This window comes from Convolutriloba macropyga, chromosome 3 (assembly GCF_964194025.1).
Source record: "Convolutriloba macropyga chromosome 3, txConMacr16.3, whole genome shotgun sequence".
Classification (NCBI taxonomy): Eukaryota; Metazoa; Xenacoelomorpha; order Acoela; family Convolutidae; genus Convolutriloba; species Convolutriloba macropyga.
In genome coordinates, this window is record NC_134470.1 from 55,880,374 (window position 1) to 55,939,014 (window position 58,641).

General features: G+C 33.4%; 1 protein-coding gene across 1 annotated transcript; it reads left to right on the forward strand.

Annotated features, from left to right (window-relative positions):
* The first annotated feature begins 19,500 nt into the window (after positions 1–19,500).
* Positions 19,501–56,408, forward strand: LOC142337152 (carbonic anhydrase 2-like). Its single transcript, XM_075386258.1, has 3 exons — positions 19,501–20,265; positions 49,201–49,480; positions 56,126–56,408. The coding sequence occupies exons 1-3, from the start codon at positions 19,878–19,880 to the stop codon at positions 56,232–56,234; spliced, it is 777 nt and encodes a 258-aa protein (XP_075242373.1). The 5' UTR covers positions 19,501–19,877; the 3' UTR covers positions 56,235–56,408.
* Positions 56,409–58,641: the final 2,233 nt, after the last annotated feature.

A 58,641-nucleotide genomic window follows, 5' to 3' on the forward strand; every position in this document is an offset into this window, starting at 1 on the left:
ATCCATTATAGTTTCCAGTGAAACCCACTAGTCCATTGTAATCTCTTTATATGCTTCATCATACTTAATAACCTTACAAAATATGATCATTCTTTCATCGGATACAATTCACTACCAAGCTTAAAAAAACTTTCCGTAATATTCCTTGAATCAAAATTACCTAATCAAGAGTTTTTTCATTAAAATTATTGTTTTCAAAATCAATTGATTCATTGAGTTTTTTCCATTTCACTCTCCATACCAAGAACAAATAGGAACTTAGCAGCTTTAGGTACTTTTTCGTAGAATGTTTTTTCTTTCATAGTTACTAAAGTCAATATTATTCCCATTATTTAATCTTTTTTGTACTATTATTCTATTATCATTACTGTGATCATTTCTCTGTACACACCATGATAAATCTCTTAATTCTATAAACCCACTATTAACAATACTACCAGCCTTACCAGCATTAACACTATACTGCTTTATGATTATCGTTTCGTTTTAATATTAATTTGATACCTAAACCATACATTATCTTATCTAAATTATAAACAAATCCAAATAGATTTCTCATTTTAATCATTATATACATATGTCTTGTAGGACCACTATGATTTCTATCTCTTTCAGTTTGATCTCTAACAAAGCCACATTCAAGTTCATCATTAATATTAGTCAATAACTTTTACCTAAAAAGGTTGGGATGAAAATGATCTATATGTTCAATTGTTCGTGCACCACATGTTTCAAATTCAATTGAATAATGCAATCAATGCAATCATACCGTAATTAACCAATCTAATATAAGGATTATTTGAAAATCTAGTTTTTTTATCAATACATTTGTTTCTATCAGTAAATAAGAGTCATCTATATTCAAATAGTTTTATTCTGAGTTTATTACAATATTTGTATTTGTATTAAAAGTATTCATAGTAGCTAGGTTGTTAGATTTACCTTTTATTATCTTAAAATTGTGAAAATTGTTTTTATTGTTTTAATTTGTATCTAAATTGAAATTCGTTATAATAGAACAAAAAGTCCATTATAATTTATTTCATTGAAATGTACAAATTTAAAAAATAGCTGAAAAATATTTTTAATGTAAAAGAAGAGAAGAAATCTCATATTATGGGAACTATAATGTTTCATGACCCTTTAGCCATTAACATAAAATTATCTCTAAATTGGCAAAACCAACATATAGATTTCATTCTGATGAAATTTTACCTAATACCACATATTTAGGTTTAATCAGAATATTTTATATAATACTAAATTTAATATAACTGAGATTAATAATCAATTCATATATGGTAAACCATTGTTACAATTACAAAACCAATTAGAGGGGGCTAATTATATTGTTACAAAGTCTATTTTGATGCAACCTGGTGCAAATGGATTATCTGATATAGCTGTTATAATAAGAGAAGAAACAGATGGTAATGTTAGACTAGAAGTTGTTGAAAATATAATGAAGTGTAAAATTAATGTTGGTAGTTCTCACTCTTTGGATTTTGTTAATTCAATTGCATCAATACTAGGATTTAAACAACAAAACTATTCAACAGGTAAACATACAGCTAAAAAAGATAGTTGATATAAAGGTTATTAATACAACAAATAAGCGCTGTAATGTTATAATTGCTACGAAAGATTATTGTAATAACTATCACATATCATATGCATTCAATCTAATTGAACCATCTGTTTACAAAATAGCTAATATAGCAACAAATGTTTTATATCTAAGTGTTATAAAAGATAGAATAGAATATATTGGATTTAGTATGGAAGATGACTATGGTAGACCAATTGGTGGTGTGTTAATTTAATATATAAGGGTACACTTTGGTTTTAGTCAAATTTTTTGTAATCATAAATTGTATTCCGGTCTCAGAGTGGTACGTTTTTCCTGTGTGCCCATTACAGTGTGTTCTCCATAGAGTATCACATTATTATTGGTTATGTTTTTCTTAATCATTTAGTTTCATAGCAATTCATCAAGTCGGGGAGATGTTGGTTAGGAGTGAACCCAAAAACAAGTCGTTTGCCAGTGCAACTTGAATTGAATCGATGAATGGGCCACTGTGACAAGTGAAACAAGAAGTTGTAGTTTTTGATTGGTTAAAAAGGAAGTTTCAGTTGATTGCGACATAATATTCCCTATTTTTTTTACTTTTAGTCATAGTTAGTGTTATTAGAGGCTAATCCTCATGTGTGGTTCTATGTGGAGTAGAGTAGTGATGTATAAGTACTATCAAGCCACCAAATGAAAGAAAAATTTCAAATATGCTGTTTTTAGGCCAATTCTAAGAAAAAATAAGTGTAGGCATTTTTCTTCTTTTTTTAAAGAAAATTTACATCAAAACGGTGCTAGGCAAAAATCAGCTCATCCGAGCAATTCTGGCAGTGGGTCTTCAAAAATTTTAGAGCATAAGACCAAAAGTGCAGCAAATCAGTTCTCCGATTTTAAAAATGAGCGTTTTGTTTGGATATTTCAAGAACAAATTTCTCAGAACAGTTTTCACTCTCCAATGAGATTGGTTATGAAAAAGATTTTGATACCACTTCAGAATATCGAAAAAGAAAGCATTTTTAATCAATGTACTGAATAGCAATTGTCAGCGGAGAAGAACAAGATAATCAGGAATATTTTGTTTACTTCTTGGAGCCTTCTGTTATGTTCCAGCACTTTATCACTTCGTTTTTTTTTCGATACTAATCTGAAGAGATGAAAAACGCTTTTTGAAATCAACAACGTCTTTCGTTCTTACAAATTACATCATTCATTACTTTGGACCGATCCAATATGTCATTGGCAGAGATTGAAGGATCGGTGTTATCATGCAGGAGAGCTTTCAATATTTGAGTCGTCATAGAATTTTGCCATTTCCGTGGGCAATCATCACACTGCTTGTCAAAGTAGCTGACTCTGATACCAGTTCTAATTTTCTAAAAAGTTTGAGCAACGTTTCGTCACCGCCAATTTGTATGTGGAGTTTACCACCATGCGCATCGCTATGACCTGAACAATTTGAGTGGTCACCTAGGTCTGGATAAAGGCTTATGAAAAGGCGAAGCTCGATCAGAATTTACTATGAAAAGACCACCCTCGACACATTTGAGCAATGAAAAGATTTTAAATGGACTTTAAGACATTCTGGATTTTAGCTCGGTTAAGATTTTTCACATGAAATTTTAGCTGGACCCAAAATCTTACAAAAGACTTTGGCTCGACCTAAAATTTGGGCTGGACGTAAGCTCGACACAATGTTTGCAAGCAGAGCCAAGTTAAAGGCTTTTCATGGGTCCATCATTGGTCTTTTCATAAGTCTGCTTTTTTGCCGTTAACATTTTACGTGCAATATTGCATATAACGCAGTCAGCGTGTATGCTCCTTTATCTTTTAGGTTTCAGAAAAACCACGAATCCCTAAAAAAACTGCATTACTTTTTAAAAAGAGATAGCCTATAATTTTCGAAGGGAAAACAAACTGATTAACACCGAGTTTTTGTCATGGCTAATGGGATTTGGACCAATACACTTTAGCTACCCGGTTTCATTAGATCAAATAAAGTGGTAATATACTTAAGCTGCCATAGCTCGTTATCTAAGATTTGACAAAATTCTTAAGGCTTTTTTTTCAATTTCCAACTGCTTGTTCAGTTGGACTGCTCTGGTGCAATAGCTTTTTAGTCTTTCTCGGGATCTGCTTCTTTATGTACAGAATCAGAAAAAAATTTTCAGACTTCGGTGAAAAGAAAAACTTATGAACAGACTAATGGCAGACCCATGAAAAGACTTTAATTTGACTTTGTTGGTTATGACATGACTATAGTCATGTCATAACCAACAAAGTCGAATTAAAGACACTGGGGAAAAGACACTGGGGATACTCCACACCGAGTTTGGTTTGATTTGGACAACTCCTTGACCCCATGAAAAAGACCTATTTTTAAAATTAAATATTCGAAAGGTTGTTTTATAGTCATTTATCATTTTTATAGTCATTTATCATTTATATTTTATCATTTATAGTCATTTAAAATTTATCTTTTATCAATTATATAGTCATTTATCAGTTTATTTTGCTTTGTTTTGTTTGGAGATAGAGTTTAAGCTTGGTTTTTTACCTAAAGCTCTACTCAAAAACTCCTATAGTTGTTTGTTTGTAACTCCGCCGTAGCCGGTCCCCAGCCCGGTTGAGAGAAGGAGGAGGGGAACACACCCAGAACATACTGGAAAGTCTCAAAAAGTTGTTCGTTAGTTCAACTGTAGATTTTTTCCGACAGTATTTAACCTATTTGAGCACTAACGGTTACCATCAGACGGTTACCATCCAGAACAGACCTCTGATCAGACTATCCCCAGACCGAAGTGACCTCTGATCATACTATTGTGCGCTCGAAAGGGGCCTATGATCATACCATTCCCATCCGGAAGTGACCTCTGATCATACCATTCCCATCCGAAAGCGACCTCTGATCATACTATTCCCATCCGAAAGCGACCTCTGATCATACTATTTCCATCCGGAAGCGACCTCTGATCATACTATTCCCATCCGAAAGCGACCTCTGATCATACTATTCCCATCCGGAAGCGACCTCTGATCATACTATTCCCATCCGGAAGCGACCTCTGATCATACTATTCCCATCCGGAAGCGACCTCTGATCATACCATCCCCAGACCGAAAGTGAAACCGGAACTGACCTCATCCCCAGACCGGAACTGACCTCTGATCAGACCGTTCCCATCCGGAACTGACCTCTGATTAGACCATTCCCATCCGAAACTGACCCCTGATCAGACTATTCCCATCTGGAACCAAAACCCAGACCCTGTAATTATGGTCTGGGAACACACCGTTGGACTGTGCGTTGGACTCGGATGATCAGAGGTCACTTCCGGATGGCACCTCAACCTGGGTAACGTTGGACCCATAGCTGGACTTTCTTCGTATGGAAAGACTTTAACTCGTCCCATGAAAAGATATTAGCTCGACTATAACTAGGAAGCTCGACCGTGTAATTATAGTCAATATTGGCTCATCCTACCAGACTTTTAAAGTCTTTTCGTAAGTCGAGGCCTGCCTAGGGCTGGAACGACTGGCATAACTTTTGCTACAGAAGTTAAGTAGTTTATTTTTCATTTTTATTATCACGTAAGGCAAGGAATCGAACACACACTTCCTCTAACGCAATCTGACATATATTAGTGCCAGATAGGTTAGCAATAGCAGTTACTTGTACCAACCTTCTCTTTCTTCTTCTCTTTCACCTTTCCCCGTGAGTCTAACAGCAGGGGCCATTTCTCTAAAACGAATCTCTTATCTGACCTATTGATTGGACAGAATCTATCAAGCTTGTCAAGCTCTGCACAAAGGCCAGCTGTATACAATCCAAAGCATTGTCAATTGTAAATCAACTTGATTTAAAAAACGAACCTTTTTGACCATTTCGTTCATCGGTCAGGTTTACTAAAAACTAATTCATAATCGATTGAATTTCTTTACAAAGTATACAAATTTGTCATTGACTATATCTATTGAACTAATTTCTACGAAATGAGTTAAAGTAACAAGGAATCCTTGAAATTGTTTACAGTTAAAATTAAACTTACATTATTTTATTTACATTCAATACACCAAAAAAATATTTATTCCGGTGTTTTTGATATTCCACAGTATTCTTTTCCGGAAAAAGAGTTTTCTACTCTCATTCCTATCTTCAGTTGTTGGAGTTGAAACAATTTTGAATTGAATAAATATATCAGAATAACTCTTGAATAATGAAAGTCAAATTTTCTGCATTTGAAGTAATTCTTCGATGTCAATTCTGGCCCCCAGTGCTCGTCGCGCGAATTTAGTTGCTGTTTTAACGTTTTGATGTAGATCATTTCAGTTGTCATAGTTTTCCAACCCCGCGACAAACATCGAGAATGTCCCATTTAAAATTGTGAGCTGTAAAGCAACATTCAACGAGGTGTTATCCCACTTTAGAATCTTTATTTTGATCTTCCAAAATTCTAATGGAAACATGTCGGCTGGTTTGGCCGACTAGTGACCGACAAAATTGTCGGCTGGTTTGACTGACGAAACTCTAGTGGCAGCATAAACTGAACTGTGTCCATTACGTGTAACTTAATATAAATCATGCAATTTCAAATTTCTATCAGAAGATGAGTTCAGGGGGGCAGGCAAGTTCCTAAATTTCTTGTTTTGAAAATAATTTGAATATCAGACAAAAGTTTCATTCTACACGCAAAGTTTTGAGTGATGTTTTCTCGGTATTGAGCAAACCGTTTTAAACTCAATTTGGTTGAGGTTTTTAAGTGTTTTGAGATGTTGTTCATCAGCCAAAAGAAAAAGTATTTGAAAAAAAAATTTTGCTATATCGAAGGACAGTTACGTTATAAGGGGTCAGATGGGCACCTTCAACATATTTTATGACACGTGAGCTACTGTTTGCGCCAGTATCTCAAAATAGTTCATGACCACGGAAGCATACCTCTAGTCTGATGCTACGGCTCCTACACGTTTACCACTCATTTAGCAAAACAAAATAAGGAGGCTTGGCAATGTGTGTGAGCACACTGTTCCAATACCGCCTATTCACAAGTCTTACCTAATTGTATACCAAATGAGGAAGAGAAAGAAGACTTATAAAATCTCACTAATTGATCACAAAGATTTGTTGCATTTGAAAAATTGCTTCCACATCAAACGACCTAGCAAAGTAGATGATGCTACATTAGTAGGCGGATCAGTCCTATGAGACAAGGAAGACAAAAAGTAAAGTAACGACAAAAAAATTTGTCGTTTGTCGACATCTAATCACGTTTTTTTTTTCAAAAAAACCAGAAGATAACTAAAGCAAAGCAGCATTAAATAAAATCTAAACAAAAACAGTTAGTTGTTATTTCAATAATGAAAACATATGACTAGTTCTTGATGGGACTCGGTAAAAAGTAAGCGAAAAAGAAAAAAAACGACAAAATTAAAGAAAATACGTTTATTTTTTCTTGAAAACAAATGAACTCCAATAATGGAATATCATAAAAAATATTAAATATGCTTATGTTAATTAGGACAAGGAGATCTGTTGTTGTACTGAAACTGTCGTAAGTGTACAAAAAGACAACGAATCTTGATGAAAAACAAAAAACTCATAAAATTTTGCAAGAAATCGGTGTTGAAGCTGTTAAAACCTTACTTTTTTCCAAATCGTAAAAAAATATAATCAATTGTGCCTCCCTTGAACAATGAGGTACGTGATCTCTGAGTCACAAAACCAGGTAACCAGTATTAAAAGAAGAACCAAGAGGAAAAATTTATTTCAGCAAACCCACAGAAAAAACACTAGCGCGCAGCTGAAACTGTTAAAAATTTTCCTTCATTTCTCAGTCAAAGAGACCTGTCATTATGCAGAATTTGTCATAGAGCAACAAAAGTACAATAAACAGACAAAAATTAAGAATTAAACTACTCTTTTGCGAGAAATTGTATCGAAGCCTTTTGAATAAAAAGCAATGCACTTAAAAACTTCGATTTCTTCGGTTGTGCTTTTCTTCATTAACAAAAATTTTAAATGCGACCTGAAATATTTGAGACTAGATAAACGCATATTACCTGGCCTTCTTAATTTTTGGCTAATTGAGTGATAGAAGTGTAGTAGCAGTAGCATCGGATTAAAAAATGTTTCCGTGGTCATGAACTTTTGTGAGATACTGGCGCAAACAGTAACTCACTTGTTTTAAAATATTTTGAAGTTTCTGTTCTGAACCTTATAAGATAACTGTCTTCTATAGAACAAAAAACTTTCTGACAGGAAAAGAAATTGCTCCACAAAATGCTGCATAATAATATTCCTATCCATTTTTTGGTTTGAGGAACTATTTCCTCAAATAGATATTTTTCGTTAAGTCAATTTTGCAAAGAACTGGTATTGAGGCTGTTAGAACAATAAGCAATGCACTAAACCTTAGGTTAGCTCACTTTTGCTTTTCTTAGCAACACAATGTTTTTATTGCGATCGGTAATAAATGACACTAGGTAACAAGTTGACAAAAAAGTACAGAAAACATAAATGCAGTTTTAATAAATACATCTATATGTGTTTTAAGAAATTTGATTTTTAGCCGTAAAATTTTAACAATGAATTGAAAACGGTAAAAAGGTTTCTTAAAACCGCTTTAAAAGATCAAGAGATGAAGACAAATAAAAGTTTCTTTTAAATAATGCTGGAAGACGGCGTCGAAGCAGATAAAATCTTCATTTATTCACCAAAAAACTGACGTATTTGATTCTTTAAACTGCCAATAGTGTAATATCGGACCTGTGAAATTTGTGACAAGACAAAAAACCTGATTGATGGGAAAATAAGAAGAAAACTTTTTTTTGTGTAAACTCGTTGTACCGAAGCAGAAAAACCATAAATTAAAAAGTAAAACCTCATTAAATATTTTATTCTTTTCCATCAGGTAGACAATGCAAATTGTCTTGGCTGACTTTAAGCTACTAGTTGACCAATATAAGAGAGCAAAAATTGCGAAAAGAGAATTCAACAATTCTATGTTTTTTTAAGTACTTTTTTTAATCTTCAAAACGACCGTTAGAGGTCGCCAAAAAACTAGACAAAATTCCTTGAAACTCCACAGAAAGAAATTTGGACTTATTATTTGTACGCCTTTAATTGAACAGTTTTTTCCTGCACTTATTGTAGGAAAAAGAAAAAATGCATAAGTTTTTTTAAAAAAATAATCATCGACTGATTATAGTTCAAATTTTTTGGACTTTCAGAAACTACGATTAAAACAACATCAGCCTTGCTATTGCCACTTGTTCATTTGGAACACCTACAGATCGACGACTACAACTAGTCTTTTTTTAAACATAGAAATTGAGTTCCCAAAAGGTGCGCTGTTTCGGCAAAATCAAACCAATTATACTAAAAAATCTAATTTTATGCATTTTTGATAAAAAGGCTGAATTTTGAGAAATTTAGCAAGATTTTTATTCAGAAATGAATCAGAAAGCTCAACAACACCCATATGTTTTTTTGGGGGAACCAACAACCCGATCTTCACCAATATAAACATATTGTTTCTTAAAACTGTCAAAAAGGCCTTAAAATAAAGAAAATGTGTACAATAAAAAAAAATCAGTCAAATTTTTCAACCTCGATAATTAGTTTGAAAAAAGAAGACTTTCAAAAACTCTTTTTAGTTGTATATTCTAGGATTGATGGGAATTCGAATGATACCACTCACAGCCCTCTACAATGAATATTTCGGTTTTGCAAAATTGACTGAACGAAAAAAATATTTATATATATATATTTCTTCACCCCATAAAATGGACCCGAACATTTAATATGCAGCATTCTTCGCAGCAAAAATCTTTATTTTTTTTTCCTTTTCAGAATTATTTTATTCCATAGAAGGACAGTTAAGTTATAAGAGTCAGACCAACATTTTCAACATTTTTTTTGACACATGCTCTATTGTTTGCACCAGAATCTCACAATAATTCATGACAACTAAAGAGCAAATTTTTAATCTGATACTAATGCTAATACACTCAGTTAGCAAAAACATTTATGGAAGCATGGTAATATGCGTAAGAGCAAAGTTCCAACCCCACTTATCTACAATTTTTGCTTAATTGTCTACCAAATGAGGGAAAGAAAGAAAAAATCTCAGATATTGATCACAAATAATTGTTGCATTTTATAATCGCTTTCAAAAAAATCACTTAGAAAGAGAGATAATGCCAAATTAGGGGGCCAAGAAAAACCTGTGACACAAGAAAAAAAGTTTAAGAAGAACTATAATTATTTACATGAAAAATTCAATGAGTATTTTTTTTGAAAAAATCACAAAATAAAAAATCAAAACAGCGTCAAATAAAATCTAAACTAAACAAACTAATTTCTACTTCACGAAAAAAAACATGGGAGCAGTCCATGATGAGACTCGTAGCAGATGTTAACAAGTAGATGAAAAAGAACAAAAACGGCAAAACTAAAAAAAACATCCTGAGAACAAATAATCATAGTTCAGAAGATCGACAAGTAATACTAATTTTCTTTTAACTTAAAAAAATGAATCCCCAAAAGGTGTGCTGATTCGGCAAATTTAAACAAATTGAACTAAGGAAATTTTTCCGAGCCTTTTGGATGACAAAAAGGCTGAATTTCGTAAAACTTAGCTTGAATTTTAAATAAAAAGGATCAAACAGTTCAAAAGCACCCTTCTATTTTTTGAGCTGAAACGAATGAAGCTATCATCACCTACTAATTCAACGAGACTATCCAATTATAACACAATTTTTTTTTGTCAAATTTTTCCAAAAAGGCATTAAAATACGGAAAATGTGAACAATAACAACGAAAATAATTCAAATATTTAAACCTCGATAACTTGATTGAAAATCTTTTCAGTTTTATAATCTAATCTGGACGGCTTTCTAATGATACCACTCACAACCCTTTACTATGAATATTTCTAGTTTTCAATTTTAATCAATTATAAGCAGCGTCTTCATAATGTTTAGATAATGGGAACAAAAGTTTAGCAAATCATTTTAGCAATTTCAAAAATTATCGTATTGTTTTAATATTTCAAGCAAAAGTTCCTCAGAGCAGTTTTCAAGCTCCTGCAAGCAAAATGGTGGATAGGAAAAAAGCAAAAAAGCTTTTGATAGCACTTTAGAGCATCGACAAAGATAACATTTGAACGACTTTGTTTGGCAACCATTGTCAGCAGAGAAAAACAAGTTTGGCAGGCGTAATTTTGCGGACGATCAGCTCACTGGTCAAAATAGCTGACTCTGATACCGGTTATTTTTTTCTACGAAGTTGTAGAAACGTTTCTTCCCATCAATTTCTAAGTGGAGTTTACCACCATGCGCATCGCTATGACCACAAACAATTTGCTTGGTCATTACTGGCAAACTGTCGCTACAGAAGGCCTGTTGTTTATCTTTCACTTTTATTATCACGTGAGGCAAGGAATCAAACACCATCCATCCATCAGCGACCTATCGTCGAACTTTTCACCTTTCGCCCCTTTCACCTTTACCTATGAGTCTAACAGCAGGGGCAATTTCTCCAAAAATAATCTTTTATCTGACCTATTGATTAGACATAATCCATCAAACGTGGTAAACTCTACAAGAAAGCCATCTGTATACGATCCGGAGTTTATGAGTCAACATCAGAAAAATCAACAAAGTTTTTGAAATTTTTGATTTGACGTTCCACAAAATTCACAGTCAGACCAGCAACTTCAACATATTTTATGATAACTGAATAAATGTTTGCGCCAGTTTCTCTCAATAGTTCATGACCGCTGAAACAAAAATTAAGTCTGATGCTACCGCTAATACACCTTTACCACACATTGAGCGAAAAAAATTAAGAGCACCCGCTAATGCGCGTTATCACAATGTTACAACCCCTCTTGTCCACAAGATACAAAACTAAAAAAACACTCACATATTGATCTCAAATAATTGTTGCATAAATAGTGTTTTCAGAGTCTTAAATAACATGAATCCATTTAAAATTTTTAGAAAAAGTGACGGTTTTAACAGCTTCAACACCAATTTCTTGCAAAAGTTTACGAATTTTCTAATTTCTTTCTAAATTCATTGTTTCTTTGTAGACTTACAACATTTTCAAGACATCAACAGATCTCCCTATTTTAATGAACAAAAACATTTTTAATCTTTTCTTATGATATTCCATTATTTGAATTTTTGTTTTCAAGAAAAAATAAACGTATTTTATGTGAAAACTCGTAGTATCGGAGGAAAGAAACCTAAATTTAAAACATAAAATTGCATTAAATATTAAATTTTTATGCGTTAGAAAAACAATGCAAATAGTTTTGCCTCATTTTAACTTCAATGAAAATTCAATAATCCAATGTTTGTTTTGAAAAACTTAAACCATCTAAAATCGGAAGAGTTGCTCTCGAACGACAGGCTAGTCATTTTAAATCAGTGAGCCTAGAGTGCAAAAATGGTTTACCAAACCATGGACCTCCCTCACCAGAACCACTGCCCACTCGGCTATAGGGCCTTTTTTTGCTACGCTGCAATTGATTTTATATTAGCAACAAGTTTTATTGAGATTAACAGAGATCACTCAAAAGGAGGAACGAAAGCGTGAAAAAGTCACTCGAGAAGTCAAAGAATGTTTTAGGAGAAAGCGCAAAAACGACCAGGAAAAATTTTGCATGAAAAGACCAGCACGTTTAGAATAATTGCCACGAATTTTGTTCGAGAGGAATTATTAAGTTTTTTTAAACGTCAATAGGATCGTAAGCTGTCGAATAAAAACCAAAGAGATTTCGTAGAAACTCCATACGCTTTTAATTGATTGTTCTTTTTTGTAATTGACGTAAGAAAAAGAAAAATGCAAAAATCTATTTAAAAAAAAAACGTCCACAGATTACAATCCGAATTTTTGTGGACTATCAGAAACAACAATTAAACCAAAACTAGCCTTGCTATTGCCATCCATCCATTAATAGAAGCACATGATTAGCACACACACATTAACTAAGATTGTGTTCGCAGTTTTCAAGTGTGTTGTTTGGCAATTTGGAGTTTTTGGGCAAATTGGGCTAAAGAGACTTATTTTCCGCCTTTTTTGATGACAAAAAGGCTGAATTTTAAAGAATTTAGCACGATATTCAACCAAAAAAGGATCAAACGGTTAAACAACACTCCTCTGCTAAGTTGAAACCAATAACACTATCCTCACCAATTTTAACATATTTCTTATTAACACTGTCAAAAAAGGCATTAAATTACGGAAAGTGTGAACAAAAACAACAGAAGTTAGTCAAATCTTTAAACCTCGATAACTCAGTGGAAAAAAAACAAAATTCCAAGAATCTTTTTACCTGGATGTCCTCTACGCTTTACGGGCTTTCTAATGATACCATTCACGACCCTCTACGGCGAAAATTTCGATAGGCCAAAATTGATTGAACAAAAATTCTTATGAGTATATAGTTCCTCGCCCCATAAACGGAATCGGAAAAATTGATATGTAGCTTTCAATTGCCGAGGCTGTTTCAATGTGTCTTAAATGAAATTCAGAACTTGACTAGTATATTTCACAATTTGATAGTAAAAGCGATTCACGAAACTGCAAATCAATTTTCAAACGCTCAACAATATCTCAAAGCACCAATATCAATTACAATTTCATCTACACATCATGCCAACTTGATGCCAAAAATAAAAAAAATCACCCAAAGTTTAATAAATCGTTGGCTTCAAGTGTTCAGAAAATCAGCAAAAATCAGTTGTTTTTTTTTTTAGCTCGAGCAGAGAATTTTCTAAAATATTAACACAACTGCTTTTATCACCGCTGAGAGTTGATACATTGCACAGCGACAGTCTTATTGTTCACAACACGAGTGATATGATTTATTTATGAATTGATTGGAAAACACTTTTGTTCACATCCCGGTTTCTTTTCAGTGGATTTTACCTTCACCTAAGCGTTCACCTCAGGCAATATAAGATACTTTTGCGTCACAAATTTTGATAACAAACGAGCCTATCATCATTGTTATTATCAAACCATAAACAACATTAATTTTTGGTGGATGGAATAAAATTTCATAAGATTTGATTAAAACAGGAGTTAAGCAACTGTTTACTACTACATATTCTTTTTTCCCATGAGGAATAAACTGAACATGACAAACTACTCTCGAGCCTATAAATTTAACAGTTTTGTATCTTGTGGCTTCAGTTGTCTCAGAAGAGTCTGCCCTGTCTATCATATCGCATGTAAGGGCTCTGAGTCCCATCATTTGTTTCAAAGTGTCAGAAGTAAAAACAATGATTGGGCGTCAGCATGAAATGTCATAAACCAACTCCTCTCAAAATCGATCTTCTGACTGGGTGTACTTTGAGCAGATCTGGATTTTTCTCCAATCACTTAGGTTCTTGTCTAAATAGCAATTTGACCTATGTTATATGTTTAAGAGATATATAAAATCCAGATTTCTGATAGGACTCCAACATTGCTATTTTTGTTTGCACACAAAATTTTTACTGTAAATAATGCGGGAGAAAATTAGTTTGACAGTTCACCGGGTCGAGACAAATCTGCTCCACTACTTCTTCCACTGCCGCACTTCAAATCTAGCATATTCACTTTAAATTTAAATCAAATTCACTCTACTTTTTGTAAAACATACGCGTTGAACTTTGGTAAGATTAGCGTTGAAATTAAAAAATTTTTGCGGCGAAATGTGGTGATTTTTTGTAAGTTCGCCGCTTACTCTAGTGGTGAAATTACATAGGTTCACCGCTTAAAAAAGGTTTCAAAAAGACGTATGATTATCTGTGGTGTTTTTCCGTTCGTCCTTTAATAACTGTATCTTAACTTCGTTGAACAAAAGACAATTCAAAGCGTTTTCTAAGCGGCGAATTTATTTTATTTCACCACTAAGTTGTGCGGTGAATTTGTGTAATTTCATCGCATTCACTGTTGATCTTAGACAAAGTTAATACTTTTTTCTAAGCTGTGAGTTTATGTAATTTCACCATGAAGTTAAGCGGTGAATTTGTGTAATTTCATCGCATTCACCGCTTATCTCACATAAATTGGACACTTCTTTTCAGAGTGGTGAGTTTATCTAATTTTACCGATAAATTATGCGGTGAAATTATGTAATTGCATGGCTACCAGACGATAAAGGTCTTTTCAGCGCATTCACCGCCTCATTTATGTAATTTCACCGCATTCACCGCTTATTCTTACAAAATTTTCCGCATTCACCGCTTATCTTACATAATTTTGCGTTGAATGGCGGTGACACCTCGACCCGGGTCTTTCGCTGAACAAACTCTTTAAGCAGTTTAATTATTGCGGGGATAGTTCTAGATTTCTAATCACTTCATTTTTTTTATCAGTTTCGTATTGGTGCGAATTTTGAAATTGTTTTCTTATTTACTATATTTATCGCTTCCTTGAATAATTCGATCTTTCTTCGAAGTTTTTTCATTGGTCATGTTACTGCTAGAATTCTGTGCATTTTTTTGCACGTGATTAGAAAATGTTACAGACTAAGAGCACACTGATGTACGGCTCAAATTATATACAAATTGTTGAAAGTACATAGAAGCATATCGCCCAAAGAACTTTTCTAGCGGGTTTTATTTACTGCAGATTATTGAGGATTGCTGAAAATTATTGAGGATTGTGCCAAAAAAGCTTACTGTTTATTGTCACCTAGGACAATATCTTACTGTATATTTCTTCAAAGATGAAAAATGTATGTGAGAAAAATGCGCTAAAGATAATCTTGACAACTTGCAGTTACTGTTTCCCAAAATTTTCGCTCATTTACTGAGAGAGTCTATAAATTGATTTCACTGGATACCGATGCCTTTTAGCAAAATTATGAACAATTTGGGGAATAGGAACTCCAATGTTTTCACAGCTTTTAGCTCTTGAAGCAGGAGGTTTGCCAATATCTTGTCAAATTAAAAACGAGTACATTCAGCATGCTCACTAGCTTCAGGAACAGAAATTCGAGCAACGTTATCTGTTCTTTTTTCTCGTGTACTTTTTTTCGTGGCTACGTTAGACAGTACCAGACATTTGAGAGTTTACAATTTGACTGCAAACGCCAGATGCTAAAAACTCAAATTTGGTTACAATTGAAGTTCTACTGGTTTCTGGTGATCAAAAATTGTTTCTGGCTTCTCTTAACAATTTTTTTAAATAAAACCCAGAGCTATGTCTTTTTAGAGTGTCTTCTGGTTTTAAGCTCAGATGCTGTTTTTGCGTTACTTCTCCCACCAAAACTAACTGTACCTGGTAACGAATGAAGGATTACCTCATATGATTTGCAAGCTGATTGTTTTCATCTGTGCTTGCTCCTAAGGGACAATCATCAGCTTCTAGCAGAGCAATCACCATTTTTTTTTTGCCATTAGAAAAAAAACAACGCGTATTGGTTCTCACGTTTCTTACAATAAAGGTCCATGGGGTGTTCTCTCACGGTTCGGTTTAGGCGTCGAGGGAACTTTTCAGACATAACACTAAATATCTTCTTAAAAAATCAAAATTATCTGTGATAAATTTCAATGAATTGTTTTCTGAAAATTAATTTACATAAAGCAAATAGAGTTAGCCTATGTGCTGGTGTACATGTTCGAAACTTATCTAAGATAAAACCGTCAGCATGACGAATAAACTTGATGAATCTGCTATTATTTTGTTTCAAGTGCTGAAATGTTTATTTGATATGCCTGAACAAAATTCAAAAATCAAAATCAATCAAGGTCAACATTATTAAAAACCAAAAGCACTAAATAAATGTGAAAAAAATACTATTAAATGAACATCTAAAGAAAATTACCTAACATTGTTCATAGTGGACGCTTCTTCAGATTCAAAAATTAGGACCTCTGCGTCTTGACTGCTATTTAGAACTCATTCAAGCTTGTTCTAACAGCAAAAAATTTCCCGACAGGAGTTTATATCAATTTTAGGACCAAACACTGCAGAACTTCATGAGTTTTTTTAAATAAAATAAATAAAAACAAAAGCATTTCACTAGATCCAACAGCTAAAAAATTGAGTCAAAGAATCTTATTAGAAACTCAAAAACAACTTGATATCAAAGTTTTATTTCTTTTATAATCGGTTCAATATAAAATCAATACCTCTGATTCTTTACTAGCTTCAGAAGTGAATTTTCTAAAATGTAAATGTGCCGAGAATTGATATCTTGCACAGCGACAGTCTTATTGTTCATAGCAAGAGTCAAATAATTTGCTCATGAATTTTTTGGCAAATTATTTTGTTTACGTCCACCTTTCTTTGCACTCGGTTTCGCTTTAACCTAAGCAAGTCAATGCAATAAAATATATTTTTGTATCACAAATTTTGATATCAAATGAACATATTATCATTGTTATAATCAAACCATTAACAACATTATTTTTTGGGCAGATGGACTCAACTTCCATACGATCAGTTTCAAACAGGATTTAAGCAACTGTTTGCTACTACATATTCTTTTTTTAGCCGAAGGAAAAATTGAACATCGCAAAAAATCCTAACTCTAATCCTACTCTAATGCTTTAACCTTCTACTTCAACGCCAATATAAAATGAGGAAGGGTTATTTGAGGACGTTAACAACGTTAAACTTTAATGAAAAAAAGTATTTCAAATTGGAATTCAATTTAATTCACCGAAACTTGTAGGTGCTTATGTAGCTCCTTGAATACTTTTCCAAGGTTTTGTAATATAGATTGTAGCTCAAGTTTGTATAATTTCAGAGACCCCGTAAAAAGTACGATAAAAGCCTTTTAGGATACTGACCTCTTTTATAGAATGCGCACGCAGCATGCACTATCTGAACTTAGGATCCTTACGTTCCCTAAGAAACTACTAAGAGCTCCTTTTGAAAACATTTGAACAGCAAAATTTAACAAAAAAGTAGCAATGGTAGACAACGCTAACCTTTTGTCCGTCCTCCAAAGTGTAGGGGAGCTTGACGATGACTTTCTAGAACCTCCTAGAGAATACGCGCTCTATTGTGAAGTCGAGACGCTTGAAGTCTGAACCAAGATCAAGGAGAAATTGGTAAAATAAAATCTCAGGGTTGAGAGAAACTGTTGCCAATTTAAACTACTAGATGGTATAATAACTAAGTCAACGATGACTCCTTCTGCAATTACAGAACAACCTACAATTTAGAAATGTGAAAAGTCAAGCAATGGCTTTTGCAAGTTCTTTGAACGGTTTTCAACTACATTTGGTAAAAGAAGAAGTAAGTTGTAATTTCAGAAATCCTTTTGAGTACCGAGTGAGAATTTAACTGGCAGTAAAAGCAACGGCTTTCACTGGCAAAAATATCAATGTGAATGGGTTTTGAACAAGATATGTAAAACCTACAAAAAAGTAGGGCACGAAATTCTTTTAGAGTAAAACCCAGCTTAAGTCAAGTAAGTTTGACCATCACAACAATTTCAGCAATGAAGAAGCTAAATTTAGTGTCAAATATCCTACAAAACTACGAGATTGGAATGTAAACGAGATTGAAATTGTACGAGATTGGAATGTAATATACACTGTAAAACTTGTTTATTTGCAAACAGACAACAACCGAAAAAAAATCAAGTTGATGCAAAGGCTGATAGTTTCTCGATATTGTCTTCTATCAGGACTTTGTTTGGTGCAACTAATAAGTTGGGATTAATTAGAGTCTTTTGGGCCTGTGGTGTTGAAAAAATTGACGTTTCTGGGATCCTTAAAGGCGGTGTTAAGTGGAATGGAAGTAAGCAAGCATAGGCAATAACAAATAGCTATTATGCAGTCCGATAATGAACTTTTTGGAGAAACAAACTAATCAAAGAAGGCAACAAAGTCTCTGATGAACGGTTGCCTGCTGTCAAATCAGAGGATAAAAATAATGTAATTGAAACTCATACCGGGATCAAATTCACTGTTTGCTTTTGTTAGGTGTTCTTTTGCGTGGGAATTTTTTGTCTGCTTTATTTGGACTATTTTGTCTACAGATTTTCTATTTTGCAATTCGATAGTGTTTTGTCTGAGACTATTTTCTTTTATCTCGGAGCGTTTTGTCCGGACGACAAGTAAAATCAGAACATGCTCTTACCGTTTCCGATATCCTGATATTCCAATTCATTTGTGCGAAACAAACTAGTGAACTCAGGTCCATGTTTATAGCTCTGGATAACAAAGGTCTGTTTAGTCAAATAAAATTTGATCAGACTGAGAGGTAAATATTTGCTCAACTTTCAAGTTGGCAGCAAAAACGATTGTTTTGATGTATTTGCAAAACGATTGCCAAAACGATTTGATGTATTTGAACTAATCGTTCATTGCAACAGTGTAGTCAGAAGTTAAAAAATTTTTGAAATTAAAATTAGCTTAACGCAGATTCCTCTATGGAATTATGACGATGTCAACTAGAATGTTGGGTTACGGGGAAGGGGCTAGGGAGGTGCGTCGAGGCGGGCGAATGGTGGGCGGTGGATGGTGGGTGGAAGGGGGGAGGAGGAAAAGGGGGAATCAGTATCAGATCTCGAGTAACAATTTCATGAAGTTGTGCAAAACTTTTTATAGCATGTCTAATACATCTTTCCCAATTTAATTCATATTGTACATTATCAATTCAATTTAAGATACAGTGAGTCTGGTATTATTTTCTCCTCTAAAATTATCCCGGCATTTTAAACTTCTTCAGCTTTCAATAAATACTACAAAAAAAAACAAGTTCCTTTTAAAATACTGGCACGATCTGTTTTCTTTCTTTTATTAAGGTGCCATACATCCTATCTAATATAAACAAAAGGAAGGCATATAAACATCCTCATCTCAGAAACACAGAGGACAAAATATTTGCAGGCTGTAAAATTCTACATGGTGAGAGGGGGATTATAAATGCATTTGTCTGACCGCGTGTAGACGTATTTTAAATTGAAGGAGCACGCCGGCTTGATTTAATAGCTATCGAGGTCACAAGATAGAGCAAGGAATACAATTTTGTCATTGTATCTATCAATGTTCAGTGTTCTTACTTGTTAATAAATACAGTTTTATTGTTATCAATAATTGAAACAGCGAAAATTTGAGAATTAACGAAACGCGAAAAAAAAAAACAAACGATATACATCTTTACGAGAAAGTTATTCAAAAATATTCTGGTAACCTGAATTATTTATTAATTGAAACATTATTTTTTTTCTTTTTGATTAGAAAAATTGCTAATTCTGCACTCGACTAGTTTTTTTCTCAAAATTGTAAACATCATCTGCTGATATTAACATATCCTCGTTGTTTAAAATCGAAATAAATAGTACGAAAAATGAGTTTCGACAATTCGTGGCACCACAAGGAGCAGTTCGTGTGGCCGAAACAATTCCCTCTTTCCATAAATGGAAAGCGACAGTCTCCGATCGACATCCGAGAAGCCGATGCCGAAAAGGTTCTCCTACCGAGTTTCAAACTTGATCTCGTGGAGGGTGATCGAAACGCAGAGTGGACTATCACAAATAATGGGCACACCATTTGTGTTGCGCCCCCTAGCGGTGTTAAATGGCAGTTATCTGGGAGCATGTTGAAGGGAAAGTACATTTTGGACCATTTCCACAGTCACTGGGGAGAGTCGTGTGAATACGGGTGTGAACACTTAATTGATGGACAGAAGTATGCCGGCGAAACCCATTTTGTGTTCAAGTGGGCTCCGGGTCAAGGTTTCACATTTTTCATTAACCAACAATGCCAAAAAAATCAGAAATATAGAAAAATCAACGGTAACAAGCGTTAAAAAGTTATAGAAAAAAATTTCTTTCATAAATTCTCTTATAGGACACAGGCATTTTAACACATTATTGTCACGCAACAGACTCCGTTATCGCCGCGCAAAGATACACTTTAATTTGCGGTTCTTTTCCGCGCTTAAACCACGCGCACTTAATGTTCCGACGCCACTAAGTTGGAGAGGAACTATATACTCAAATGGGTTTCTTTTTTTGTTCAGTCAATTTTGGCCGATTGATATATTCATCGTAGAGAATCGTGAGTAATATCATCGAAACACTCTTCAATCGTGGAATTTGAATTTAGAAAGATTTATAAATTTTTCCTTTTATTCGAGGAGTTATCGGTTATCGAGGTTATTTTTTTTGTGAACATTTCAAATTTTGGTGTGATTTTGTTCACTTTTAGCGTCGTTCTTGCTCAATTTTATATCTTATTTTTTATTAAAATGTTAATTGAAAATTATTGTTTACAATAAAATATGGACCAACTTCGTCTTCCTAAAAGACAAGCAATGACTAAAAAAGAGGTTGTTTTGGTCCAAGCAGGAATTTTACAATCTAAAGTTTCGAATTCTATTGAAGAGATGTTTTTTCTTTTACGGTTTTGTTTTTGGTTTTTCTAATGTCCTTCAATGACAAGTATTTTTTCATATCAAGGTTTCATTAACAACAAACCCCATGAACAGCCAAATGAGGTCCAGCGAACATTTACATTGCTTTCAGGGAATTATCACTCATGGTTTTTACGGCATTGACAGTGTGTTTTTGTAATTTTTAAGGAAGTTTTATCGTTTCTGTGTCGCATATTTGTATGCCTATTGCGTAATGTGGCTAATCAAAATGTTATTAACTTCTTAAAGAAGATCAAGTGATCTTATCTAATGCTTTGAGTGCATACGTAACGCTTGTTAAGATTTTGAAAACATCTTCTTAAAAAATTGTTTTCTACCCGCTTTTTAAACTCATTTCCACGGCCTTGTTCGCCTTGGCCACTAATGAAAGTTCCCAAATGCTTATTATTGAATTGATCTTTAGTCTGGTTAGCGGCTTTGTTTCCTGTTGATATTTTCTAGTGAAGTTTATCAGCGGATGGATTATTGTGACCATGGCTTCGACAGTTTCTTCTTGCGCTTTTCTACTGAAGCCTCGGTTTTTGCCTTTATTCGTTTTCGTTTTTGTAGTCCTACAACATTCTCTGATTAATAAAAGATCTCACTAGATTTCAATCGGGACAAAAGTTAACGCGTTTAATGCTTTCCATAGAAAGCTATTGGTTAAATGGCTCTGAAACAAGTTATCTATTAATTTTGTATATTAATTCTTATTTGCTAACTTTTGACTTTACGTCATCACAAAACCGAGAGATCCTATTCTTGCTGGAAAGCAAATTTTCCATGTCCAAAGAGTTCAATTGCCAAACTCTTTTTTAATAACTTTGACATTATTCACTCGCATTTTTCATAATTTCTGCTGGCAAATATAGTACTGTTTGTGGTCTAACAATTTTCCGGATTACTGACAAATCTCTATAGCTTTTTTCTTCAAGTTAACGAAGTTATTCAAGGTAATCAGTTGAAAATCGTTTTTAAGGTTTTGTTCTTAATTGTTTTCAAAAATTTCAGATTTTTTTTTAAAAATTTTCTTTTATATTGTTCTCCTTTTTTGTCAACTTGAACCCTAGTCTCATCAATGAGAAGCCTCATATATTTTCTCGGGGTTCACTTTTAAAATTCGCAATTGATTTTATGTTACAGCTGATGTTTTATGTCTTGGGAAGTCAGCGTCTTAAAATGTTTGTGGGTGATCATTTCTGCTGCTCCTTCTTGTGGTCCTTTAAATTGTTCTCGTTATTAGCAGTTCAGAATAAATTTCAAGTGAAAAACAAGTCAACCTATACAATTCTTCATAAATAGAATAACTGACAAATGCAAAGACTAACTGAAATAATATCCATATACCCATTTCAGATAAAAGTTTATGATTTTAATGGCTTCAATAATTTTATTTTCGTATACTGTTTGTAAATTTTTCCTTTTTCTGCATCTTTAGTTGTTTTACAGTTCGTTCTGTTACATGGTTTATTCTCCTCAGAGAAAGTGCTTTTTAGTTTCAAGAAGACGCATAGGTCAAATTATCAATAATTTTAATTGAAATGGATGAACTAGTTGGTTTAAAGTCTTTTTTCTTCTTTTGGCGACTCGATATGTGGTCCAATTTTTGACAGGTCGTATCTGCTTTGTATCAAAGTAGTACTGATTTTGTTTATTTTGGGCTTTATTTGATAGTATTTTAACGATGTTATAATGTGTTTTTGAAATCAAATATTCAGTTTTGGCCGCAATTTGTTTTTTCGCGCGTCTTATTTTGTTTGTAATGTCTCATGGTTTTCTTATTGGAAGCTATCGTAATTGCTCTTATGTGGCATTGCTTTACATAATGCATATACTATTTTGGGTTTGTATTAATGAATTTTACTCAAACATGGATTTGTGGATATCTCTTCTAATAAACTGATTTGGTAGAGAAACAATTTAAAAATGAGGATGAGTGGGGTCTGAATATTATCTGCAAACGCATATTATCGAGCCTCCTTGTTGCTCATGTAGGACCAAAATAAAAACTTAAAATTAACTATAGTAGACAAAACAATTTCTTTTCTGCGTAATCAAAGCTATCGACGGCCGAAAAATAAACTGTGAGTCTTTTTTCAAAAAAATTATTACTTTTCAGATACCCTATCCAAGACCATAGTACAGTTTTCCAGAAAAAGCTATTAAGAAATTTCTTTGAGTCAGCTTTTTGTAGTATTTCAAAGCATGTTCTATCTTTATATGACAAGAATTTGCTTTCCGTGGGCAAAAAATTTCGGTTGTATTATACCCGCTCATAATTTTTGGAGGAAGTTCATTTATGATGTTCTGATTTACGAGTTTAATGCAAGAAAAGATGTTTGAGCTGAAGAAAAATTTCAAAAAAATTATTCAATAACAGTAATATCCCTTTCTACATCAATGCTAGCAAATATGGAATTAAAGCAAGTTCGTTGATTTTAAGTTTTCGTTGAATTTAAAAAACTTATCATAATTCTTTATTTCATTACGCCAAAGAGGTATACCCAAACCGTCACTGGCAAATATGCCCAATCTGGGTATCTCGTGTTCGTTTTCCCTTTGTTAATACATTAAAAATGCAACATTATTGAGGAAATAGCTACTTTAGCAAATACAGGAAAAATTGAAGGGAAGTTCACAAAAGTGTCCGAATTCACTAAAGTGGCCAAAAAAGTACCAGCTACATACCTTAAAATTTTTCGGGGGTTTTGTATCACGAATCTGCTCCATTTATTTATCGCTTTTTGCACGTACCTCGATTTTGCACTAAAATCCGCAATTCATCCTAATTTTATGCAAAGAAGTGTCAGCCTAAAAGTTTTTCAGCATAAAAATGATCATTAAAGCTTAATTATTACTAATAATACTTATTACTACTTATCAAAGGGTTGCTACCCGGTTCATTGAAATTACACCAGTACATCAAATGTAAGATATGGCAGCTCATTAAAGCTATGGCGGTTAAAGATATGGCGGTTGTTAAAGCTTTATTACTACTACTAGTACTTTATTACTAATTAGTACTTATTAAAGGGTATTACTTATTAAAGGGTTTTACCTATTAAAGGGTATTACTATTGATTACTACTTTATTACTACTTATAGTACTTTATTACTATTTAGTAGAACTATTTTTTAGTGCTTACTAAAATCGGCCAGTCCGACACTGATATACAAAGCTTTTGATGAGCAAGAGATTTTTCGGAAAAAAGTTATTTTTTGTTGCGCGTGAAAGTTCCCCATATCTTAATCTTAAATGAGGAACACTAATGACTTAATAATTGTGAGCTTTTTTTAATAATTATTTTTATCTTTTTTGCATAGTTTCAGAAAAATGCAGAAAGGCTGCTGAAAGTTTAGAATTTTTGCAGTTAAATTGTGGAGCAGTTTGCAAAAAATTAGGTAAGAAAGGAGCTAAAAAAAAGAATTGTTCCGACCTACTTAAGGGCGGTGGAACTATATACACAAAAGGTATTTTTTGTGTTCAGATTATAAAGTCCGTTAAGAGTAGAATATTTTAAAAAAAAATGAATTTCGTTTTTCCTAAAGTGTTATTGAGATCTAAACGTTTTGCGAAAGTTTGACTGATTTTCGTTCTTATTGTTGACATTTTCCGTAATTTTAAGCAATTTTTGCCACTTTTGCGAAAAAGTATGCTAATCTTGTTTATGATAGTGCTGTTGGTTTTAGCATCGTTAATGAGAGATTTTAGTTGATTGGTTTCATACAATATTTTGCCTAATATTATTTTGCTTAATTTTTCAAAATTCAGCCTTTTTTCATCGGAAGTGGTTCGAATTATGCTTCTCTAGTCCAAATTTGTTACATTTACCGGAATAGCGCTTCTAAGAACTGCTGCAAAAATCTTTTTCAACTCCAAATTCTAAAACATAAATTGAGCAAAATGCATTTTTTTGATGAATTGACTTCTGACTTTTTCACTCAAATGATCCAAATCCATATTATTCGTAAAAATTGCTTGTTTCTAAAGACGAAACAGCAACTACAAGGCTGGTTTTGGTCTAATCGTTGTTTCCTAAGCTCCAAAAACTTCGCATTGTAATCAGTCGACGTTTTATTAAATTATTTTTTTTGCATTTTTTGCTTTTTTCGTTAATTACAGAAAAAACAATTGAAATCCAGAAGCATTAATGACAGATCCAATTGGTTTCCCAGGTTTCCCAAATAGTTTTCTACCGTCAAAGATTATGGTCAAACAGTGTTTCTAATAGAAATTTTTACATAACTCAGTTTTTTATTCTTTAGGTAATGGATTTTTTGCATCGATACTACAAGTTTCACAAAGAAAATTGATTTTCGGATTTTTCCCATCAGTGACCTTCTTTTTCTTCTCTTGTCACATAACTGACAGGCGATATATCAAATTAATGACATTAAAAAAGCAAAATTCAACAAATAAATTTGTCAGTTTTTCAGCGAATAGATTTTGGTTTTAACTGCTTCCGCACTGTTTTCTCGCAGTTTTTGATAGATTTCTTTTTGTCGTTATTTGTTGACTTCTGTAGTCATTTGACATATTATCAATAATTGTAGGATTAAGGGGATTCTTATAAAAGAACAAAGGAATAAAATTTTTAGTTTAATTTTTGATTTTTGTTTTTGTTTGTCGTTAATTTTGTAGTTCATTAATAAATTTCGGATAGTTGCAGTTTTTAGCGGCTTCCCATGTAAGAACAGATTTACCCGCTGAATGGTTTTAGATTATAGCCAAAGTTTATGTTGACTTTTTAGACAAATCAATGAGGGCCTTTTTCTACTCTTGTAACATAACTTACAGGCCAGATACAAGTTTATAGGAATTTTATATAAAAAAGCAAAATTTAACACGACAGTTTGTAACAATTTTTCAGCGAAAAGACGATGGATTTAACTTCTTCCACACTGTTCTCCGGCAGATTCTGATAGAAAATTTTTGTTGAAGTTTGTTGTTCTTCTGTAGTCGCTTGACGTATTCTCTATAATTGTAGGTTTTAGCGGCTTCTTATGGAAGAACAAAGGATTCAAAAGATCAGTATAATTTTTGATTTTTTTCTTTGTTTGTCGTTTTTTGTCTACTTGAAAAATCCAGATAGTTGCTGGTTTTAGCGGCTGCCCATGTAAAAACAAAGTAAACAAACTTTATCATGACTTTGTATTCATTATTGTCAAATGTTTTTAAAAAAATAAATAGATGTTTCTTTCCCAGAGGATAATATTTGATTTGTGACGGTTTATTTTGCGGTTTTATTGGCTTCGATGCCGTTTTCTTTCAAAGTTTGGTGATTTTTTTGGTGTTTGAATTTGTCATCTGTTTTTTAGACGTACAAGATGATGACAGGTCTCAAATTATTCATATAGCGGTTTGAATGAACAAAGACCTATTTAAAGATTTCAATTGATATCCATTGGTTTTCATTAATTGAAAATCTTTGTTTTCAAGAGAACATGAACTTTTTTTAACTCTGTTGGTGTTATTCTCTTTTGTCTACTTGTAACCAAATCTGACCATGGACTGATCCCATAATTTATCAATTAGAAAAAAACCAGTTTATTTTGTTTTGGTTTTATTTGACACTATTATTTGTTAATATGTAGTTTTTTTTCAAAAAAACGAACATCGAGTTTTGGATGTTAAAGTTTGTTGTTGTTTGATTTTTTGTTAGTCTTGTCTCATAGTGTTATTAATGGCAGGTCTCATCGGCCCCCTACTTTGACATTATTTATTTTACTAAATGTTTTGAGTTGGAAGCAGTTTATTTATTCATACAAATAAAAAAAAATCGTACGCAAGAGGACTATTTTAATTGATCTACTTGTGAAATAGTTATTAGCACTTTTTGAGCAAGGCGGCTCTGTAAGTTTGGCTTAGACGTCTGCCAACTGAGGAAAAGAAAGAAAACTTTAAAAAACTCACATATTGATCAAAAATAAAAAGAACTGCTTCCAACTCAAATCATTTAGCAAAATAAATAATATCTAAGTAGTGGGCCAATGAGACCTGCCATTATTAACTCTATGAGACAAGACTAAAAATATCAAACAAAAACATTTACATCCAAAACTCGATGTCTATTTTATAAAGAAAAAACTACATAATAACAAAAAATAGTGTCATTAAAAACCATTACTTTTGATAAATATGTGAGTTTTTTTAAAAAGCTTTCCTTCTCTTGCTCATTTGCCAGACATCTAAGCCAAACTTACCGAGCCGCCTTGCTCAATAAGTGCTATTTTAATTAAAGTACTTCATGGTAGAGAAACCATTTAAAAATGAGGTTGAGTGGGGTCTGAAAATTATCTGCAAACGAATATTATCGATCCTGTTGTTGCTCATGTAGGACCAAAAAAAGATTAAAATTAACTATAGTAGACAAAACGGTTTTTTTCTGCGTAATCAAAGCTATCGACGGCCGAAAAGTAAACTGTGAGTCTTTTTTCAAAACAATTATTGCTTTTCAGATACCCTATACAAGACCAAAGAACTGTTTTCAGAAAAAGCTATAAAGAGATTTCTGTGAGTGAGTCAGCTTTTTGTAGTATTTCAAAGCATGATCTTTATAAGACAAGAATTTGCTTGCAGTGAGCAAAAAATTTCGGTTGTATTATACCCGGTCATATTTTTTGGAGGAAGTTCATTTATGATGTTCTGATTTACGAGTTTAATGCCAGAAAATATGTTTGAGCTGAAGAAAAATTTCAATAAAAAAAATTATTCAATAACAGTAATTTCCCTTTCTACATCAATGCTAGCAAATATGGAATTAAGGCAAGTTCGTAGATTTTAAGTTTTCGTTGAATTTAAAAAACTTATCAAAATTCTTTATTTCATTACGCCAAAGAGGTATACCCAAACCGTCACTGGCAAATACACCCAATCTGTGTATCTCGTGTTCGTTTTCCCTTTGTTAATACATTAAAATTGCAACATTTTTGAGGAAATAGCTACTTTAGCAAATACAGGAAAAATTGAAGGGAATTGCGCAACCCGTGTTCGCAAAAGTGTCCGAATTACAGCCGCCAAAAAAGTACCAGCTACACCCCTTAAAAATTTTCGGGGGTTTTGTGTCACGAATCTGCTCCATTTATGTATCGCTTTTTGCACGTCCCTCGATTTTGCTCTGAAATCGGCAATTAATCCTAATTTTATGCAAAAAGTGTCAGCCTAAAAGTTTTTCAGCATAAAAATGATCATTAAAGCTTAATTATTGCTAATAGTACTTATTACTACTTATCAAAGGGTTGCTACCCCGTTCATTGAAACTACATGAGTAAATCAACTGTAAGATATGGCAGCTCATTGAAGCTATGGCGGTTGAAGATATGGCGGTTATTAAAGCTTTATTACTACTACTAGTACTTTTTTACTAATTAGTACTTATTAAAGGGTATTACTTATTAAAGGGTTTTACCTATTAAAGGTTATTACTACTGATTACTACTTTATTACTACTTATAGTACTTTATTACTACTTAGTAGTACTATTTTTTAGTGCTTACTAAAATCGGCCAGTCCGACATTGATATACAAAGCTTTTGTTGAGCAAGAGATTTTTCGGAAAAAAGTTATTTTTTTTTTGGCGCGGGAACGTTCCCCATATTTATAAAGTTGCTTGTATTGAAACCACCGTAAAGCTTTGGGAGCTTCAATTCAATTGTTATTAAATTGCTTATCACAAAGTATATAATCACTTTGCATGTTCAAAAAGTGCGCGCTTAATTAGGCTCAATTGCGTATTAGAGATACTTTTACGGCAAATAATAGATAACTAAAATGAGTGGAAACGTGCTACAAGACTTGTCACCTATTTTACAATTTTAAAGTGATTTAATTTTGCAAAACTGGGGAAACCATGTTTCCGAAAAAAAACATACAAAGGATGTCACCTAATTTCGTTCCTTTTATGTATCTAGTTTTCGAGCGAGTTTTACAAAGGCAGAATTTTCGGGGTATACCTCTTCGGTGTATTGTTCTTTTTTTTACATGAGAATAATAAAATCTCACCAAAGAAGTGGAACAAATTTAATGCGTTGAAATTGATATACAATTAAAACAGTTCAGATTGAGATTTTTTAACACCACCAAGCAAACTAGGGCGAGGGAGGGGGTTGGAACCACTATACTAAGCAAACAAACTTAACGAAAAATCTCTTCAATGAGAATTGTTTTTAAATACAGTTTATTCTCAAAAACATCAAATCTTAAATGAGGAACACTAATGACTTAAAAATTGTGAGCCTTTTTTTAATAATTATTTTTATTTTTTTTTGCATAGTTTCAGAAAAATGCAGAAAGGCTGCTGAAAGTTTAGAATTTTTGCAGTTAAATTGTGGAGCAGTCTGAAAAAATTAGGTAAGAAAGGAGCTAAAAAAAGAATTGTTCCGACCTACTTAAGGGCGGTGGAACTATATACACAAAAGGTATTTTTTTTGTGTTCAGTTTAGAAAGTCCGTTAAGAGTAGAATATTTTTTAAAAAAATTTGAATTTCGTTTTTCCTAAAGTGTTATTGAGATCTAATCGTTTTGCGAAAGTTTGACTGATTTTCGTTCTTATTGTTCACATTTTCCGTAATTTTAAGCAATTTTTGCCACTTTTACTAAAAAGTATGCTAAAATTGTTAATGATAGTGCTGTTGGTTTTAGCTTCGTTAATGAGAGATTTTAGTTGATTGGTTTCATACAATATTTTGCCAAAAATTCTTTTGCTTAATTTTTCAAAATTCAGCCTTTTTCCATCGGAAGCGGTTCGAATTATGCTTCTCCTGTCCAAATTTCTTACATTTACTGGAATCGCGCTTCTAAGAACTGCTGCAAAAATCTTTTTCAACTCCAAATTCTAAAACATAAAGTGAGCAAAATGCATAATTTTTTTTGATAAACTGACTTCTGACTTTTTTCATTCAAATGATAAAAATCCATATTATTCGTAAAAATTGCGTGTTTCTAAAGACACAACAGCAACTGCAAGGCTGGTTTTGGTCTAATCGGTGTTTCCTAAGCTCCAAAAACTTCGCATTGTAATCAGTCGAAATTTTATTAAATTATTTTTTTTGCATTTTTTGCTTTTACAGGAAAAACAATTCAAATCCAGAAGTATTAATGACAGATCCAATTGGTTTCCCAGGGATTTTTAGGGAAACCTATCGTGCTTTTCAGTCGGAAGCTTATGGTCGATTACACTTTTAGAAATCTTAATTTTAAAACAAAGAATTTTTGAGATCTGGGACATTTTTTTTCTTTGGCCAACTCTTTTCTTTGGCCAACTCTTTTGTTTGGCCAACTCTTAGGACATTTACTTTTCTACGGTCAAGGAATTATGGCCAAACAGTGTTTCTAATAGAAATTTTTACATAACTCAGTTTTTTATTCTTTAGGTAATGGATTTTTTGCATCGATACTACAAGTTTCACAAAATAAACTGATTTTCGGATTTTTCCCATCAGTGACCTTCTTTTTCTTCTCTTGTCACATAACTGACAGGCCATAAATCAAATTAATGACATTAAAAAAGCAAAATTCAACAAATAAATTTGTCAGTTTTTCAGCGAATAGATTCTGGTTTTAACTGCTTCCACACTGTTTTCTCGCAGTTTTTGATTGATTTCTTTTTGTCGTTATTTGTTGACTTCTGTAGTCATTTGACATATTATCAATAATTGTAGCAGTTAGCGGATTCTTATAGAAGAACAAAGGAATAAAATTTTTAGTTTAATTTTTGATTTTTGTTTTTGTTTGTCGTTAATTTTGTAGTTCATTAATAAATTTCGGATAGTTGCAGTTTTTAGCGGCTTCCCATGTAAGAACAGAGTTACCCGCTGAATGGTTTTAGATTATAGCCAAAGTTTATCTTGACTTTTTAGACAAATCAATGAGGTTCTTTTTCTACTCTTGTAACATAACTTACAGGCCAGATACAACTTTATAGGCATTTTATATAAAAAAGCAAAATTTAACATGACAGTTTGTAACAATTTTTCAGCGAAAAGACGATGGATTTAACTTCTTCCACACTGTCTTCCGGCAGATTCTGATAGAAAATTTCTGTTGATGTTTGTTGTTCTTCTGTAGTCGTTTGACGTATTCTCTATAATTGTAGGTTTTAGCGGCTTCTTATGGAAGAACAAAGGATTCAAAAGATCAGTTTAATTTTTGATTTTTGTCTTTGTTTGTCGTTTTTTGTGTAGTTGAAAAAATCCAGATAGTTGCTGGTTTTAGCGGCTTCCCATGTAAAAACAAAGTAAACAAACTTTATCATGACTTTGTATTCATTGTAGTCAAATGTTTTTAAAAAAATATATAGGTGTTTCTTTCCCAGAGGATAATATCTGATTTGTGACGGTTTATATTGGCTTCGATGCCGTTTTCTTTCAAAGTTTGGTGATTTTTTTGGTGTTTGAATTTGTCATCTGTTTTTTTAGACGTACAAGATGATGACAGGTCTCAAATTATTCATATAGCGGTTTGAATGAACAAAGACCTATTTAAAGATTTCAATTGATATCCATTGGTTTTCATTAATTGAAAATCTTTGTTTTCAAGAGAACATGAACTTTTTTTTAACTCTGTTGGTGTTATTCTCATTTGTCCACTTGCAACCAAATCTCATCATGGACTGGTCCCATAATTCATCAAGTAGAAAAAAAAACAAGTTTATTTTGTTTTGGTTTTATTTGACACTATTTTTTGTTAATATGTAGTTTTTTTCAAAAAAAACGAACATCGAGTTTTGGATGTTAAAGTTTGTTGTTGTTTGATTTTTTGTTAGTCTTGTCTCATAGTGTTATTAATGGCAGGTCTCATCGGCCCCCTACTTTGACATTATTTATTTTACTAAATGTTTTGAGTTGGAAGCAGTTTATTTATTCATACAAATAAAAAAAAATCCTTCGCAAGAGGACTATTTTAATTGATCTACTTGTGAAATAGTTTTTATCACTTTTTGAGCAAGGCGGCTCTGTAAGTTTGGCTTAGACGTCTGCCAACTGAGGAAAAGAAAGAAAACTTTAAAAAACTCACATATTGATCAAAAATAAAAAGAACTGCTTCCAACTCAAATCATTTAGCAAAATAAATAATATCTAAGTAGTGAGCCGATGAGACCTGCCACTATTAACTCTATGAGACAAGACTAAAAAAATCAAACAAAAACAAACGTTTACATCCAAAACTCGATGTCTATTTTTTAAGAAAAAATTACATAATAACAAAAAATAGTGTCATTTAAAACCATTATTTTTGAATGGTTTTAAATTAGTTTTTTTAAAAAGCTTTCCTTCTCTTGCTCATTTGCCAGACATCTAAGCCAGACGTACCGAGAAGCGCTATTTTAATTGATTTAATTGTGAAATATTTATTAGCAGTTATTGAGCAAGGCGGCTCGGTTAGTTTGGCTTACTGAGGCCTGCCAACTGAGGAAGAGAAAGAAAACTTCACAAAAATATCAAACATAATTGGTGTATGAAAAGTATTTTTCAAGTAAATCAAATCTAATAGTCTTTTATACTTAGTTTTGGATCTTTAGTATGATCTTTAGTTTAGAAGCTAAATTTTCGCACGCATTTAGTTACTATTTCAGACTTACGGTACAAACAAACAAGGAGTCTCGGTAAAATGCGATTGCACATAAGGTTCCTACCCCGCTCATCCACAATTTTGGTATAATTGTCTACCAAATGAGGAACAGATAGAAAATCCCAAAATTCAAGCATTTTTCAAAAAAAAGATGGGTGAATGAAAAGATAGCCTCCAAAACAAATAATTCAGTGGTGCAAAAAACGATGCGTTAGATTGATGAGATATGCCAATATTAAGGAAGCCAGTCAAGACGAACAACAAAATCAAACAAGCACAAAAAACATTAATTACATCAAAAAATTATGTCCGTCTTAAAAAAAAACTTAATAACAAAGTCAAAATAGCGTCAGATAAAACATTATCTAAGCAAAATAACTTGTAATTCACCTGAAAAGACATGGGACCAGTCCATATCAAGGCTTGATAACAATTAGATAATAAAGAATAAAAACAGTAAATTTGAAAAATTCGCTAATTTTTATTTAAAAAACAATTAATTCCGAAGTAATGAAAAGCATCAGAAATCAACCAAAATATCCCATAGGCTTACGTTTACAAATGTTTTTAAAGATGGGAATCAGTTGTTGCGGTTACAAAAGGAACAACAAATAGACAGGAAACAAGAAATCAGTTAAAATTTGCCAGAAAACGCTTTTGAAGCCGTAAAGTCATACTTTGGCCCTCAAAATATGTTCGGTTGCACCTTCTTGGATAACCGATAACGTATTATGTGACGTTTCATCAAAAAACCAGATAACAAGTAGACAAAAAAGAAAACAAGGGCAAAATTATTTAACACATGTTTTTTTCGAAGAAAAATTGTTCCCAAATACAAGAAAACCATTATTTACAAAATGAAATAATTAAAAATGTTCGTTTATTCTTCCAAGGGAAGCCCCTGAGAACTAAAGCAATCCACAAAATATCTTACGTCTACATATAATATAAACAAAATCAAAAATTATTTATTTTTTTTTTGTGAAAAACCCGTTATAAACTCCTTAGTAATTTGTTCACACGTTAAAATGGACTTTGTCCAATTCCAGTTTGTGCTTCACGCACTATAACGTAAATTCTCAAAATAGCGATAAGATTATCAAATAGTGTTACTGAGTGTAGCACACTTCAGTACATCCTATCCCGGTCCATAGGTATTAAATCAAAACATCATATTTTTCATAATTGAATAAATTATTTAGCTTCATTTTATAATAATTAAGCATTAATTGTTTATGAGGTTAATTACTTGGTTAGAGTTCTAAGTTCATCGCAGCTTCTTGTTTTCTGAGTTTCTCTCTTGAAGACGGGTCGACGATGTCCTGAGATACTAAGCTGTACAAAATAATATGTCCAATCTTTTTGGGTGGTCGTTGTAGTAGACCTTTTGTAGTTTTTCTATAAAAGTTATGCTGTTAATACATCTGAAGTTGAATAATAAGATAATATAAGTTGAAGAATATACTGGTTAAGTTAATGGTCTGCAATGACAAGCAAGGTATATGAATAAAGAGATTCAAATGACTGCGCACAACACCATAAGGGCTAGTGTTGCTGAAATAACTCCCCAAATAACGAATTCAGTTTCGTAATTCATCTTTACTTGAGTTTTGTTTAATAATAAATTAATCGATGTAAGCTATGATGTTATAATTTAAGGAATTAATGTTTAAACTTGGTTGATCATTTTGAATTATCTTCATGAAGTAATTAATTTTGCTTTTTGTCATTAATTCAAAATAAATAACCATATCCTTTTGTTCTAAGTCTTCAAGAAATAGAATAACTTCGGCTTGAAATTCGGAGTAATATAAATCAGAGATTTTGTGAACTTTATCGGTTAAAATAATCTTTTTTAGAAAAGTTAATCCATGCGGATTCCACATGTTCAGAAATTTGGTAATAATCTCTAAACCATTCGATATCAACGCCTCCTTCAAAATATGTGTTCATCTTGAATGTTGTAGAGATCTAACTTTTGTGTCAATAGCAATGGTGAGAATGAAGACAAATAATCTTTGAGGGGAATTGACGAGTGGGTTCAAATAATACTTAAACTATAAATGGCGGATGGCGATCAAGAAAATCTGTTAAAGAAATGTTATAACATTGTATGTGAAAAGTTATAGATCCGTAATTCCGTCATCACTAAAACTAAGATATTAAATGAAATAAGTGAGCGGTTGAAAGCTTAGATTATTGATGTTAAGAATTTCTTCTGTATGAATAAGCTTTAGAATTTCAAATAAATCGTACTCAGGAATTGGATGAAAATAAACTACAATTTCATTGGAATTGTTATGTTGCAAGAATAAGATAATCCCTTGTAACTCAAATGTCCAATGAACTGACACTGGGTAATGGAATTTATTTCCAACTAAGAACGTTTTTGAAGTTTTTATATTTTGTGATTGAATAAATTCAGCGAGATCACAATTTGTTTTGAAGTATTTAACGTCTACTGAAAGATTATAAGACATTAAATAAATTATGGAATTCGACGGAACAAATTTGTATTAGTTATAAACAAGGTAAATCGGAGGAGACAAATTATTGTCCTTATTAAGAACAAAATCAAAAATTTGATGATCAGAACCGACTCATTGTTCACTGAATCATTTAATTTACTTGATGTAAGTAATGGAACCAATGAAGTAATCAAAAATGAATCCAATAATTATGCGTGAAAACAAATGTGTTAAACGAGTAATTTTCCTCACCACCGGAGAATTAAGAAGAAGTAATGAAGGAAGTACTGAACATCAACAACCACAAACTTATCTATTCCATACCGTGAGTGCTCAACCTGATGAGCGGAGGATGTGGAGTTGATGCTTCAGATTTGCTATCTCCAGTTGGAGCTCAGGAATCCGTTGTTCGAGCTGTTGAGAGCGTTGCCCTCCTGTCAGAAAGTTTTGTTGTACCTGATAAGTAAAGGTATCAATCTGAGGAATGAGATATGCTGTAATATTATCAAACGGGACTTGTATTGTTTGTCCTTGTAGGATGTGATTAATTAGTAGATAAGAGTTCTTGCGTGACAAGTAACCAATGAGATTGAATCTATTGATGTTGGGTTGCAACTGGTATATTAAATTCGTATCGTAGTTCGGGTGGCCACTAAAACCTGGAGTTTTAGCTTGTATCTCAGCTTGATGTTGTTTTTTAGGCGGTCTTGCAGGATTGTAGATCTGTAATGATGAAGATGAAGATAGTTTGGTTGTGACGATTGAATAGTTGTAGTGTTTGCTAAGACGTTGGGTACCGTACTGTTTGTCTTGGGTATATTTACTTCTAGCGGTGTCGTTGGGCTGAATGTCTCTCTAATGAATTGTTTACGAGGTTGTTTCTTTGCAATTGTATCTGCGGTTTTAGTTCTCCTTTTGGATGACGTAACCGTCGTTGATGAAATTGCACTAGTTGCTTGAGTTTGTACTGCTGAAATTTTGATAGCTGAGAGAAAAGTTGTAGATGGGGTAACATGAGTTGTGAGTTGTACTAGTCGGTCAAGTTGTTTAACTCAAGATTGAGGTTTAGAAGTTGATTGTATACTGTGTTTGGGCCAACCACTTGAAGGTTCCTTATGAAAGACTGGTATCAATTCGTTAGGGATTGAAAAAAGGTCCTGAAATATCAAGTATTCTCTACTCTTATTCTATTCTAAGAGTATATTTTTTGAAGTTATTTTGCAAGTATTCTCTTTACCTTATTTTTTTGTATTCACTTTCAAAGTAAATCAGTAGTAAATAGGAAGTCAGTCTGTATTGTATGTTCATCATATAGTTTGTTGATATTAGAGTGATAGAGGAATTAATCCTATACTGGAGACGTAGGGACGTTGTGATCGTTTCTATTTTCGTCTCTATTATTCTCATCATTTAGGTTTGGATAAACACTTTTATTCTCATGGGTAAGAGTTCGCATTTTATTATTACCATAAGGTGGTCTTTGAGTAACTTTAGTTGTATTTTCGGATTTGGGAACTTGCATTGTCCGTTCTCTACTTTCATCAGTGTTATTATTCTCTGAATTAGTTGCTGCTTGATAGACAGAAGTCAGAATTGGAGTTGACATTAAATCAAATGTGACAGCAAAGAGTGCTTTACCAAAGTGAATAGATGGGCTGAATGTCTCTCTAATGAATTGTTTACGTGGTTGTTTCTTTGCAATTGTATCTGCGGTTTTAGTTCTCCTTTTGGATGACGTAACCGTCGTTGATGAATTTTCACTAGTTGATTGAGTTTGTACTGCTGAAGTTTTAATAGCTGAGATAAAAATTGTAGATGGGGTAACGTGAGTTGTGGTTTGTACTAGTCGGTCAAGTTGTTTAACTCCAGATTGAGGTTTAAAAGTTGATTGTGTATTGTATTCGGGCCAACCACTTGAAGGTTCCTTCTGAAAGACGGGTATCAATTCGTTAGGGATTGAAGAAAGTTCCTGAAATATCAAGTATTCTCTACTCTTATTCTATTCTAAGAGTATATTTTTTGAAGTTTTTTTGCAAGTATTCTCTTTTTCTTATTTTTTTGTATTCTCTTTCAAAGTTAATCAGTAGTAAATAGGAAGTCAGTCTGTATTGCATGATCATCATATAGTTTGTTGATATTAGAGTGATAGAGGAATTAATCCTATATTGGAGACGTAGGAACGTTGTGATCGTTTCTATTTTCGTCTCTATTATTCTCGTCATTTAAGTTTGGATAACCACTTTTATTCCCATGGGCTAGAGTTCGCATTCTATTATTATCATAAGGTGGGCTTTGAGTAACTCTAGTTGTATTTTCGGATTTTGGAACTTGCATTGTCCGTTCTCTAATTTCATCAGTGTTATTATTCTCTGAATTAGTTGCTGCTTGATAGATAGAAGTCAGAATTGGAACTGACATTAAATCAAATGTGGCAGCAAAGAGTGCTTTACCAAAGTGAATAGATGCATCTGTAATTTTTTGTAGATTTGCATTGCTCAAATTAAGCATAAGACTATGTCAATGAGCAGCTTAATGAATAAGAAAGCGGCAAAGAATATTCCGCATCGCTCAATTATATATTGTATTTTAGCAAAGGTTTCAACAAATTGATTATTAAGGAAGTCTGTTGAAATAAATGAGTCTAGATAAATAGTTCTAGAGCTATAATAATTTGTGCCTGAAATATTTGAAAACGATTCTCTGTTACCTAATAAAGACTTAGTAAAATGCTTGAGAACTCCTTTCATATTGGAGTTGAAATTTATTGAATTCCAGAAAGCCATAATTTCTTTATATGTGTAGATAGAAGCTTGAATGCTTGCGCTAATTATATTCGCAATTTGCTGAATGACTATGTGTGGTTTAAAGAGTGCAGGTCCGCTTACTTTTGTTATTTGTGGGGTTAGTTCAACCCATGAATTGTCATCATCAACTTCTAGTTGAAATAAGTTTGAATGTTTATCAGAGCACAATTGTTCTTCGGCTTCAGTGAAGGTTTGTCTAGAAATGGGATCAGCGAAATGGATTTCATCTTCATAGAGTATTGGTATTCGGTTATAGCACTTACTAAGAATTTTTAAGGGTGAATCAAGTTCAGGACATTTATATAGCCAGGCAACATTACCGTTTGTTTTGATAAACATAGATTTGTTTCTTGTTAAGCTATATCCAGCTAAACGCGGGTTTTCATGAGAAATCATTAAAGTGTTGAGAATAGTTGAAGTCCTAACTCACAGTCATTTCTTAATAGCCCTAGAGTAGAAGTTTGAAGTTGCCGAAGATTATTAAAGTGCAAATAGTCAACTTTCGTTCCAAGATGGGCTTCGAAATCAATATTTTTATAAATTTGAAAATGCTTCGTATCAATTGTTTTGTTGTCACTGGAATAATATTTGTTTTTAAGCGTGATAGCACCGGTATCAGAATTAAATTTGTGAAAAGGTTCTCCAGTGTTCATATCGAAACCGTCACGAAGACTAATATTTAGAGAATCATATGGCGTAAGGTATACTATTTGTGGATGACTACATAAAGACTGTGATTTATTGTAAATTGGAACATAAAGTTTTGTAAATCAAAGTCTGACTGCGCTGAGCTAAGTTTAGGATCCTTTACTATATAGTATTTGTCATTAGTTTTAATCATTTGAGCGCCAAAAGGGCGAATCACAGTGGAAAGACAATTATTGGGTTCATCCCAAGTGTATGCAAATGGATCAGTAGATGTAGACTTGCAGCCTCCGGCTGATAAAGGACAAAGGTAGAGGTATATTTTGCCAGTTATTAACTGTGCCATCTCTAAGGTTTACATTCAGGCTAATATTTTGCATATATGTTTCACAAGTGTAGTGTGTAATCCAACCTCAGGAGTTACATTCATTGTTTCCAGTTCCAACATCTCCTGAGTTAAAGTTTGAGAACAAAGATTTGTCAAAATCGAATTCTACTGAACTGGAAGAAGGGGAGAGCTTTATCTCTTTCCTTTCCTTTGCAAGTTTGCATTTCTGAGCATCAAGCTTAACTGAAGTAGAAATAGTATTATGTCTGGCATCTATGCCGCTAGAGTCAAAAGAATCGCAAAGCCAACGTAATTGCTGTCGGGTTGCTCTACACATAGTTGCTTCTAGCTTAACTTTATAATTTCTTTGGTAGAGAGTTACTCGTGCTTGATTAGTGCTAATTTTATCAGGGCGAATTTCGCATGGTGCTACTTTGTTGAGAGAATACATCTGATTTGAGATCAATTTTGAGTAATCAAAGTGGTTAACATGAAGGTTTGGAGCTGTATTTTCATAGACACTCATCTTTTCAATTGGTCTGGCGTCAGCGAGAGACGTTAAGAGTAGTAATGCAAGAAATATAATAAAGACCAGATACTTTGCGGAGCAAGCAGTTATGACGCAGAGAAAAGCAAGAGGTATCATAGCAATAAGTATAAGAAACTGAACAGAACGAATTTCAGTTCCTGTGTAAGTCATAAAGGATTCTATTTTTGAAGGAAGCGCTTTCTTATCAGTAAGTTTTTCTTTAAAGAACTTGTCAGCGATGGCAGTGAATTTTGCTAGATTTTTGACCATATCTCTGAAACTGATAGCTTTTCAGGAGGCTTTAATAATTTAAGGTACGTGATTTCTTCAGGAAAACAATTATTTCTATCTATGACACGTTCTATGAATTTTGGGTGAGAATCGTTATATTCAATGAATGATTCTAGTTTTGCAATACGTTGAGCAATTTCAGATTCAATATCAGTTGCAACAGGTGGGAACAGAGTTAAGCAAAGTAATATGAAAAGAAACATTTTGTAACTTACGTTTATTACTTCGTCTATTGCTGGTGAATTTTTGATTTTTCCGTCTTCCATTTAATAAACGAAGACAGTGTAAGGTGCGTCTAACAAATTCAAGTTAATACAATCAGTGAAAGTAATCTGATATTTTAGCTCGTAAACGTGAGCTGGGTTATAGGATAACCAAAATATGTCAAATTTTGCTTTATTTTCTGATGTTACAAAGAGTGCAACTTTTCTCTGTTGATTAGAAACAAATTACTTGTCAAGTGTTACAGTTTTATTTCGAAATTTCAATACTTTCTGTAGGAGGATTATTCTAATATAAGATAGCGGGTCGTATGCAAGAGCAGTAAGAACTTGTGTTTCAAGGGAAAGTGGTAACTTAGATTAAAGATCTACAGTAAAGGGAGCTTCAATGATATCAAGGTTTATTTCGTCTCTGTTGTTTAATTGGAAGTGAAAGCATTCAATATGTTCTGGTTTGTTAGGCGTTCAACAAAAAATTTTTTCTAAGTTTACAAACTGGTCCTTAACGAAGAAAATAACAATGTTTTCTTTATATGAAATATACGATCGATCAATTGTGGCTGACTTATTGTTATATTTTAAGGTTTTATGCGGGATGTTATAAAGACTGTAAGAAATTGAGAAAGTTGTTCTTGAAGCTATAATCCAATAATCATTTAACGGAATATTCATTGATCAGTTGGTGGTTCTAAAATCAAACAAGGGACATTTGAAATATCTGAATCAACTAAACTTGAAGAATGAATTTGAATTAATAATCTGTTATGTTGTTGAGGGTTATTTTTCCCCAGAAGACAGCAATAGGGTCTTCGTTGGAGTTAGTGGCATTGAACACTACAGTTCTTTCTTCGTTAGAAATTTGACAACTAGTTAAGGTGTTTAGTTCACTATTGAATTTCAACTTTTGATTTGTCTTAATAGAAACTTTCACAAGTGTATCAGGGTTGATAGAAAGAGAAATAAGAAAACCGTTTTGGTCGAATGAGACTTCGGTCATAAATTAGAATTGATCAGCTTTAAAGGGGTTCTAATTGTTTTATGTAATGTGTTAACTTGTGATGAATGTGTTCAATATGAGTAGTGTTTGTTAGAATTTAGAAACTTTTTGAATTGTCAGTCTTGTACTATATTCGATCTGAAGGGTTATGAACTACTTCTATAGTTACTGACTGAGAATTGAATTAAGAATTAATATTGAACTGAGATACCTGGTATATGTGTGGTGGAGGTGTGTTGTGACAAGTATTTGCTGGTCAGAAATTGAAATGCTTGAAAATTTTGCTAAGTTTTCTAAGTTTATTAGTTGAAAGAGGCATAATGTGAAAGATATAATTATGACAGAGAGAAAGAGAGAGAGAGAGAGAGAGAGAGAGAGGGAGAGAGAGAGAGAGAGAGAGAGATAGATAGATAGATAGAGAGAGAGAGAGAGAGAGAGAGAGAGAGAGAGAGAGAGAGATGGTTAAGTGAGAGCTGAATTTGAGAGAGAAATAAGTAATTGATTTCAGAAGGTAACTGAGAAAAGTGATTTTGAATTTTGGTAGGACTCTTAAATAGTGGTTGTCAGGGTTAGATAACCAAAACATGTGTGCTCAATTCTGATTGGCTAATAACTAGGATTCACTAAAGCCATATAGCAGTGTACTAAACTTGTGATATGGCTAAGATGTTGCGCTAAGTTCTCTACTTCTGTCATCAAAATAGCGTTTCTTAATAGAATTTGGGCAAAAATTATGTGTTTTTCGAACATTTCTGCAAAAGGAAAATAAACAGTGTATCATTTGTTGTCTATCAATAGTAGCTAGGTCAAAAGGTGGCCTAATATTAACCTGAATATATCCTATTTTGTCAGTTATTTCATGAAGTTGCGTATTTAGCCTATAATCAATCTTAAAACATGGGCGAATCGCGAAAGTTGAATTTCTCGACAACTAAGACAGCAAGGTTCATGATTTTTGGGTTGAAAGTAGTTTGTGCTTCATATCGCCGTCTGATATAAAATTAATTAGGAAAAAGTTTACAAACTTTCTAGGGCTACCTTTTTGTCTATAGCCAATCTTAATACATGGGAGAAAATTTGAATTGGCCAGTACTTTGTGACAAGGGCTTCAAGTTTCAGCAAACTTGGCAGTGCGTTAGCTGTTGTGTAGGCACGTTGTTTGAAGCAAAAATAATCAAAAAAACTCTTTAGTATATTTATGGGCCCGGGTTTCTCATTCTATACCGTATCTTAATACATGAGGAAAAATCAAAAATTGTTGTTGTTCTAAAGATAAAGCTTCAGATTTACTAATAGCTTAACTGAACATTGTATGGGCCACTAGTAAGTGTATGAGACAGCGAAAAACAAGTTGTTTTCAGTTAAACTCAATTGATCTTGGTTTTTCTGCGCAAAAATTATAATTTCACCATTTTCCATTTCCTTGTTATGAAATTGTGACAACTTTTTGGACAAAAACGAAAATTCTACTCTGAACACATTAATAACTACTATTGTATATGTCATACGACGAACTTTCACTTATCTATTGTGTATAGCGTCTAAAGGGGAACACTTTAAGGATTGGAAAATAGTGATATAGAAAAGTTTCATTTTTTCTTTAAAACTTTGCTAACTTTCTTTCTTTTCAAATGTCGGTTTCTTTTTCAGGGTATATCTACTAATAACAGATTTTACTTTCGAAATCTGGAAGTTTGAACAAAAATCGGAATGGTTAATAAAAAGCGCGAACAGAGATAAATTCAATAACTTGAACTTTTTTGGATTTTATATTACGGTATTTCTAATTTTTGTGTTGTAAACTTTTGTGAACTATTAAAATGAGCATGCATTTGAGCAATTATGTGGTCTGAGTTATAGAGCGGATAAACTCAACAAGGAAGAGTTCTTTCTGACAGCTGTGTAGCGTTTGCGCTTAGGTGACATAATTCTTACGTCGTGAATTTAAATTTGCGGTTAGTTATTTGTTCATAATTGCTTTAATGTTTATTTTAAACATTGCGCGGGACCTTAAACTAGTAAGGTTAGCTCTTATCTGTTGACTACATATATTTCTTAAATTTGCATTTCCTGACTAATCGCGATTCAGGTTGGTTAATTAGTTTGCAAGGGACAAATTTCTTTACTTAAGGTATTTAACATAGATAAGTTATTTGCTCATTGGGGACTTGTTTCTACTTAGTTGTGTTTTGGGTAACAAGTGTTTTCAGCGTTAGTTTGCAATAAAAGGTAGGCGTAAATCTTGAAAGTGTATGAGTGTTGAAAATGTATAGAAGTTATGTGTGTGTAACAGCTTGCAATGGTGATTAATCGTGTACGTTGTGTAAGATTTGTGTTGAGTGGGCTCATTGCTTTTTGCCTTTAACTCTTGTTGACTATAGTTGATCTCTCTTACATAGTAAATTCTAAAACTTACATTCAAATTTTGTTCTTGTTAACTTAAATTTCTTCGACTTATAGTTTCAATCATTTTCTTCTTTAACTTTTACCTTCCTATCCTTCTTTTAATTTTAATTTTTCTATTCCTCATTTAGTATTTTAATCTTTTGTTGTGTATATTAATTTTCAGCCATAAGTTGTTATCCTCTTGATTATTCGTGTCCTGATAAAGAAATGAAGGGAGAGTTAGAAAGGGCGAACTACCAAATGACTGTCGATGGGTTGGAGTTTACCCCCATCTCTGGTCGTAAGAGAACGGTGCGCCGTTACATTTATAAGGCGTTTCTTAAAACAGGAGTGCTCGGCTTGGATGCCCTCAGCTTCTTATTTTTCATGTCTACGGCATATCTATACCCACATCTTGCGTTATGGGACGAAGAAGTCTCCGGGATATGTCGAGTGAGGAATAGATTCAGTCCCTGGACAATGCGGGAAACTAGATGTGTTTCGAAATGGACAACTGAACTGATCGAATTCTTCTTAGAGAAGGATGTAAGTTTACACTTAATAAAACTATTTCGTTTTATTTATGGTTGTCACGGGATGATAAGGGGAAAAAGGGTAGTGATAGGGTTTATAGAAGGGATATGTGAAATAGAATGTTAAGGAAGGAATAATTTTAGTTCTTCAAACGGTTCCTGAAAATGGGGGTGTCCTTAACAGAAGAACAAGAGGAACAGCTTGATATAATAGACCAAAAGTTTTGGGCTCTCTCTCAGGCGTGGTGGTGTCCCAAGACCGGGCCAATACTGCAACGGTGTTACAAGATGTTGAGGGACTTCAACTATCAGGAGCGCCTGATATTTGAGAAAAAGACGTTGGTGGCTGCCACCGTGAAGAGTTTCTTGGAGCATCATTTGTAGGTGTGAAAGGTAGAGGAAAAAACTGATGTCGTAGTATATGATGTGTTTTATTGAGTTATAACAAAGCCTTTTTGTTTTTGTTTTATTTTTGTATATATTAATTTTTTATGGTTTTTGTGCGTGGTGACGCTTTTTAATATAAAAGATATTATTTAAAAGAGATTTTGTGTCTCTATTTCTTTTTGAGTTTACGTATCAAGTCAGAGGGAATAGGTTCACCAAAGAATGTAGCTGTTTTTCTATTACGCTGAGGTCTGCTCAATTTTCATTTGCGTCTGGTAAATTAGATATATTAGGTGAAGCTGTAGGTGTAGAATTGCAAGGTGATGATGTGGGGCTATTATGCATTTCTTGAGGGAATAATTTAAGTGTAGCTTTAAGTTTACTAGTATTATCTGGTTGAAAAATTTTCTTGTTGTGGGCTATTAGGTGAATGCATATTTTGTATAGGGTAGGGGTTGAAATGCGTGGGGGTAGAAAATTAGAAGAGCTTGTGCCTTGAATATGACTATTATTATTATCTAATCGTGTTTGTAGCGATTCTAAGCCTGAATCTTTTGTTGGGGTAGCCTCAACGTGAAATGTTGGCTGTAGTGTAGTACTAGGAATAACAGTATGTTGTGTTTCTACTAAGGGCCACTGCGAAATAGCAATATGTTGTGCGCCTCTATGAGCATTAGATCTGGCTATATTATGCTTATTATATTGAGTATAATAATCATCAGTGTCGTTTGGGACTACATAGATCTCAACTAACTCTTGTATTTTTTCTTCTTTCGGGTAATAAGGTACTATATGGTTTCTATGCACGGTTTTCTTCTCATTTGTTTTATCATGTTGTATTTCATATGTAGTATTAGTTAACATTCGTTGCACTGCGTAAGGGCCTGAGCGTAGCTCTTGTATGTTTTTAGACTTAAGTAGTCCTTTAGAGTGATTTTCTATTAATACCTTTCTACCTTCAGTTATAGGCTTTCCGAGTTTAAATCTATTTCTATACTTGTGAGCTTTATTCGTAGTTTGTCTACATTTAGTGTAGGTATTCGAATATATAGTTTTAAATGTATTCTCTCGCTTTAACATTTGGTTAGGTAATCTGTTTTGTAATAATTTCTCTATCTTTTTGTTATTACAAGTTTCTTCACTATGCGAGTGTGGTGGTATATTACTACAATATTCTGATGTGCATTTGTTTCGATTTTCTCGCAGTAGTCCTAACTTTAGTGATAAGGGTATTCTTTTGGAAATTGTGTTAGCAAAAACTTTTCTCATTTCTGCATCTGAGCATATTGTGTGTGCTATAGGTATGTTAGAGTCAAATATTGATTGGGTACGCAAGTCTACATATTTAATGCAAGAATTAGTTTGAATTTGCTGTCCTTCTTGTAAATTGTTTACTACTGTGTTTAGTATAAAATAAATGTTATAGTCCTCACTTTCATTTAGTATTGTACTTGTAAGTTCAGCACAGTTTTTGATATTGTACCTTTTTATAGGTTTGTCGGTTATATCACACATAGCATAGCCTATTATTCCTCTATTTATCTGCATTGGGTGATTCTTTTGATTTTCCATGAATATGGGTAGAGTTTCTTCAGATTGTGGACAAAGTGTGTTCACAAAGACTAAGTCAGTTTTTACAACATTAATATGGGGCATGAAATATGTTCCTGGTGGAAATAAGGCTTGACTGGGGTGCTTTTGCTTCTGCAATTGTGTACTTTTCTATTGCAGAAAGATTGGTTGAGCTATGTCTAAAGCAGCCATTTTAGTTATGTATGGATAATCTTTCTCATTGTTGAGTGAGCCGTAGCAAATTAAACTTCATTCAGTTTTTAATTCTACTGCGGGGATATCGAAGTGAAGTGCTTTTAGAAACAAATGACAAAATCAATACCTATTATGTTCTGTCTCTCCTGTTTAATAACGAATACTTTATAGGTGACTGTATATTTACCGTCGGTTTCAAAGCTAGTCTGGATAGTTGTATAGCCAAGCATTCTTATTGAAGAACTAGTGTATGTTTTTGAATCACAGTTTGTACTTTGTAGATGCAAGTTTTGTCCAAGGTTTACTAGAGCAAGGTGTGTAGGATGATTGATGGTAGTGCAAATTGATCCTGGGTCAATCATAAATTCTACTTCTAAACCACTATTATTTTTAATGTCTCCGGTGGCAAAGTGATATAAGTTGAAGTATATTCTTGACTTAGTACTACTTTCGTTAGTAGCATTCGGAGAATTTAATAGTTTAAAGGAAAGACGTCTGTTATAGCATTTACGTAATCATCGTCACCTTCAACAAAACTTATTTGGTTAGGTTTTGATTGTCTTTGTTTTAGATGGTTATTTCTACTTGGTGTATAGAAGCTAGCACCTTTTTGTGGCTGTTGCTGTTGTTGTGGTGATGGTGATTGTTGTTCAAGATTTGGTTCATTATTTCTATATGTGTTTTGCTGAGGGAAGATTTGTTCGTATGGTTGAGTGAATCTATTGCCATAGCTGCTAAAAGATATATTTTGTTGTTGATAATTAGGCTTGTTGAACCTATGATTATAGTTTGAGTAGCCATCTCTTGGTTGATGGCCTTGGTTTCTAGGACCATTGAATCTTGTATTGCCTCGGTTTTTCTTTCAATAATCATTAAAGAATGTTATATTTTGCTTTCTTGGTTCAACTAGTTCTTTTCTCAGTTTATTAAAACTCGTCTATCTGTTTCTTTGTGCGTCTAGAGATGGAATGACCATTGCTTCTGCAATAACCACAGAATCTAGAACTGTTAGGCCTGCTTTTTATGTTCGGGTCTCTAGGCCTAGAAGTATCTATAGAATTTATTTCGTTGCTTTTGAAAAGGCTGGTTAAATCATTGATTTTGCTCTCAAGTGTTTTAAGTTTATCTAGTCCTGTAGCTCCATTAGACTTTGTTGTTACAGAAAACGTTAAGTCTTTGACGACCAAGTGATCAACAAACTATGTCCAAGTTATTGAAGGTTTCTTATATCAATAAGTTTCTCGTGCGCTTTGCGTTTTAAACCTTGTGGTCTTAGTCCTCCTATAGAAAAATCTATGTATTTCTGACTTCGTTGTCTTTGTTGGATTTCCTTTTCCTTTCTTATATTGTCATCACCTGCAAAGCTTGTTGGTATCTTTTCTGGCCAACCTTTATCAACTCCACACTTTATTCTATGTAGATAGTTCTTTATCAATTTTCCTTCCTGCCTGTATGTGTTCTCAACCTCAAGTCTAAATCTAAATTGGTCTCCACCGTCTGTGAATCTTTTTATAAATTCATCTTTTAAAGTATTCCAATTTGTAGCATCTGTGACTTCACTTTCAAATCATTCTAGTGCTGTATCAGTTAAAAGTGAACCGAATAAGGATTGTTGCCTTTTATCATAGCTTTTGTGCAGCGGGTGCTGTAGGCCTAGTTCCTAATGAAATGAGTATTTTGTTTTGTACAGAGTTCCAAAAAGAAATAGCATCCTGATTAGGATCATCATCTGAGAAAGATACAAGTGAAAGGTTTGGATGTGTTATGGGAGTTTCAGGTGGGGGGGGGGGGGTAACAGCAGGGGAAGAGTACTACCACCAGGACTGGTCATTGCTTAAAGGACTGAAGTTATTTAATGAAAACTGTCTAAAACAGAAGAGTAGTTTAAATCAAATTCAGTTGAGAATTTAAATGAGAAACCTCTTGAATAGTTAGATTAAACAAGTTACTTTAAGGGCCTCTCTGTTTTAAGTGAACAAGTTAAATTCAGTGTCTTAAATAATTAAGATGAACAAGTTAAAATGAAATTGCCTCTCTATTTTAAGTGAACAAGTTAAATTGAATTAGTCTCTCTATATTAAGTGAACAAGTCAAACTGAATTAGCCTCTCTATATTAAGTGAACAAGTTAAATTGAATTAGCCTCTCTGGGACCACCATTTATACTGCTGGTCCGTACATTAGATACTTAAACGACGGGGTTAATCGCGGGACCACATGTATAACTTGACAGTTCAACCCCTAGTTCTACTCTTGGTATATAGTTAAGTATAAAAGAAAGCTAAATGCAAATATGAATTAATAATTTATGTTAAACAGCATCAAATATGAACCGAGCATTAAGGGATAGAATAGTTAAAATTATTCAGATTGAGATAGCACTAGTTAGCACGGATTGAAATAGTCTAAGTTAACTTGTAACTTAGATAGAATTTAAGAGATGTTATTTTTTAACTTAGAAAGTTTAACTGAACTTACCTGATTTCCAAAATGTGCTAAGTTAATATTTTTGACTTAGAAGTTCTTAGTTAAGAACTTGTCACAAAATATTCTAAGTTAAAATCTCAAGTAAGCCAAGATTTATGCAAAGGAGCAATACGGGAGTATGATTTAAATCAGAAGTTATCAGGGACCAAATTGTGCTGGTGGTTGAGCGTGCAAGCTCCTTTTATACTTGCGGACACGTGGTTCTCTAGTATCCTTTTGGATAGAGATAGCAGTGTCGACAGAGTTACCAAGGTTAAGTTGGTGTTCTCTGTGTGGCATGACAATATCACGTCATGGTATTCTCAGTTTAAGTTAGTGATCTTAAAATAATTGTTTATTTAAAACTCCTTAGTAATTTGTTCACACGTTAAAATGGACTTTGTCCAATTCCAGTTTGTGCTTCACGCACTATAAGGTAAATTCTCAAAATAGCACTAAGATTATCAAAAAGTGTTACTGAGTGTAGCACACTTCAGTACACCAGTCTCAACTCTCTACGGTGAATATATCGATCGGCCAAGATCGTCTGAACAAAAAAACCCATTTGAGTATATTTGACTCAAGAGGGGTCAGAACAATAATTTTTATTTGTATACCTATTTAGAACGTATTTTGATGTAAAAAAGTTCTACAGGTTTCTGATAAATGATAAATTACATCCAGACTGGTATCAAGGATGATTTGTTTGGTTTATAAATCAAATAGGGACGTTGTGAAATCATATACGATCCTTGTATCAAATCGGAAACTTCAACAAAGGGGGGCACGTAATTATGATTTTTTATCTACTGGGAACTTAAAGCCTAACATGTAATACCTGATTAATAAGCATTGATAATTTACAGGCAAAAATGTGGAAGACGTGGTCGCAGTTTGGGGTATCTTGATGGATGAGAGCAACGAAAGTGACCCTGAAGCGCAGGATGTCTTTGATGACGTCATTGGAACCTATATCCACAAGGTTTTGAAACCCGGTTCATATCACATTCCACCTGTCAATTTTGGAGCGCTGGTTCCTCACGGAAAGTCAGAGTACTTTGCATACCAGGGATCTCTCACAACTCCACCGTTCGCTGAGGTTGTCTTTCATATCGTGTTCAAGGACCCTGTCAAAGTGTCCAAAAAGTGAGTGAGCTGTAAGGTTGTCTGGTCATATATGACTTTGACTTTTTAAAAAACCCTAACGATACACCACGAGTAATCTTGTAAGAAATCTTGCACAAAACCTTTGTGAAATGTATAATCTTGTCAGCAATATGTACAACAGCTTAAAGTTTATCTTAAAACAACACTCCAATGGTGACTTTACCATTAAATTTTTTTCGGGGTTCATTCGCTACAGTTTTTTAAATGGCTGCCTCATTTAGTGTTTGAGGGGTTGTGTCAAAAACAAATTGGCTAAAGATATTAACGACATTGAAACTATTTTTTTTCTTCATTTTATGCAGAAAAAGTTAGTTGCGCTGAAAATAAAGGATGCGTTAAGAATTTTGGAAAAAATTGAAAGTCAAGTCATAAATCTGTAAGAGATCTGGAATAGCACCAGACAAAGGACTATAATTTCAGAGACATTTGTGAAATGGGAAAATTGGAATCAGCAGAGGGTATCAGTAATAGTTAATCAACTCATAATTAAAGAGAAACTTCGAAAACAACTATATTGAATATTTTTGGTAAAAGCGCGGTGGAACCGGTAGTAATATATATGGAATAGAATTATAGTAGCAACTAATGATGGTTGCTACCAAAACTCTCCGAACGCAACGCCAGCATATTTAACCAACAACACGAGTTTTTTTATTTTTCTTTTCAATTGGGTATGCAATTGAGTATCTTTTAAGTTGCCTTAGGGTCCATTTTTTCATATAAACTGCACTTTTTCAATTCTACCACTCAGCATTGCACCAATGCCACGCTATGCATGACGGAGAATTTTGGGCGTTCCGCTACCAGTTAATTTTGACTATTTGTGATATTAGTGCTGCAATCAGACGTCAGAGAACCAAGCTAATCAACTGGCTTCTCTGACGCCAGTGTTGGCGGTGCTTACACAAAAATGGCTTAATAGTTCCTTTCGGAATGAAATGACTGGCTACCCTTTTATCCACTGTTGTCCTGCGGCAAAGTTTTTTTTTCTCGTACGATTTGTGCCACAAGTCATCTTTTGAAACCGAGAAAAATAAGAGCATTTCCGAATCTGCTTTAAAAACCACAAAGGATCTAGGATTTGCGTTTAGTTATGTTACAAGATTTATCTAGTTTGGAATAAAGCAAATAAGTTAAGCATAGTGTCATTTCTAGAACAAAATTTGAAATTAAAAATTAAATACTCAATCACGTACCCGGTGAAATTATCGTCTTTCCTTTCTCCAGATCTTCTCGTGCCCCCTGAGACTTTTCAACCTCTAAATAATTGCTGGTAACATTTTGGTCTTGATATCTTTATGACTTCCATGTCAGCATTTATTGGGCAAGAATCTAAGAATTTTGGTGAATCGTTAAAATTTAAAAACCTGCAAGGATGCTCCTTTAATTTTTACAGGCTCGAATCTTCTCTCTAAATTCCTTCCTTTTTTCCTGAGAATGCAGTCGAGTTGAGCAGTTGACCGAAAAGCGTCTAAAAACTGAACACTATATTGCTCATTTTCTGCGTCGAAAGTTCTGAATTTTCTTAAACAAAGGCCAGTTATTCAACAAAAAATAAAAACATCGGTTTTTATCATCAACTTATACTTGCAATATGAGTTCAGAGAACACTAGCAACAGGGACCAAGCCTTGGCCAGTATACAAGACGAGGGATTACGCATGTTTTTGATGGAACTGGACCAGAGAGTTGGTGAAAATCAGCTGGCAACCCGAAATCAATTGCAAGAAATCTTTTCAATGCTGGGGGAAATCAATGACCGACTCAGGGCTACTGAACGCTATATGTCGAAGGACTGCTTGGTTATAAAAAACCCTCCATTTGACCACCGAGACCAGCAAAAACTGTTAGATAACTTACTAGACTTCTTCAAAAACTTTTTGAACATAAACTTTATGTTGGAAGACCGCCTTAAAGCCTATCATATTTTGCCACGTGCATCTATGCCTGCGAATCTTAAAGAGCCTGTAATTGTTAAATTTGTGTACTTTTATGACAAAGATGCTATTTATGCCGCCTCTAAGAAAAATCATTTAAGAACAACTCAAAGAATACATTTGAATGGCAAAAATATTTATGTGAACGAACATTTACCTAGTTTTGAAATGGATTTGAAACGTGCCATTGATAAGCTTGGATATGTGACTGTAACAAAGAATTGTGCTATCAATGCGGTTTGTTTAGATAATAATGGGAACACAAAGTATGTTGCTATTAACAACTTGGAGGACTTAAAAAATCTGCATAACCCCGTCTTTCGCGATCCTAAATCAGATGTTTCTATCACTAAGGCCCGTGCTAGTACTACATTCAAACGTGCTTTCAGTGCTCTAAAAGATGATGAAAAAGCTGAAGCTATGTTTAATTCTTTGTCGCCTGATCAGAAAAAAGCTTTTCTGGAAAAAGCTAATGCTCAAACTTCCAGTATGAATTAATGCTGTCTCAAAAAGCGTAAAATAAGTTTTGTGTTGCGTGAGCTGTTATATATAAATTTATTCTTCATGTATTATAGCAGCTTCTATAAATACTTTTGTCTAGTGTTCCAAATGTCTTTTGTTACTTAAAGCAATTAATTTGCCTCTTTTAATTTTTTCGTGTTTATGTTCAAGTTTCTCACGAGCATTTTTGAGGTATAAGGTAGGGGCTAGGTTTTGAGAATGCCTTCATTCAATTTAAATGCAGGTAATGAATACAAAACAAGAGTCTATTTATTTATAATTCTAAAAGTAAATGACAGATGAGAGTTGACTTTCCTACTCTCATCTGGGAGTGATGCCTTCTCTTCACTCCTCCATTTCCTGTTATTTCCTTTTTTTTCATATTTTTTTCTGTTAACTGGCTAGATGACAAACTAAAAAAAGTTGGTGATAGGACAGTATGTGTTCAGAGATGACTTTCCTTCTCTGGTTACATCAAGAACCATTTAAAAGCAGATATTTAAAAGAAAAAACAATAACTGACGCTCTCGATAACTGAAATGCAAGACTTGACATCTGAAAAAAGTAGCGTATTGCTAAAAAACATAAGGTCAGCGAGTAAAAATCTGGAGGAGCTTAGAGTTGTTCTGAAAGAAGAAAAAAACCCTGGAAAAATTGTTGCAATTGTTCTGACCGAAACATGGTTGAAAGATAATTCACCGGCAAACGTCTATAAACTTGATGGTTTCAATTCGCCTATAATGTGCAATCAAGCCCGCAGAGGAGGCGGAGTTTCAGTCTCCGTGAAAGACGGGCTAAAATTCAGGGTTGTCAAAAATTGTCGAAGACCTTTTGCAAATATTAACTTTGCAAATTCAAACGAACCCAAAAGATTTTCTCAATATCACAGCTCTCTATAAGTCACCACAAATGCCCCATAGCATGTTCCTTAACAAACTTACTGATCACTTAACAGCTGTGGGATACCTGAGTGGAAATAATTTGTTATGTGGGGACTTTAACTTAAATATGCTTTTGCCTACGAATGAATCAACGAGTTTGAAAAATTTATTGGAGGCATTTGGTCTGACAATTACGAATAATCTCCACCCCACAAGAACTACAGGTAACACGGCGACATGCCTAGACGTGTTTTTCTCGGATTTTGAGTGCAACATACATGTCCAGGATTACATTGTTAGTGACCACAGTTTAGTTAAGTTGAAAATGCCCAACTCCTTAACAATGAATACAGAAAACAGTTTCAGAGGACGAAACTGGAAGAAACTTAAGCGAGAGGACTTCAAACTGTTTTTCAACTACAAACTAAACATTGCGCTTAATGATCAAAAACAGATTTTTCACCTCATGGAATTGAACTCAGCCTTTATTTTGTTCAACTCAGTTTTAGAAACTACACTCAACACTTTCCTACCCCTCAAATTCAACAAAGCTAACATAAAACATAGAGATTGGATTGACATTGACGTAAAGAAAGCTACCAGTTCAAAACAACAGTTCTGGCTACGGTATAAAAACGAACCAACCCTCACTAACTTTTGGAATTGGAAAAGAAAAAAACACAAGTCAAATCAATGATAAAACATAAAAAGCAAGAATTCTTTGAACATAAAATTCTCAATAGTTATGAGCAAAAAGCACTAGAGTTTCATCAAACCATAAAACTGTTCAAGAAGGATTGCCACGAACCAAAAGTTCTTATCGATGAATACCCAACACCAGCAAAATTAAATTCCTTCTTCTTAAAAGTCTGACAAAAACTGCAATCCAATACGAACCTTATTCCAGCTGAAGCTGTGGCAGATGTGACAACGATTTCAAATACTTTTTACGTAAAGCCATTTGAGGCTCAAGAAGTTTTTGATTGTATTTTGTCTGTGAAACCCAAGCGCTCTACGGATCACTATGAAATGTCAAACTGGTTCTTGAAAATTATCAACCCAGTGGTGGTTCCTTATCTCTATATTCTATTCAACAGAATTTTGGAAGAAGAAAACATTCCAGCTTCTTTAAAAATAGCTAAGGTGATACCACTACACAAAAATGGAACCAAGAACGAAGAAACTAATTACCGACCTATTGCACTGACTCCAGTACTGTCTAAAATATTTGAAGAGCTTTTAGCAAGGAACATCATAGACTTTTTGAAAAAATTTAATATACTCAATGTTGAACAATATGGCTTCAGGGAGAAAAGAAGCACAGTTGATGCAATTTTAAAGCTGGTAGAAAGCATAAGACTGTCTCCAAACTTCCAGGCAACTTTTTTTTGACTTAGCTAAAGCATTCGACACCATAGACCATAATATTCTGATCCTTAAGCTTGAAAAACTAGGCTTCCGTGTCCCAACAAACCGAATTCTTACCTCATACGCAACTGGTCGAAAACAATATGTTGAGTTCAACCAATCCACATCTAGTTGTTTACCAGTTATTTGTGAAGTACCTCAGGGGTCTGTTTTAGGACCACTTTTGTTTTTAATCTACATTAATGACCTTCTCACTTTGCAAACTAAAAGTCAGGGAGTTCTCTTCGCCGACGATACGGCTCACAGTGGTAAATTAGGCGCTGACACGGCAGAAGATTTTGAAAAAATATCAAACTGGGTGACTCTAAACAGTCTTTCCCTAAATAAAACAAAAACCAAAACACCTATTTTTGGCACTGCAGCAGGCGCAAATCAGGCTAAGCAGTTTGTTCCAATTAGTCAAGTAGTGACTTCAGCAAAATATTTGGGTCTCGAAATAGATCACAAGTTGCGTTTCAAGGAGCAGGCCAATCAGTTGCTGAAAAAAACTGCCAAAAATGTTTCGTTGCTGTATCAACTCAAAAAGTTTTTGCCTTCTTCGGCATTGTTTAGAGCATATGAATCCTTTATTCAGCCAATCTATCAGTACAGCATACTGGTGTACGGTACTGCTGATAAGAAAGTAATGGAAAACATTGACAATCAACAGAAACTGTTGATTCGACTTATTTTTAAAAAAAGAAAGTTCGAATCGACACTCAAATTGCGATCAAAATACAAAATACCCCTAGTGAGGGAACTTAATGTCTACGAGCTTTTGAAGCTTCTGGCAGCTGTCTTAAGACAAGCACATGCCCATCCAGAGATAAATAGCTACATATGCCCCAAAGAAATTCACACACTATTTGATCCGGAGAAAAGAAATAAACTTTTGAAAACTGAAATAAGACTTACAAAACAAAATAAAAAGTCCATTAAGTTCGCGTCAGGATCCTTTGCAATGTTTTAGTGAAGTATGACATAAATGTGTTAAAAATATTCTACAACTTGGCAAAAAACAATTAGACTCTTATTTGCATAATATTAGAGATTTCTACATATATGAGAATCCAGAATTTCTCGCTATATTTTGGTAACAGAAATGCTCTCAAAAAATATCAAGACACCTGAGAACGGACATTAATAATCTGATGGTGCTCTTGCAAACTGTTGATAACTTACTGGTTGTATGTTTATTCTGTCATTTGGTATCAGTTTGAGAACGAATTTTTTTATTAATTCCTTCCTTTTTGATTTAAGGATGAATCGATAATTTGTCTACAAGGTTTAAAATAATTAGGGATGAAATTAGAAAAAATTCTCACCATTTCCTCCAATAACTGGCCAACCCTTAACACCTTTGACAGCCTCAAACCTTAACAATGAACCCCTTGGCTGCCCAACTCTTACGCGGGATTAACACCATTTTCAGCCGATTGCCACCCAACAAGATGTAAAAGTTTTGAGATGCATTCTACTATAAATTGCTGCATCCCTCTTACTTGTTTATGGAAATAAGCATTTGCATTTAATCAAAAAAATCTGTATCTACTGTAACAGGTAGGGACGGAAAAAGTGTGTTGGGGTAATTTCTCCAGAGTGATAAAATGATCGCCAAATTACACTGTGGGCGTAATTTGGAGGAGGGATTTGAGGCATTTGATTTTATATATTGGTAAGTTTGGCTAGTGGGGGTACCCGTTTCAAATTGCTATCTAATCTCAAGACCTAGTCTCATCTAAATTCTACCAAATTTGATATACCAAGATTGAAATTCTATCAGCACTCCTAAGTTATTTTACTCTTACATACTTTTAAACTCACTGCAACCCAAAAAACAATTCTCTATTTATTTTCCTGTTAACCTCGACCCGGGTAATTTGTTGTTATGTTTCTAAGGTACATGGACCAACTGAGGAGACTGGGCGATCTGAGAGGTGGAAAAACGGAAGCGAATTACAGGTGGATTCAGCCACTCAACGGACGCAAGATATACTGGTCATGCTGAGATATCAAAAAAAAGATATATCACAACATTGTTTCATATTCAGAACAAACGCTGCAGCTAAAAGTGTATGGAAATATCATCACCCTATGAGTATATAAAGCCGGCAGTTTTTCAATTTCATTGAAATAAATTTTCATACTTTTTAAGAGTTATAACTCGGTCTCATTTGTTTAATTTTGTTCATTTTTATGAGTGAATAATGAACTCGGCTTTCAGTGAATGTCAACGACAATCTAAATTAAGTTAGCGCGCTCGCTTGACAATAATTATAACCACAACGCTTCACAATAATCAACCACAACGTTTTTCAAAAGTAGGGCGCTTGAATATTTCGAAAAAGTTTTTCTCTGGTGGAACAGTAAAATTGAATTACCTGAGAACGTGATCATCAAACAAATAGTGGAAGCAATCGCAAGAACAAGAGTTTAATCAGGAAAAATATTTGAAAATTAATCACATTGCTCAAAAATTTTCTCTGCACCCATATAATTACGTATGGATTATGTAAGAATTATGGCATTTTATGACATCACTCCAAGCTCTCTTGATACTTTTTTTGAAAAAATTCATAAACATTGTTAACCAACTTTTCTATGGGTAACAGAGACAATGATAGCTTAGCAGTTAACACAATCCGTTTCTAGTCCCTTTCAGCCTAATGTGTCTCATAATAGGAAAAAAAACCAGAACAATTTTTCTTCCGTTCGCCAGTTGTTTGATTTATTGGGAATTGAAAACAAGTGACAACTCAAGTTAGTCAATTATTCATATTAAGAGTATTATGCGTGAAATGAGAGTCAGACACAAAAAATTGAAGCCTAACTTAGTTTGTTACTAAGACGTGGAAATGATCATTGAGCAAAATTTTGTCCGTAAGATTTATAAGAGCTTGTCCACCAAAACGCTTTTATGGCGCAGTTCTCTCATCTTTTGTCCGTCTTAAACATTTTTACACCCTCTTGCAGCAACAAAAATATTAAGTTGACTCTTTCTCAGATGTGAACAAAAAGTGCAGATTTTGAATTTTGAAAATTCCAAACATTTGAACACCCGGGTCATTGTAACATTGCAAATCACCGCTGAATGAGAGTATTTGCCAGTCTGTGCTTTCACTATGGCTATATTATGATCATGTCACTTTTTATCCTGCACAGTATAAAATTCAGCGTAATAGCGGTTCTCTGAAAACAATCTGAACAGTGCAAAATCCAATCTTGCGTTTTTTATGGGCAGTCAAAAATTACAAACTGTGCAGGCCGAGGATAGAGTAAATGAAAGGCTACGCTGACAGCATGCTTAAAATTCAATGGAATTTTTGTATAAGACAATGAAATCAATTCAAGAATAATAAATAAAAAGAGTTTTAATAATATCCATGTCCTCTGACATGGGAAAACCCAGGCTTAGGTACAGACTTATGAAAAGACAATGCTCGACCAAAAAGTACTATGAAAAGACCGTACTCGACTCATTTGAGCTATGAAAAGACTTTACCTCGACTTTAAGACACGCTGACAGCGATTTTTAACAAAAGACTTTAGCTCGACCCAAAAGTTTTTAGATTTTAGCTCGACCCAAAATTAGGGCTGGATTTCAGCTCGACATAACATTTGTATGCATGAATGTATGTTTGTATGTATGTACGTATGTATGTATGTATGTGTATGTATGTATGTAGGTATGAATGTATGTATGTATGTATGTATGTATGTATGTATGTATGTATGTATGTATGTATGTATGTATGTATGTATGTATGTATGTATGTATGTATGTATGTATGTATGTATGTATGTATGTATGTATGTATCTATGTATGTATGTATGTATGTATGTATGTATGTATGTATGTATGTATGTATGTATGTATGTATGTATGTATGAATGTATGTATGTATGTATGTATGTATGTATGTATGTATGTATGTATGTATGTATGTATGTATGTATGTATGTGTGTGTGTGTATGTATGTGAGTGAGTGTGTATGTTTGTATCTATATGTGTGTGTATGTATGTATGAATGTATGTAAATAAATATGTATGTATTTATGTATGTGTGTATTATATATTTTGTATGTATGTATGTATGTATGTGTTTATGTATGTATATATGTATGTATGTACTTATGTATGTATGCAAGTATATATATATATATATATATATATATATATATATATATGTTTGTATGTATGTATGTATGTATGTATGTATGTATGTATGTATGTATTTATGTATGTATGTATGTATGTCTGTATGGATGCATGTGTGTATGTATGTATGTATATATGTATGTATTTATGTATATATGTATGTATGTATGTATGTATGTATGTATGTATGTATGTATGTATGTATGTATGTATGTATGTATGTATGTATGTATGTATGTATGTATGTATGTATG

What these genes read in the sequence shown, in the direction of transcription:
- LOC142337152 (XM_075386258.1), top strand. Translation starts at nt 19,878, where the DNA reads ATGAGTTTCGACAATTCGTGGCACCACAAGGAGCAGTTCGTGTGGCCG. An exon ending in CAAGTGGGCTCCGGGTCAAG is followed by an intron (nt 20,266 to 49,200) that starts GTTTCACATTTT and finishes GATAATTTACAG; the next exon opens with GCAAAAATGTGGAAGACGTG. An exon ending in CCTGTCAAAGTGTCCAAAAA is followed by an intron (nt 49,481 to 56,125) that starts GTGAGTGAGCTG and finishes TATGTTTCTAAG; the next exon opens with GTACATGGACCAACTGAGGA.